The sequence below is a fragment of the Lygodium microphyllum genome, chromosome 13 (assembly GCF_053477565.2).
Source record: "Lygodium microphyllum isolate KBCC chromosome 13, Lygodium_microphyllum_v1.1.10, whole genome shotgun sequence".
Taxonomy (NCBI): Eukaryota; Viridiplantae; Streptophyta; class Polypodiopsida; order Schizaeales; family Lygodiaceae; genus Lygodium; species Lygodium microphyllum.
In genome coordinates, this window is record NC_141147.1 from 15712846 (window position 1) to 15784934 (window position 72089).

The 72089-nt window shown below is 37.8% G+C and overlaps 1 protein-coding gene across 1 annotated transcript; it reads left to right on the forward strand.

Annotated features, from left to right (window-relative positions):
• Window positions 1-5585: 5585 nt before the first annotated feature.
• LOC148026369 (YbaK/aminoacyl-tRNA synthetase-associated domain-containing protein) lies at window positions 5586-55506 on the forward strand. The gene is made up of 5 exons (XM_087690802.1): window positions 5586-6072; window positions 44310-44387; window positions 44485-44569; window positions 54925-55013; window positions 55148-55506. The coding sequence occupies exons 1-5, from the start codon at window positions 5761-5763 to the stop codon at window positions 55283-55285; spliced, it is 702 nt and encodes a 233-aa protein (XP_087546928.1). The 5' UTR covers window positions 5586-5760; the 3' UTR covers window positions 55286-55506.
• Window positions 55507-72089: the final 16583 nt, after the last annotated feature.

Below are 72089 nucleotides of genomic sequence, written 5' to 3' on the forward strand. Positions count from 1 at the left end.
ATTGATGTTCTTTTTGGACTAAGATCTATATATAACGATACCCCAAGTGTGTGTGTGTGTGTGTGTGTGTGTGTGTGTGTGTGTGTGTGTGTGTGTGTGTGCGCGTGTGCGTGTGCGCGCGCGTGTGTGTGTGTGTGTGTGTGTGTGTGCGTGTGTGTGTGTGTGTGTGTGTGTGTGTGTGTGTGTGTGTGTGTGTGTGTGTGTGTGTGTGTGTGTGTGTGTGTGTGCGTGCGTGCGTGCGTGCGTGCGCACATGCGTGTGTGTGTAGTCATTTATATGTTCACTTACATCTCTATGCACATATGGTATATCAATAAATAAACTAAATCTAAACTCAGATTACTAAATCTTTAAATATTTCACCTATGTAAAGTTTGATGTGATGTGCAACCCCCCTTCATGTTTTGTGAGCAAAAGGGAATAATCATGCCTAACTAGAAGACATGGAGCTAGTGAGATGGTCTTGTGTGATGAAAGTGAGAGAAGAGTTGGAGCCAATAGTGCAAAGTAGAGAGCTCACACACGTTTCTTCATTTTTTCATAACACATAACTAAAGAGAGTACTTACAACCTAAGGTCACAACAGGTCCATTCACACCAAAGACATCTAAGCTAAACACCGACTTATTCAATGTCAACATGTGTACAATTGACATGCTAAGTGTCGGGTACACTCATACCAAAGATAGAGAAGTCGAGCTTGAAGTCTAACATTGTGAGCTTCCCAATGATGCACGTCACAAAGTGCTTAATTGACAATGAGGGGCTAGCATAATGACACTAAAGCATGCATTTTTTGAAGGTTTTATGTCAATGGAGAGATAGAAAATATGATCGAATTTTTTGAGTCATACAAAATCTAAATTTGGTATCCAAGAATTTGTGCCATACTTTCATTAATAAAAAATAGTACATAATTAAGTATGAAATGTGCTATTCATTGTGCATAATGCACATTGTTTGTTTTATCTTTTGTGAGCAAAGGGTTGCTTCCCTACTAGAAGAACTGACAGGAAATTGCCCATGGAATGTGTTAGAACTTTGTATGGTGATCTTCTTGTTGTTCTTATATTCTTGAAGAGAAAGCACTGGATATTTATGTTTTTGCTAAGAAGCTAGCCTCAATGGTCTAAGACCTTACCATATCTTTGGGTGATGTATCCATTTCTTCTTTATTGAATAAAATTTAACATTATTAAAATAAGTATTTTAAATGCAATAAAGTTTTTAGGTGCGTAAGACCCCCATGCAAGTGAGGCAAATGAAGACTAAGGAGAAATTCTCAAAGGGCTGGGGGGGTGCTCTTGGAATTTCAATTTTCCAAGAAAAACCCCTAGGCAATAACAAACCCCTTCTAAGGGTTATTCATTGTAAAACCCGTTCCTTTTTGGGGAAAAGGTACAAGAACACCTCCTAAACTCCCCAAATTTGGGTTGTTTAAATGTCTATGCTTAGCACATTGTCTACTTTCCACTCCTCCTCACTCACCTCCATTGATTCTAACATGTGGCACCCCTTTAAATCACCTACTTTTCATGCCAAACACTAAACAGAAGACCTTTGTTGTTTACAAGTAATGATTTCCTTGTAATTGGCCCTTCCATAGTATGTACATCCCTCCTTTGGCATGCATTGTTTATTGCTCCACTGAACATAGAGTTCTTTGTGCATGTGGTTGCAAGTCATCAAGTTATAGGTGGTAGCAATTGATTGGAGGATGAAGGGTTCATTTGCTGCAAGTTGATCAACACACACCTTTGTGGTCCTATCAACTCCAAGCCAAGCCAAGCCATCTCTCTCTCTCTCTCTCTCTCTCTCTCTCTCTCTCTCTCTCTCTCTCTCTCTCTCTCTCTCTCTCTCTCTCTCTCTCTCTCTCTCTCTCTCTCTCTCTCTCTCTCTCTCTCTCTCTCTCTCTCTAACCATTGCCTTCACCAACATATCTGCATCGATGATCATCTCAAGTCAAGCATGTGCAATGACTGGTCTAAATCATCAATTGAAAGTCTGATCTTTACAAATGACATGTCTACATTATGCATTAGAGTCTCTGATCTTCTCTTGTTTTCAACTCAGCATGTTATGGTTCTAAGACATTTCAACATTGTGCCATATGCTTGATCTCTGTACTTCCATGGGTTTGGATCGTTAATTGAATACTACATGGCAAGTCATATTATTTATGGGATGCTAGAAGTGGCATAAAGTTTCTAGTTATGACATTCCTACTACACTTCGAGAATATAGAGTGGTACATAAAGTTGCTTAGAAAATTGCATATGTTGTGATAGTATGTCGGGACAATAGTAGAGACAGGTTGAAAATTAGTCATCATCATCGGCAAGGATTGGACAACACAGCAGGTGCTAAACCACAACTTTGAATAGAGATGAAACATGGAATGTTAAAAAGGTCATTAAACAAAGAAACATGAGATATATCAAACATGTCATTCCATGAGATAGCAACCTAGACAATCTGTTTGTATCTCTACATTGTGGGCTTGTGCCAATGCAAGCATTGGTCTACCCTTATACACAAAAATGCCACATGCATCCTCGCCCCCATCAATGCAAATATTGTTCAATGCATAGCATGCAACAATGCACTTGGCAAGGAACTTAGGGTAAGGACATTAAATTTTTCCATTCAAATAATGACATCGTTGTTTTAGGTGACCAAAAGCATGCTCAATAACACTTATTGTGGAGGTGATGATGTAGTTGTACTCCCTCTCCAGGTCCATCAATGGCAATTTGCAGGGAGTTGTGAGCAATCATTTAGAGCAAATCCACCATTGGCTATTATATACCCTTTTACGGGGAACACTTTGTTAGAGAAATGCAATCCAAATAGTGACCACTAACTGCGCAAAATCGTGAGTTGTGTAAAATGTGACTGTCGTGCATTGCACTTGGCCATCTTGCATAAACATCTAGGAAGTGCAAGTCCACGTACACAATGCACTAGACCGATATGGAGTAGTTCTTATTCCTATCAAACAAATTAGATGCACTGATATCTCTGGACTTGTCCATGTTCACATCGGTGACATCTAGAGCCCCACAATAATGGGGCAAACCCCCTATGCAGCATTAATCCAACCTTGATTTTGCCCATGCTCTTAGCATCATGTGGCCATTGTATAAAGCAAGATCTGAGTAACAAGATCACACCCACAAACTTGCACATAATATTCGAGATAGTGGATTTCCCAATCCCAAAGTGCTCACCAATCTCTTTGTATCGTGTTCCAGTTGCAAGGCAAAGTATAGCAATAACCAACATTTTCTCGATAGAAAGAACTCTGCCACTAATAGTCCTAAAAGGTAGCATAATATCCCCTTTCTTTTGTGACTGTGCATCATATTTGAGAGACACATAAACAATGGGATTGAAAAGCAAAAAGCCTCTTTGAATTACACATTGTCTCCTCTCGTGGCATGACCATAGAAATTCCACCAATCAATAGAGCAAGGTTTCACATAAAAATCAAAGAGGGGAAACTTGTCTCGTCTTTCCACAATCACTCTTTGCATTGGCTGCATGATCAACATCATGCATACATACAAATGAGTATAGTCCATGTGTCTTAATTAAAGGGAAGGTCTTGGATAGAGCATCCATTTCTATCTCTTGGTTATTTTTGTCATCATCCTCTTTGTGGATGGACATCATGTTCTTCTAATGAATGCTAAGCACGACAAGTGACAATGTAAGAGTATGTTTAAGTATTACCAATGTTCTGAGAGGGGCTAGCCATGCAAGAAGAAAGATAACAATGTTGGTGTGTCTCTATTGGAAACAAAAGGTTGCTAGATATCCCACGCATGAATAGTCAATATATTCTCATATTGTCATTTGTGAATATCTATTTCATAACTGATAGTAAACATGTTGAATGGTAGCTATTCAATATTAGATGAAGTATATGTGTAGGTCATTGTGTTGTTGCAAATATTGAGGCATACCAATCATAGTAAACCATTTTTTAGGGTTCATTGCATCTAATATCTTTCTTATATAAAATGCAAGCATGATGGTAGCATTCAAATAGTAAATTAATCACATAAAAAAGTGCATCATTTCATGTACATGTTTATTCTAGATACAAATGAGCAACAAAAGCATTTCATGTCTTAGATTCACAGTAATTTTACATGGTGCCTTGTTTTTTTTTTTTTTGGGGGGGGGGGGGGAGGCATAGGGTACCTTTATGTTAGACCTTGTAGAGGCATTTCATGGTAGGGTCTAGTTCATTTGGATGTTTGTTTTCGATGCAAATGTGTAGTTGAAGACAAAACATCCGTGATTGTTACAAATTTCACATGGTGCCATGGTATATTGATTTGGTATATTTCAATTAACCAGCAAAGTTTTCCATCATTGAAATGCAAGATTGTGATGCACATTTGAACAACAAAGGACAAATGGCAACGTACTCAAAAGCATGTGGTTGAAGAGAAAATTGCATAATTTAGTTCAATTGCTTGGCATTAAGCACGATGAGTTTGAAAGTGCTACATTTTACATGACTTTATGAGAGTTTGCATTGTTGTCAATTGATCAACATAGCAATGGTTTTGTTCAAACAATACTCACAGTGCCATTTTTTTTTTCTAGGAGCATAGAAGTGTAATGACATTGTTCCCTTAGTTCAATGCTGTGAAAATCATTTTCAAATGTGAGATCAACTATAAGATATTAGCACCCTCATAGTATGTTTCACAAATTAGGGCATTGGGAATGCATACTCCATATCATCTGTTTATTGAACACATTGGCATGTATGACGCTACATGTAAATGCATGCTTGCCATTCACATAATAGTATAACCTTTTGTATTTCAAGAAATGATTTTGCATAGCCAAGCAATGTAACATGCAAATTCACAGCACGATTCATTTTGCAAGAATAATGACATCCAACAAATGCACATAGAAGAAGACATAAAATGCAATCTAACATTCACTATGGGTCATAGGTCCCCAGTCAACGCAGAGCATGGGGCGGACGAACTGAAATATGCCACTGATATCCAACTACTACTCACATTCCGCACAGCAATAATGTATTGGGTGTTCATTGTAATTTTAGCATTTCATGTGACAGCCTATTGTGCCCATAACAGTGTAGGGGGCATAACTATTCTTGGCTAGTGATATCCATCTCATGCACAACACCATTGCAAATTTGGGTTCACATTCCACACAATAGTGCATGAGGCCTATTGAAACAAAAACTTACTGGATTTTCACACACAGTGCATGGCATGGCTAACAATCGCGGAATGATTGCATCGTTTTGGGTCTACAAAGGAGGCATAGGGATCATGTGGTTTGCAGCTGATCCTAAACAATAGAGAAGGCACGCAAAAGGCAGAAGGGTACTCTTTTGGGTTGACTGGAAAATTTTATTTATTTTTTAAATATTTTGGGGGGAAGGGAAATTGAAAACTCTGTAAGGGAAAAATTTTGTTAGCAAAAAAGAAATTTTATGGGGGGGAGGGGTTTGAAACCCCCCCCTTGGGCCTAAAGGATGGTTCATTGGTTCCCTCTGGGACACACACACACACACACACACACACACACGCATACAGTTAGCGAGCTTAAACCAGCTCTCTCCCTTTATTAGGTCGTTGGGCCGGCGGGAGAAGGGAGGGGAGGGTGGAAGGTTCCTTCCTTTTTACTGTTGCCGGCCAGTCCAGCTAAATTAGATCGACGGTACAGAAGTCCAGACATGCAACCAGCTTAGGGACCCAAATGGGGCAGGAGCTCGAATCCCGTCAACTTCGCATCTTGGAAAGGATTGCACGCCTGGAGAGCTGCTCTCATCATCTGTCCTCTTCTAACGGAGCAGCAACGGACACCTTTGCCCCTGACACAGAAGCGAAAGAAAACCAGAATGTACTTCCCAGCATGGAAGAGAAGTTAGGTCTTCTGTTAAGGCGGGCAGGAGTGGTTTCCTTTCGGTTCCAGAAGGTGCCGCATGATTACTACAGCAGGTCCTTCGAGGAGCGACGTGACTTGCTGGGTGCTGCGTCCATCGATCACCTTTGCAAGAGCATTGTTATGGTTCGTCTCTGACCGCCTCACATCATATCTCCCTTGGTCCAGGTTCGTTAATTATTCAGGAACTAATGACTGCATCCCGTTTATTGAAATTTGTTAAGCATAAATGCGTCGTATCAGTGTGTCTTGTGCTACCTGTGCAAGAAACTGCAAGGCTAAGTCAGATATGAAGAGATGGAAAGTGAGATCCCCAGAATGATGTGAATTAGCCAAATCAAAGCACCAGCTTGGCATGATTTCCATTTGCTCCTTATTAGCAATGCCAAGGTCAAGGGTAGTTTGTACATTGATCTGCTTTGGGGCAGCCAGCTGCCTCACTCTACCAATGTTCAACTCTCTAGCTTTAGGATGTTGCATAAAGTTGAAGCAGATGGCCATCCATGTGATGCTATGAAGAGGTATTTGGAGATTGGTTTGCCTACTGACTGGGGCAGAGAATATGGCTGTTAAATGGAAAAAGACATTGTACTAATGGAAGTGCTGCCATACACTGAAACTGGAAGAGATGAATCATGGCAACGAAGGCATCTCCACTTTGTAGCCATAAGGCTATCCTTACATAAAAAGCATGGTATACAAGCTTTCCGAGTTTTGGCCTCAGCACAAGTTGCTATAGCCTGAACAGCATTTAAGTTCCAATGTTTTTTACCTTTCTGTTCTAGCCATTAGTCTAACAGTTTTTGTTATGTTCCATTTTAAGTGGGCTCTTGTTTTTGCCAGCTCAACATTGTCAATGTACACCATTTTTGTGTACATCCCTTTGTAGGTTGAGATTTTTGTTTTTTGTCTTAGGAACAACTTAATTCTACCATGTGGTCAACTTAAATGAAGGTCTTCCAAGCAACATTTGATAAGAATATTCAAAATCATCCCTGCACAAAACTACAAAACTCACCTTGAATTTTAGACCAGAAACCTTGATTAACTGATGCTTTAGGATACCTAATGGTTTTAATATTTGCTGATTTGCCATCTTCGCCTGAAATGGAGTTGGAGCTAACTTTGAACATGTACTAGATGGATAAACTACTTCCGGAAGAATATTAATTGAGGATCCACTGTCCAAAGAACTTCATTAAACTTTCCCATATACTCAACTTGAATTGTGGGAATTTCATAATCTACCATCAATTGTTGAGTAGGCATGATAGGATGATATACGATATCCACGAGTTTTGGATATGGCTTATGTATATTTGTCAAACAGATGCATTGAGTTAGATTGATAGCAATCTTCAATATATCCATTTTTACATTATTTGTCACAAGGATATGAAATTTTGATGCTTTGCTTAGCATTGATTAGGTTGTTAATTAAATGTGCAAATGTATGTCATGTGTAAGTTAGTTGTGCTACAATGATAGGGCCATTAGTGGGTGTGAAAGGCAAAAGTTGTAATAAGTTATAGTGGATAGGTACTAGGTAGTGCTTGTTGAGAAAACATTTCTTCAGTTCATCTCCTTCAATTAGGGTTTCGCATTAGCAGCCCCAAAAAGGGCTGGCGCCCTTATTCTGGGCACTTTATTAGTGGGCGCCCACATCATGGGTGTGCCACTCTAGATTGTGCATGCCTATTTATAGGCCACCTCTTAACACATTCAACACTCACTGTTCATTTTTCACTCTCCTTCTGTCTCATCAAACACCCCTTCACTCTCTCTCTCCATACTCTCCATTGTCCCCACACCCCTTGTAGGAGGACATCAAGGTTCGTGGTTGGTGGCTTCTTCCTCATCATCTGCTGGCGTTATCCACACATCTTGGTGATAGCTCACACACCTTGGTGACCATCCTTATCAGTTGGCGTCAGTTTTCCTCCATCATTTGGGCACTCCTTGCTTGCGTTTTAGCTTTTGGAGGCCTTCTCCCAGTTAGGCGTTACTTCACCAAGGCCTTCTCCTAGTTAGGCGTTACTTCACCACAGTTGGTGTCTTCCCAGCAAGCCCTACAACATGCGTTTTGGGTCTCCAACCATCTGGTGTCATCATCCATAGTTGACGTCAATCTTTCGCAAAGCTTTGCACATTGCGTTTGATCATTTTGGTGGCTTCTGCTTTGATTGGCGACCTCCTCTATAGTTGGCGTCATCATTTGAGGCTGCTGGAGTCTGCATTTGGTATCCTAGCCCCCACTTCTATTATTTGGCATTTGCGTTTTGCAGTCCAGGCTCTTCTATTGGCCTCAGAGGATTGCGCTGTACTCCCTCGATAGCTGGTGATCACTCGTCTCCACTCAGACGGCATCAGAGGACTACACTTCTCTCCCTCGATAGCTGGCCTTCACCTTCAGTATACATCTTTGATATTCCTATTGCGTAGGATTGCGTTTTGCTCCCTTCACTGTGCAGATTCCCTACATATGCTGTCGCTTGATTCAGACAGGACAATGTAATTATCTTTTCAGCTTCGGCTCCACTGTATCAACTTTTCTCCTTATAGCATGATTCAATGCATCTGATATCATCATTGTGTTCTTTTGAGTTTCTTTTCTTTCTCATTGTTTGCTGTACACACTCTGTGTTTCACCCTGCAAACCCTATTGTCTCTCTGGTACGCCGTTTTTCTCGATAGTCCTTGGCTTTAGTTTGTGTCTGGGGTATTTATTTGACCAATAAGTGTCAATAGTGACGCTAGAATTTAGATACTAATTAATTAATCAATACTAGTTCAGGGGTAAATTAATGCATATGTCCACTTGGGGGTCAAAATGTCCTAGTCAATTCAATTGTGGATGGACACAACTAATTTTCTAGGAAGGGATAAGGGTTGAAATTAATTTTCAAAAAGGTTAATTTTGAAAATTAATTAAATGGTTGAAAATGGTTTGAAAATCCACTTGGAAACTTGCCAAGCGATAAAACTTGCCCATGTAAGTGAGAGGTGGTTAATTTTCAAGATAGGGACAAGGGTTAAAATCAATTTTTAGAATTGTTAAATTTAAAGATTAATCGAAAGATAAAAAATGGTTGGAAAATCCATTCGAAAACCTGCCAAGTGACAAAACTTGCCCATATAAGTGAGAGGCGGTTGATTGGAGGTGGGAGAGGAGAGAGAGTCATTTTGAAGGTCAACCCATAGGAGGAGAGACTATACTAGTCATTGCTAGAAATTAGGAGGTGAAATTGAGCAACCATCGCAACCACGATAGAAAGCAATAGCTCATGGAGGCCAAAAGTAGGTAGGCGAGAGTAGATTGAGGCCTATGGGTAGCAGACGATTGCATTTTGGTTGAATTGGGGGGATGTTGACTATTACCTCAGTCACTCTCTGGGGACAAAAGTTTGAACTTTCTATATCCTCGGCATTCTCTTTTAACCTTTAGCTATCTCTGATGTTACCTTAGCAAATCTCTACTATTTGCAACAAAGATTAGTCATATTTAGTGGATAGTAGGAGTATTTATTGTTATAAATCATAATTTATAATACTAATTAGGATTTAGCAACCACCTCGGATCTTTTGCTCAAAGTTTGAAGCCATGGCACTTGGAACAATTGTTGAAAATTGTGTAATTTTAGTGTTTCCAAGACGCTAGGCCACTCCAAATTGATTTGGGGCCAAGTTTTGATTAGCCAGGGGCCAATTGAAGGTCAATCTTCGTGCGACTCAAGGGACAAATTGATAAAAAGGCTTTTTGGTCATTTATGACAGCACAAGAGGCATTGGAAAGTGAAGGAGATTGGAATAATCTTAATGCACTTCTTCCAATTGCAATGCATGATAAAGAAATAGCGTAAGGGGCACTAGGTTTTGGGGCTAATCAGGTGTCGAATATCCAAGATTAAGTGGTAACATTTGCATTTTCAATTTATCTAAATTTTATGCTTGTTGTAATTAGTGCTTAATCAAGTCATTACTAGCCTTTTCCTAGAGAGAGGTTCGATTCATGGTTTTTTTTGTTGTGACACCATCAACTCCCTTGAATTGGTGGGCTTGTGGCACTTGATTGGAAGTTGGAAGTGTTACTCTAGTATTGAGATTGTATTCAGTTAAGTATTATAGCAAGGGAGTCTTTATATCATGAGATGGGATCAAGTAGTGATGATGTCTCTTAGTTTGAAAATGCAATGCTTGATCTTGGATAAGGCATTATGCATGGGTAACAAGCTATAAATGTAGGTGTAGATCAAAATGTGGGTCCTTCAAGGCCTTTAGATGTGGATGATCAACAAAAAAATGAAAAATATGATGATTAGTTCAAAGATTGATTGAGGACAATAGCATATATTTGTGCTCAATCGGCAAAGGCTTCTCAATTTGCTTAAATTTTGAACTCTTCAAGGAAGGGCAGTAAGGGCTAGAAGAGGAAGTCATCCTCTAGTCAAGGGTAATGAAAAAAAGTCACTCAAGTAGAATTTCAAGATTTGCAAGAAGGGTAGGTTTCTAAATAGGCTTGACGAGAGATAAAAACAACAAGAAAGGATATGGAAAAGCTTTGCTCCTAGTGTAAGCAATTAATGGTTGCAAATAGATGCTTTATTTGCGAGTAGGAGAGGCATTTGGCAAGGAAATGTCCAAACAGACAACAAGGAGAAAAGGTTGAGATAAAGAAGATGCAAAGGGTTAGAAATCCAAAACATAATAACGAGGAAGGATATGGAAAAGCTTTGCCCCTAGTGTAAGGGATTAATGGTTTCAAATAAATGCTTTGTTTGTGAGTAGGAGTGGTATTTGGCACAAGAAGTTGTTCAAATTGTCATAAGGACATGAAATTTTGGTGCTTTGCTTGGTATTTGATTAAAAGTTAATTAAATGTGCAAACCTGACTTGCACATGTGAGGTGCAAGTTAATTATTTGACAATGTGGGACACAAGATCTTGAAATATCAATTGATACCAAAAGAAAAAGTTGTAATAAGTTATGTTTAATAAGTACAAGGTGGTATGTGGTGCCAAATTTTGGCCTAGACTAATTTATTGGCCATTACTGTCAGTGGTGACATTAGAGACTAGGCATTAATTAATTAGTTAATATCGGTCTAAGGGCTAATAATTACTCATGGATACTTAGAAGACAAATTGGTCGATGAAAATAAAATTTTGAGCACTAGAATGATTTTTAAATTAAAATTTAAAATTAATATTTAATTAATTTAATAAGCTAAATAATGCTAAAAACTGGGATTAGAAGGTTGCTACTTGGCAAAACTTGCCCATGCAAGTGGGAAATATTAGTAGTGGAGTAACAATGGGAGCTTAAACATATGTTGTAATAAATTGTTGAAACACAAGACAAAAGAGAAAGAGAAAGAAAAAACACTGAAGAACACATTACAGATGAGAACTCAGATGTATGCTCGGGAAATGAAATCCATATATCCAACACAAGAAAGTCGCATATAATAGTGAGTCACTGGCTGTGTAGGCATCGACATTGGCTCCTCTCTCCATGGAGTCTCCACATGTGTGATGTCAGATGAGTGATTGAGTGAGGAGAAGGAGCTTGAATATATAGGACAAAAATATATCCTCAATATGATCAGGTTGGCTAGCAATAAAATCTAAATATGACCAAAATGAAGATCATATAATGCTTAAAATATCCTAAAAAATGTGTCTAGGCTTTGCATGCACCGACACACACATGAATTGACATATCTGTTAACACGCTTTCTCAGATCATTGGTGATCTGATTTAATACAATGGTACAATGAGAATGAATTATAAACCATTCAATATAGAACCACCAAGTAGAACCATGGGTACCCAAACAGTGGGTGATTAAGCCACCATCAAGATGCCTCGAAGAGAACCTGATGTCAAGGTCGATCATATGAGCTCCTGAAAATAGAGAAGATCATAATATAACTCTGTGTTTGTTCCAATGTCTTTCAGTAGCATACATGACCATCCTCTTTGTCAAATAAATAGCCCATCATGAACTTAGATGCTAATCCTAGCTTCAGGATTTAAACTTGCCAGACTTCAATCAATATGTCAGGGAAGTTCCTCTTTGGATCCTATGCATCTGTGTAGATGTATAGATGGGGTACGATTGTCCTATCTCACCACCCTCTTACACTCCCTCTCTAGGACTGGAGAGTCTTGAGGTATGCCGTCGTCACCACCACTAGAAAGTAGTTGAGGAAGGGGCCATCAAGCCCTTCTCACGATTCAAAGAAGCTGATCCTTTTCACACCTTGGATTGCTCCTTGGTTGGAGGATCAGAGTTCGAGTTGGGAGCTAATGATGACTTGGCAGAGGAGTCCACATCTCTTATTGTCTTCTTTTTCTTCTTCTTGGAAGTTGCTTACTCTTTGCATGTCCTTTCATAAATGACCTTTCTTTCCATAGTGGTAACATTGGGTCTTCGACGACTTCTTCGAATCCCTCTTTGAAGCTGCAAGAGCCTCACTAGAATCTCCATGGAACTTATCATCAGTGGATGTGCACAGATGAGCCATTTGGAGAGAATTTAGAAGAGAAGTAGAGAAAAGAAGGGATTTGGAGAGGGAACACAGCCAAACCACAAGCATAGATTGCAGAAAATAAGAGTTCACATACAGTATTCACCAATATCTAACCAAAACTAGAAGTTTGTTGCGAAAAGGCAAAAAAATAAGCTAGAAACTGCCTGAAATAGCAAGATCAGCCTAATAATGCAGTCTCCCAGTCAGGAGGAGATGGAGAGAGCAAAACACAAGCTAGAATTGACACGTAGGCAGGCATGAGAGGGGCTGATGTAGGTTGTACGGATGTCGACGCTAACAAAAATGCAGGAAAGACAAGTCGCTTGGTTGGAACAATAGTCGCCTAATCAGTAATGGTCAAAATAATCCTAAAATCAGCAAAGAAAACATATGAAGAGCATAGAACCTAAAATTTGATACCATGTCAAAAGTGAAGCAGCATTGAAGAGTAAGAGGCAGGCAATCCATATCAGATTAGGGGCTTAATTTGTCTTTCAAAGATATGTGAAGCCAATTCCCAAGCAAATCAAGGGGCAAATTGGTTTGGAGACTTGTTGGTTAACTTTGATAGCAAGAGACACTTGGATTAGAAAAGGAGATAAGAGAATTTTCGTGTGTATTTTTAGTTTATGTGAATTTTATTCTTATTGCAACTGTTAATTAATGAAGTCATTACTATCTTATTCGAGGAGGAAGATTAGTTTTATAAATATATAGCAAGTATAAAATGTTAAAATAAAGAGGATGCAAAGGGTTAGAGATTCAAAAGATCAGCTAGTTTGTTACTTAATATAGTTAGTGATAAGCCCATGAAGATGTTATTGACCTTTGTAGAGCATGGAGAAAAATCAAAGATCAGAATACATTGATTTTCTTTCACAATGGAGCAAGAGTTAACTTTATCTCTATAGACATCGTCTAAGCATTAGAGAAAATGAGATGGAAGCGATGGAAGAGATTGGTGTGGCATGTAAGGGCCATGCAAAGCTTGTCATACCTCTTATTAGAAAGCTTCGTTTACACTTTCAAAGCTTAGTTATAAAGAACGTTTCATTTTGTTTCTTATTTCAAGATTTTGTTTTATGTTTCGTTTGGTTGGCCATCTTGAGGTTTTAAGGTTTTGAATAATAATAATAATAATAATAATAATAATAATAAAATTATATAGAGAAACTATTAGTACTTATAACTTAAGTTATATATCCTAGACTCTAGAGTTAAAAGCTCAAAGGCTAGAATATGAATATTCATTTCAACTTTTATCAAGATTTTAGATTATACTTATTTAAAGATTAACATTCATGATTCACAAATTACAAACAATATATCCTTTGAAAATAAATCATTATAATTTATATATACATATGTACAATCCATTTAACATAGTATAAACTTTAAAATAAAGTTAAAATATTAAACTAATATTAAGAACTCATTATATTTTGGCATAGATGATAGTTAGTAGAACATAACATAAATTTTAAATATAGAACATATGAGAAAAAACTCAAGAGTTAAGACTAAAGAGTTAAAGCTCATGGTTGAATCCTAGTACAAACTACAACAAAAATCAAGTAACTAATTATAAAATATATCATTATAAAGTCATAAGTATCATGTATGTAGTAATTAGCTACTACTTCTGACTATTAAAAGAACCAGTGTTATTATTACTGCTGTTAGTGAGTGAAGCAGCTTAACTCATCTTATCACTATCACGACTTCTAAAGAGTTAAGACTAAAGAGTTAAAGCTCTTGGTTGAATCCTAGTACAAACTATAGCAAAAATCTAGTAACTAATTATAAAATATATCAATTATAAAGTCATAAGTATCATGTATGTAGTAATTAGCTACTACTTCTGACTATTAAAAGAATCAGTGTTATTGTTATTGTTGTTAGTGAATAAAGTAGCTTAACTTATCTTATCACTGTCACGACGTCTAGGAGCTTCCTTGTCTCTATGGGCAATGCTAGTGGAGGCTTGTGTATCATGTGCTCCACAAGGATAAGAGCTTTGTTGAATGTTCTATAGATGTGACTTCTTTGTCATGGCAGCCATGGCATGTGTTTGGGCATGGATTATATGTTAAAAGTGTAGCTTATTTTCTCGAAGAAAATCATAAAGAATATCCTTATCAATATATCTTTGGATAAAAGCAAGATTAATTGTTTCTCCTCATTATAAGCCTTGGCAATGACCTTGGTATCAATCTCTTTCACCTTCTATTAAAACACTCTTTCTTTTTCTAGATCTTGGTCTCGTAGCTTCTTTAATAAGCACAAATTAACATTTATATAGATATTCTCTAGTTGGTTTGTGCTTAACTTGTAAGAGAGGGTTTGCCATTTGTGAGATTTTAGAAATAAATATTTACATGGCTGAAACACAATGGATTTGAATTTATCAATATACATATATGAGATTGAAAAAAAATGATCTATTTCATTTCTTAGTATGAATATCTATATATATGCTCTAAATTTGCTCTATTGTATCACTGGCATACTCTAGGAAGAGCACACAAAGAGACAAGCATGCATGAAAAGAATCATATTATGTAATCTTATTTATATTTCAATAGTAATAAAAAATTAGTTTATATATAATATAGTATATATTGACAATCACCATTAGGCATTGATCAATGATCAAAGTTACACAATAATAAATTATAAATCATAAGCTAGAGAGAGAGCTTATTGATATCTTTTCTCCAACTTAAAAACTCAATCAAGGTATTGAGTTCGTCTTGATATAAACTTTTTATCACTCCAATGATTCTTATCTTTAGGATAAAGGAAGTATGAAACAATGGAGTTTTATTTATAACACAAATTTCATCTCTCATTTTATACATGAATAATATTAACTCTATAAAGTTGCATGATAAATTTTATCAGTAGTTTTTATTAGAAATTTTATAAAATAAATATATAAGTTAACGTGTAGTATTTATCTCTCTAGGACAAAACACAACAAGATGACATGGCCTTACAAAGCTCGTGTATATCTCATGATAAAATAGAGGGGTACAATGTTTCTTTTTTAGCTTTTATCTCATTCTAAAGCCCATTGCGCAAAATATAAGTTGTTATTTTTCATGCTTTGATTATTTAACTTACACTTCATGCATTTCACTCTTGACTATATACGAGTCGATGAAGAGAATTATTTGTTTGTGCCATCTTAAACAAATAAATTGAAACATAAGACAACACTTGGAAAGTTGAAACATTTGTTTTATATGAATTTTCAATGTGTATGTAACATAATTATAACTTATAATGAAAATCATAAAAGATTACTTACTGATGAGGTACAAAAAAGTAGTCCAAACGTATTTTTATTGACTTTACAATATCATAGTGACTAACACTTTTGAATAGAGCCAAAGCCAATGATTTGTGAGATTGAAGAAATTGATTATGCACAAGGTTTTTTTCAAGATTGACTCTATCCAAGGAAGTGCTATCACATTCTCTATCATAAGATCAATCAAATATGAGACATATGGAGTTCATATAATAGTGGAATAGTTTCTTTTAATGGCCCTTTTGATATGGAAGTAAATTCACTCTCGAATAATGCTTAAGCTAAGTATTGAAACTTCCGCTATACGTAACCATATAGTATCAGTACAATATGATATCAATATATTAATCATGTGTCGGCGTCTCTGTGAGTGTTAAGAGTAAATAAATGTCATTAGTAACTAATGTGTCCTTATCAACAAAAGAAGTGCAAAACTTTGAATTGTAGTCATTAAAAAATGCGTTTTGTCCCTATGAAACGTGAAATCCTCAAATCCTTGAAATGTTTTGTTTCATTTTGCAAAATATAGTCGCAAAACAAAACTTTTGAGCTACAAAATTTTAATTGGAAAAAAGCTATAATGTTATAACAAAACATCTTGGGGTTATAGAAAACGTTGAAACAATTTTTTAAAAAACACTTTTTGTTCAAACTCGTGAGTTTCTCTACTCTGTTTTATCTCACGCAAATCGCTAGGCTATGCGAAGTGTAGCTGTTTTCTTCTCCATCACTTTCTCTCTCCTTCATCGTTTTTTACTCCTACATTTCTTTCTACTTCTATCTACTATTTCTCTTATCTTTTCTCTCCTTTATCTTTTTTTTTTGGCTTGTTCATTTTCTCTCTCCTTTTTCATCCGTCTTAAGGCTTGAGCCGTGGACTTGGGATTATCATGGTTCCTCACAAAGATTTTGCTCGAGATATTTGAGAAGATACCTTGTTTGTCTATCGCTATGGAATATCTAGAATCAAAATTGTAGTTTGTAAGTTTTGTGGAGATACATGCGTGAGAATTCCACCTGGATGAGTGCATCTTACATGGACTATGAGCAAGGGTGGATATTGTTGCAGGGGAGTATTCGAGGGTATTTTCTTGGCATATGGTGAAATTAGCCAAGGTGCGGTTATTCTTAAGAATGCTACTAATCTCATTAAAAAAAAATGGAAACAAGCAAAGAGCAATCATATGAGTAGAGGTGGAAACTCAAGTCGAGTGAGGTGAAATGATGAGGAGGATGCTCTAAGTGCTTTCAATGTGCCAATAAGTACATAAGTATCATGGCTATCGGATAGTGCGGTTGGTGTGTAGATTTTATCGAGATAGATCATGAGGTAATATGTATATATGGTATTAGTTCTTTTTTTGTTGGTAAGAACACTTCTTTTGTTGGTGAGGATATATCTCTACTCACTACACCCTCGTAAGGCTTGGTACGCAAATCAAGAAAAAAAGAGAGAGAAGGCAAAGAAAGTATGTTGCAAGTGCGCTTTATTTCAAGATTCAAGAAATAGGCTTAAGTAATAGAGTATTGATTTTTCTATCAATACAACCGTGCATTTAAAATTGCTGGAGTATTTGTTTATATCAAGTTGTACAATGCATTGGTTGATGTAATTATAGTGGTAGCTACTGATTTATATTTGGTTAGCTCAGAGTCTTTAAGGATCGTTCACTTAGATGCTCAAGTGACTTATATTTAAAATGAGTTGACTGGATTAAAGTCATGTTGGTGTTAGTATGACTGTAGCATTGTATTTTACGGATGGAGTGATAAAGCAAGTTGAAAATTATATTTACTTGATGTCTTTTTTAAAATAATCCACATAATATTTATTATACATGTTACTTTTTTATTTTTAATTTTTAAGTATATAAATTTGATATTTATCAATTAGTAGTTACTAATGATAATTATTTACTCTTAATACTTGTAGATATGTCGACATATGATTAGAGTCTTCAATCAAGGATCGTTTACTTAGATGCTCAAGAGACTTGCATTTAAAATGAGTTGACTGGATTAAAGTTATGTCATTATTTGTATGGTTATAGCATTGTATCTCATGGATGGAGTGATAGAGTAAGTTGAAAATTATATTTACTTGATGTTTTAAAAAAATATATATAATATATATAATACATATTTTTTATTTTGAATTTTTAAATGCACAAATTTGATATTTATCAATTAGTAGTTACTTATGATAATTATTTACTTTTAATATTCGTAGGTATGCCGACACATGATTAATAACTTGGTATCATGTTGTGTCGATAGTACATTGTTGCCTGTGGTCGATGCTTCAGCCCTTGGTCTAAGCATTATTAGGGAGTGGATAACTTTTACAATAAGAGTCATAGATGAGATTGAGACACAATATGTGGTTCGAGTTATAACAAATAATAGCTTAAATTGTATCAAGATGGATGTGTATATCAAGAGAGACTATCTTACTATTGGATGGACACCATGTGTCTCATACTATTGATCTCATAGTGGAGGATATGCTAGTATTTTCTCTGGTAGAGCCAATGTTGGAAAAAGCCTTTTGCATAATCAAAATTTTCACTCGTAAATCCTTGGCTTTGGCTCTATTCAGAAGTGTTTGTCACTACGGCCTTGTGAAGTCAGACTCGTTTTGGCTATTTATTCTTTGTCTTTATTGGTAAGTAATCATTTATAATTTTTATTATAAATTATAATTATGCTATATATACATTGAAATTTGACATAAAACATATGTTTCAACTTTTTAAGTGTTTTGAGTCTTGTGTTTGATTTACGTATTAAGAATGGTACAAATAAAATATTATTTGTTGACCCGTATATATAGTGAGGAGTGGAATGTATGGAATGAGAGTTAAATAGTCAAAGCATAAAAAATAACAACTTATATATTGAGTAATGGGTTTTGGGATGAGATGAAGGTTATTAAAGAAACCATTGTATCTTTCTATTTTATCTTATGGCTCTTTGATTATAAGGGATATACTATAAGCTTACTTTATTATTATGTGCATGAGCTTTATGAGGCCATGTCATCTTGCTGTGCTTTGTTTTGGAGAGGTAAATACTAAACGTTAATTTTCACATTTATTTTGTGAAATTGCTAATAAAAACTACTAATGAGAGTTATCATGCAACTTGTAGAGTTGATGTCACCTGTGTATAAAATGAGAGAGAGGATTGGTATGATATGCCAATTTGTATTGTCTTATATCTCCTCCATCCTAAGTATGCGAATCATTGAAATGATAGATGCCTTGTACTATCTTGGTGGGAAATAAATTGTCGTATTATATTCAAGGTATAGTCCTTTGCTCTTCGTGTGCTCTTCTTAGAGTGCATTAGTGGTTCAGTAGAGCATATTTGGAGTATATGTGTAGATATTTATATTAAGGAAAAAAAGTAATTTATAAAAAATCTCAAATATGTGTATTAGTAAATTCAAATGCATTGTGTTTTAGTCGTCTAGATAATTATTTCTAAAATCACATAAATGTCAAATCCTCTCTTATAGGTTAAGTATATGCAAACTAGAGAAGTTGGTCTATGTGAATGTGAATTTGCGCTTATTGGAGACACTAAAAGGTCAGGATCTTGAGGGAGGAGTGCTTCGGTGAAAGGTGAAAGAGGTTGATAGCTGGGTCATTGCTAAGCCGGACGGTGGATTGGAGAGGCAGTTGATCTTGCTTTCATCTAAAGGCGCATTGATGAGGATATTGTCAATGATTTTCTTTAAGAGGATGAGCTACACTTTTAATGTGTGGTTCGTACCATGGTTGCCATGACAAAGGAGTACACCTAGCGGACATTCTATCGAGCTCTCTTTCCTTGTGTAGCAGATGATACGCTAGCCTTTACTAGCACTACCGGTAGAGGCAAGCTTGATGTGGCCGTGGCCATGTTGTTTCATATATAGAGTAGGAGATGTTGCCATTATTAGAGTTCTCAGATGAGATGGGTCGAGCTATTTCATTCACTAGTGGTAGTGGTTCTTTTGATAGCTAGGAGTATTAGCTAGTTAAGTGTAAGTTGGTTATAAAAGGAAGTAGAGTTGGCTGCATGTTTACTTTGGATTTTGAAATTTTTGCTATAAATGTTGCTATGTGTGCTAAAGATAAATGTGTGGTTACGAATATTGAAGTATGGCACAAATGCATTGGATATGTAAATTTGCAAAAGTTGAAATTATTGCAATCGAAAGGGTTGGTTTTATGTTGACCTATATTCAAAGTTGCAGAATTACGTGAAGTTTGTGAAGTATATTAATTTGAAAAGCAAACAAGACAACCATTTTCGCACGACAGAGATGTAAGCAAGAATATACTTGATAACATATTTGAAAGTTAAGTACCTGAGATCAGATGGAGGGGGAGAATACCTCTCTAAGGAGTTTAGTGAATTTTTTAAGGTCTCATGGGATAAAGTGGCGGTTTATTTACAAATATATTCCACAGCAAAATGCAGTTGTATAAATGAAAACTAGATATATTGTAAAAGTTGCACGGGCATTGATGGGGGTTGAAAAAAATATGCCCAAGCATTTTTGGCTTGAGGTTGTTTATATTGTTGTCAATATTTTGAATAGGTCTCCAATAATTATAGTTCATGATATGACAATGGAAGAATGCTTTATAAGCAAGAAACCTGATCTATTACACTTGAAAGTGTTTGGTCGTATTGCATATGTTCATGTGCTTAATGAATTAATGAGCAAATTGGACCCAAAGACTGAAAAAGTATTTTCATTGGATGCTTTATTGAGCAGAAAGAATATCGTTGTTTTAATCTTGTTAGTGGTGAGTTTCAAGTGAGCTAGAATGTTATTTTTGATGAGATAAACATTAAATGATGTTGATGATCATGATAGTTAGATGTAGACAGAAAAGAAGAAATCACACTCTTAGTGGACTAGAGATATCATTTGGTAGTAGATCTATAGTTAGTCCTTGGTTTGGGAGACTAAGGAGCAACTCCACATATTTAGGTGTATCTACTAGTATTGTAGGTAATGATAAAGAAAAGAAAAAAATGCTAGATGAAAATAATGCATCTACTAGTCATGCAATTCTTGATGGAGACTTTACTAGCTTAGAGAGCTTGGATGATGAGCTTGATAATTCTTCAGTTAGGACACGAAGTGTATAAAGGGCACCTGGTAACGTAAAGACTTTATTGAGTGATCCAATGATATGCAGGTTTAACAGGGTGAGATATTTTGTTAAAAGATTTGGTTTTGAGGGTTATGTAGTTTACCATTATGTTGATATGGTAAAGGTAATTGAGGATGTTGAGTCCACTTGTTTTGTGGAGGCTATTGGTCATGCTCATCGGGATGAACAATGTAGATAGTTGCATTAGAGGCCAAACAGGCTGTGTACAGACATATGGTATAGATTGTGAAGAGAAATTCAGTCTAGTTGCTAGGATGACAACTGTTAGATGTATGATTGCTTTGGCAGTAGCGAAAGATGGGGGTTTATAGAAAATGGATATGAAGAATGGCTTCTTGCATGGTGATTTGCAAAAAGAGGTATATCTGGAGCAACTAGTAGGTCGTGAGGATTTAAAGCATTCCACATATGTGTGCATGTTAAAGAAGAGGCTCTATGGGCTGATACAAGCACCTAGAGCATGGTCTAACAAGATTGAAGAGTATCTTGTCGATATTGGTATTTATGTTTTAGATGTAGTGAGAAAGAGTGATATAAGTTTGGTCGTTATAGTTATCTATGTGGATGACTTGATTATTACAGGTGATAGTAACAATGGGATTGCTAATGTCAAGGGACTTTTGAAGCAAAAGTTTTAGATGAAGAATTTGGGTGAGTTGAGGTATCTTCCTGATATTGAGGTGATTAGATGTGCAGATGGTATATGGCCGTCCCAAAGGCAGCATGGCTTGGATATGTTATCTAGATATGGTATGATAGTATGTAAGCCTCTTTCAGTGCCCTTGGAGCAAAATATAAAGTTGAGAATTGATGTTGGAGATGAGATAGAGGACCCTACTATATTCAGGAAGATAGTAGGGAGTTTGATCTATATGACCATCACATGAGCAGACTTAAGCTATGCTGTTGGACTTTTGAGTCAGTTTATGCAAGTACCTAGGAAGCCTCATTTGGATGCAATTAGATGTACATTGAGATATGTGAACTCCACCTTGCATTATAGATTTTTTAATGGGGCAAGTAAGGATGTGTAGGTGTTTGGGGTATACAGATGTAGATTGAGTTGGTAGCAAGATCGATAAAACATCTACTAGCAGATTCATGTTTTTCCTTGGGAGTACAATAGTTACTTGGAGCACTAAAAAGTAACCAACAATTGCTTTATTGAGTACAGAGGTTGAGTATAGAGGTGTTGCTATGGCAACATGTGAGATGGTATAGCTGCGAAACTTATTGGGTGATTTGAATGTGCAGGGAGATGGTCTAGTTGTCATTCACTATGACAATATGAATAGTATAGGGTTAGCTAGAAACCCACTATTCCATGCTAGTGCATCTCTCTTTGACTCTTACTCTCTACTCTTACTCACATTTTGCTCTCTACTCGACATTTTCATTGTAGGACATTGCATTGCCATTGCGCATCGCTCACTTCAAACTGGTATCAGAGCTGTGGCTAAGGTGTTCGTGCTTCTCGAAGTCCGTGTAGGTCAGCTCGTCATTGTTCTTTCACTGGACAGACAGGCGACAGCTTGCGCAGTCAGGCGCAGGTCAATAGGCCACGTTTTCAGTCAGGCAACAGTTCCAAGTTGCATGCAAGTCAAAATCGTCATTTCTTGGTCAGACGAAGTCACGCGTAGGTCTCACACTTCAGGCGCAGGTCAAAACGACGTTTTTCAGGTCACGAGCAGGTCACGCGATTAGGCGACGGACTGGTGGCTGTAAACGGGGCAGATTCATCACTTTTCTTTTGCAAATTTTTAAATTTTTCAAAGGTTCCTTGCAAGCAAGCCCTTTGCTCACTGACAGGGCGTTCGTGCGTGTAAGCACAGTTCTGAATTTTGGGCAGATTTGTGCCAAAAATTTGGGGATTTGTTCAGATTTGATGCAAGCAAGACACAACAATGATATTTGTCTCTTAAATTGCGGGAATTTGTGACATTTTGCCTCCGATATTTGGGGCTTTTCATGTACATGCAAGAATTGGGCTGAAATTTACCCAATTTCTCGACATTGATGCACATTGGACCCCGTGCAATTTGGGGCTTTTGCTGTTTGGGCGAAATTTGTGCGCCATTTGGTCATTTTATGTACATGCGGGTTTAATTCCATGCAATTTGGACATCTAGCACTTGGAAAAATTTGGGGGTTTTGCTGAAATTGCTCTATTTCGGCAAAATTGGCCTATTTTATGCATGTCAGAGACAATGCAGATGTATGGTTGATGCTTTGAGCACAAAAATATTTGGGGTGATGTATTTGTCCTTGGAACGACTGTAATCAGTTGTGGAGTGCTATAGCACAAGGTTTAGTGCTTCTGAAAATTTATTTGCAGATCTGCAATTTCTGCTTTTACGTGGTTATTTATTATTGGTTGGTACTTTTTTGTACCTTGGTCACTTGTGTGACAGTTTGGGTCTGCATTTGCTGAATTTTTTTGTCACATTTGGGCTGAAAGTCATGACTGGCAGTAGTGACATCAGTCATCTCATGCACATTAAGAAGCTTGAAGGAGCACATAACTTTGCAGTTTGGCAGAAACAATGCAATAATATCCTGTTGCAGAAGAAGTAGGCAAGGCCGATTAAGACCAAAGGGGCAAAGCCTGCAGATATGGAACATGAAGACTGGGATGAGTTAAATGAGCTTACACGCTCAACCATCGAGCTATCAATTTCTGATGCCTTGCTGTTTAACATTGAAGGTTTAGATTCTGCCTATGCTATTTGGACTCGACTGGAAGAAGTATATGCCTAGAAGACTGCTGCAAGCAAAGTTTACTGGCTGAAAAAACTTATGGATTTGGATATGAAAGAGGGTACAACAATGTCTACTCACCTGAGCGAGTTTAACTCCATTTTCAGCCAGTTGGTTGCCAAGAAGTTCATGATTGATGAAGAATTAAGGCTATGTTCTTGCTTTGCACTTTGCCAGAGAGTTGGGATACATTCAAGACTGCTATGAGCAAATCTAATACGATACTTTTGTATGCTGATGTAGAGAGTGCTGTACTCATGGAAGAAATGAATCGGCAGAATAATGCATCCAATAAGTCTTCCAATGCTTTACATACTAGGGGTAGATCACAACAGCAAGGCAAATTTGATAGCAAGGAACGCAGTAAATCACGTGGTAAGGATGTTGAATGCCATCATTGTGGCAAGAAGGGTTACTTTAAACGTGACTGCTACAAGTGGAAGAAAGAGAAAGGAAAGGGCAAGAAGACAGATGATAGCAAGGAAGAGAAGAAAGAGAGTCAGCCTAAGAAGAGCAGTGTTAAAATTGAAGAGGTGAATGTAGTCACTCGTGATAGTGAGAGTGGGAATGTTGTACTCTTTGTCTCTTCACACTTTAGTGCACATGCTTTACTTGCAGATACGGATGATGACATGCACACTTGGATTTTAGATTCAGGTGCTTCCTTTCACGTCACCTCTCATCGTGAGTGGTTTTTTGACTATACAGGGGGTCAACATGGTGTTGTCCATCTTGGGGATAACAATGCATGTGACATTGTAGGTATTGACAATGTGTTGTTGCAGTTTCAGGATGGTTCTGTCTTCACACTTCAGCATGTACGACATGTACCTCAGCTTAAGATTAGCACAGGGCAGCTAGATGACAATGGATTTCATACCACCTTTGGTGATGGGAAATGGAAGATCTGTAAGGGATCTAGAGTGATTATCAGAGGTTGTAAAAGTGATACCTTGTATCCTCTCCATGTATCTAGTGTGCGTGACCATGTTGTTGCTGTGACTGAGCAGCCAAGTGTTTCTTTGTGGCATGGCCGGTTGGGACACATGAGTCAAAATGGAATGAAAGTGCTTTCTTGTTTGGGTTACTTGCCTTGCCTTCGTTATGCTGATTTTGAGCATTGTGATCATTGTGTTTATGGTAAACATGCACAGATGTCTCATAAGAAGTCTCTTTCGTTGAAATCTTCCCCTCTAGAGTTACCAGGGTTATCTTTAGGGGGAAAGAAATACTTTGTCACCTTTGTCGATGATGCTACACGGAAGGTATGGGTTTACCCTATTCGTAGCAAGAACGAAGTGCTTGACAAGTTTCTAAAATTCTTGGCATTGGTTGAAAATCAGATTGATAAGACACTTAAGTGATTCACTTTGACAATGGTGGGAAATATGTGTCCAAGGCCTTTCAGGCATTTTGTGATAGCAAAGGGATAAAGGGGGAGCTCAATGCCCCTCATAATCCACCCCAAAATGAAGTTGCAAAGCGTATGAATTGGACCATATAGGATAAAATTTGTAGTATGCTGTCTCATGCTACATTACCCCATGGCTTTTAGACAGAGGCTGTTATGACAGCTGTTCACTTGATTAATTGGTTACCAAACAAGTCTTTTGGGGGGGGGGATCCCTTAGAAAGCGTGGTCGGGAAGCCACCTTCATATGCTCACCTAAAAGTGTTTGGCTGCGAGGCTTTGTGGACATTCTGTAAATGCATTTTCCTAGGATATGGTGACGAGGGTGAAATGGGATATAGATTATGGGATCTTGAGAAAAGGAAAATAGTACGCAGCAATGATGTTATCTTCCTGGAAAATTGCATGCATAAAGAGTCCGAAAAGACTGAGGAGGTTCGTAGGGTTGTATTCCAGGAAGAAATTCCTTTTGGACAGCAAAATGTGCTTGTTGTACAGCAGCAAATACCTGCTGTAAATGAACCTGCAAATGCCAAAAAAAAAAAGCTTGAAATGATCAGTCAACCATTGTCCATAATGATGAGCCACTGGATGTGTAGGAACAGCCAGGACAGCAAGCTGTTAATGTTGATTTGCAGGCTGAAATTCCAGGACAACAAGCTGAAAATGAAAATTTTAGGCTCAACAGCGAGCAAACAATGTTCGTTGTGTTAGGAGATCGTCTAGGGCTACTAGACAACCTGATAGATTTGTTCTTGATGCAAACAATGTGGCTGATTATGTCATGTTGACAGACTGTGGTGAACCGTCTTGCTTTAAGGAAGCAATGGATAGACAGGACAGTAAGAAATGGTATAAAGCCATGTTGTCAGAGATGGAATCTCTTAAGAAAAATGACACTTGGGACTTGGTGCAATTGCCTAAAGGGCAGAAAATCCTTCCATGCAAATGGGTTTACAAGATGGTCACTTTTGGTTTCTCGCCAAAGTACAAAGCAAGATTGGTTGCAAAGGGGTACAAGCAAGAACATGGAGTTGACTTTGATGAGATATTCTCTCTTGTAGTCAAGATAACTACATTGAGATCCATTTTGGGTTTGGTTGCAGTTGAAGATATGGAGCTCATATAGATGGATTTAAAGATTGCATTCTTACATGGTGATCTGCATGAAGACATATATATGCATCAGCCCAAAGGGTTTGTGGCAAAAAGGAAAGAGAAGATGGTATGTAAACTCAAAAGGAGTTTGTATGGATTGAAACAAGTACCAAGAGAATGATATCATAAGCTTGATACATTTATGCAGTCTCAAGGTTTTCATAGAAGTCAAGTGGATCACTGCTTGTACACTAAGAAGGCAGCAGATGGCAACCTGATTATTTTGGTTCTATATGTTGATGACATGTCGATACTGGCAGGGATACTCATGCCTTGGACTCATTGAAGCAAAGTCTTCATGGCAGCTTTGACATGAAGGATCTTGGTGATGCAAATTACATTCTTGGCATGCGAATACTCAGAGATAGGTCAAAAGGATTACTCTATCTATCTCAGCAAGAGTATATCTCCAAGGTTTTGCAGTGTTTCAATATGGAGGGGGGGAAACTCAACGCAGAGGATAGCCTTACATTTGATGATGAGGAGGCTGAAATGGCCAAGATACTATATGCTTTAGCTGTTGGCAGTTTGATGTATGCTATGGTTGCTACACGTCCTGACATTGCCTTTGTAGTGAGAGTGGTTGACAGATACATGGCAAACCTTGCTAAAAAGCATTGGGAAGCAGTAAAAGGTGTTATGGGATACCTCAAAGACACAAAGGAATTGTGTATCTGCCTTGGAAAGCAGAAGGGATTTATCGTTGGCTTTACGGATGCAAACTATACTGGTCGTGTGGATTGCAGAAAGTCCACTTCTGGGTATGTGTTTACCTTCACAAGAGGAGCAGTCTCTTGGATCTCTAGGCTATAAAAGTGTGTTGCATTGTCTACTACAGAGTCAGAGTATGTGGCTGCCATTGAGGCATGCAAGGAGGCTTTATGGCTTTCACGTATGGTGGGAGAGCTTGGCATTACAGAGTTACCTGTTCTCCATTGTGATAGTCAGAGTGCTATCATGCTAGCACGGAATTCCATCTTTCATGCAAAGACGAAGCACATATAGGTGAAGTATCACTTCATTAGAGATGTACTTGACAGCAAGAGCATTGAGCTTGCGAAAGTGCATACAGATGATAATCCTGCAGATCTTTTTACGAAGGGTCTTCCAGCAGAGCAGTTTGCTCATTACCGACATATGGAATTGGATAGGTATATGCATTTCAGCTTTGTACATAACTAGACTTAGCTGATTCTTTTCTCCTCTTGAGGCACATTGTCTTTAGATGGGAGGTTGTTGGGAATAAAGGGCCATCGTGCCTTTTATATGTGCACGTGTGAACACACCCTTAGCACATTTGTATTTTCATAGATATCTATCTAAAACCTAAAGAGGTACACACACATAAAAAGATTGTACCCAAGAACATCGTGCATCTCTCTCTGACTCTGACTCTCTACTCTTGCTCACGTTTTGCTCTCTACCTGACATTTTCATTGCAGGACATTGCATTGCCACTGTGCATTGCTCACTTCAGCTAGGACAAAATACATTGAGGTGCATTACCATTTTGTGAGAGAGAAGGTACTTGGAAGAGAGAGAAACTTGGAATATGTTAGCATATAGGACCGGATAGTTGACATTTTCACAAAGGCATTGTGTGCAAAGAAGCTTTGAAAATTTGAAGCCTTGTTCATATCATGGTTGAGGCCTTGCAAGCGGTGACCGTTGGAAGGACTTCTTTAGAGATGTAGCGAAGAAAAGTAGGATAAGCATATGCATTAGCATTATCCCATGTGAGCAATAGCTAGAAGAGAAATAGGATACTCAAGACGCTCAAAAGCTCTAAAAACAATGTACCGGCTTCTACACAAACCATGCTTTTATAACAATACTCCATGCTAGGTAATTAGGGTCATGAAATTTGTTATAAGTAGAATAGCAAGGGGAGCCATCTGGAGAGGATAGGAAGAGAAAATAAAGGAAAAGAAGAGGAGAGAGAGTACAATCAAAGCATAAGATAGGTTGCACTCATTGGAGTTTACATGTAGTGTAGACAAGCTGATCACAAAGCAATTGTTGCAAAAGGACAAAATTTGATCAAACACAACCAAGATGAAAGTTATAGTCAATGGAATTTGAAAAGGTAGTCGCCTAGCTTGTAGGAGTCAAAATGCAAACAAAACAAGCATTCAATGTAGCAGTAGCACACAAAAATAATGCAGAAATTGAAAACATAGACTTTTGGAGTCAAAATGTAGGCAGTAGGAGTAATTAGTGCAATAAACATAGATTGCAAAGGCTGGAAACAAGGCAATTTGCAGCAAACAGCTATTGCTAGGTTGAAAGAAAATGGCAAGAGGCAAGGGATATTAGTGATCAGCAGTAGAAGATCAATAATTAGTAGAAAATAACAGCAAGGGCATAGATCTTGAAATTTGATACCATGTCAGAAGTGGATGTAACAATGGAAGCATGAAAGAATGTTGAAATAGCTTGCTAAACACAAGATAGAAGAGAGAGAATAGAGAAAACACAAGAACACTGCAAAAGAAGAGACTCAAAGATGTGGTTGCGAAATGGAATCCATGTATACCAAACACGAGATAGTTGAGTACAACAATGAGTCACTGACTATGTGGGCTTTGGCATCGGCTCCCTCTCTCCACAGGGCATACATCGGATCTACAAATGGTGGAATAATTGACTGTGGAGGAGAAGCCTAAATAAATAGGTAGAAAATAATGCAAATAATACATCAGGTTGGCCAGCATAAAATGCCAAAATAGTCATCATAATGACCACTAAAAAATGCTCATATACCTCAATTATATTAGGCATAGTCTAAACTCACACATGAGCTGACTAGATTCCTAGCACAGATCCACTAATAAGGCTCCATTTGAGATTGTGGAGGGTGGCGAGAAAATGCCTCCTAATTTGTACACTAAGGATAAGACCTTTAAGGCTGATTTTTATGTGGAGTACATGGATGCAGCCTATGGAAGGTCAAATATGCACTTTAGAGATCGCAAGAGATGCAAAAGAAGCTCAATTAGGTTCAAAAAAGCAAGGTCCAAGGGATTGTTTAATGCTCAAGAGGAAGCTAGCATCTCCACTTCTCTTGTGATGGATATCTCCTGTATGTAGTGGATCTCGGATGCATTTAGTATGCATCCAAGGTACTGCTTGTTGACGATATGTCTATCGTGGGATCACTATTCAATGTACTAGTCATTGCAACTGGTATGCATATGGTATGGTTTTTCATCAGTAACTTTGAAACTATACATCTGCATTAGTTTATGATCATCACGCGTTCATTACCATTTGCGAGTGTATAGTGGATGATCATTAGTTTTTTGTGGTATTCAGTTGGTTTTATGAACAACAACGAACAACAACATGTTTTATGAATGACATCGATAGTTCAATCATGATTTATACTTTACTATGGTTGTTGTTGGCTAGAACAATTGAGATGGATTAGTGATGGATGCATCCATCTATGGGTTTCTAGTAGTAGTTTTGGACCTTTTTGGTATCATGTTTTGAGTATGTTGGTTGGAAATTTTCAGCGAACGTTTGATAGTAGCATGATTAAGGAATAAGAGTCAATGCTATTTTACTATGATGCCTTCTGGAAATTTGAGTGCAATATATTTTGCTTTTGCCAGATGGCAATGCGATTGAAGACAACTGCAAGGATTTCAAGGGAGAGGTTTGTCATAGAGATGCGAAATTTTGATGCTTTGCTTAGCACTCGATTAAGTTGTCAATCAAATGTGCAAATGTGAGGTGCACATGATATGCAAGTTATTCTACAATGATAGTCCTAGGACCTTGAGAAGTTAGTAGGTGTCAAAGGTAAAAGTTGTAATAAGGTATAGTGGACAGGTACTAGGTAGTGCATGGTGTTAGTTTGGGGACAGAGCATTTATTTGACCAATAAGTGCCATTGGTGACATTGGAAACTAGGCATTAATGAACTAATCAATGCTAGTTCAAGGTTCATTTAATGCATAGGACCACTTGGCGGTCAAAATGTCCTAGTCACTTTAATTATGGATAGACATAACTAATTTTCTGGGTAGGGACAAGGGCTGAAATCAATTTTCAGAATTATTAATTCTGAAAATTAGTAAAATGGCTGAAAATAAGTTTCCAAGTTGCAAAACTTGCCCATGCAAGTGATAGGAGGCTGGTTGGAGGTGGGAGAGGAGAGAGAGCCATTCTAGAGGTCAATCCGTAGGAGGAGAGGTTGTAGCAGCCATTGCTAGCAATCACGAGGTATGAGCAGCCATTGCAGCCAAGACAGTAGGTGACAGCTTGTGGAGGCCTAGAATAGACAAACAATAGTAGTTTGAGGCCTTTGGCCAGCAGGTGATTGCATTTTGGCTGAATCGGGGGACTGCTGGTTGTCAGCTCAATTACTCTTTGGTGATCAAAGTTTGAATTTCTCTCTTAGCATTCTCTCTCATCCTTTAGCCATCTCTCAAGTTATCCTAGCAAATCTCAACCATTTGCAACTGAGGTCAGCCATGTTTGGTGGACACTGGGAGTATTTTTATTGCTGTAAACCCTAATTTACATTAGTAATTAGGGTTATACAGCCACCTTGGGTCCCACGCTCAAAGATTGAAGGCCTAAGACTTGGAAAGGTTGCTGAAAATTATGTGATTTCAGCATGTCTAAGAAGTCATCCCATTCCAAATTGAGTTTTGAGCTAAGTTTAACCAGCCAAGGGTCGATTGAATGCCAGTCCTTGAGTGAATCAAGGGGCAAATTGATAAGAAGGTTTGCTGGTCATTCGTGATAGCAAGAGGCATTGGAAAGTGAAGGAGATTGGAACCATCTCAGTGTGCTTCTTTCAATTGTGATACAAGGTAAAGAAATACTCTAAGTGGTCCCACATTTTGGGGCCAATTAGGTTTCTAGTGTCTAAGATTAAGTGGTAACATTTGTATTTTCAGTTTATGTGAATTTTATGCTTGTTGTAATTAGCGTTTAATCAGATCATTACCACCCTTTTCCCAAAGGGAAGGGTGGCTTCACTATTTATGTTCACATTGAATTAGCAAGGCCAATTTTTGGGTGTTCTTGTGTACATAGCTTCATATAACTTTATTTGAATACACTATAAGATACAATAAGATTTCTTTTGGAGAAAAAGCATAGTAGAGTGGGCCAAAGTGGAGTTTTTTTGGGCTGATTTGATGCAAAACACGCAATTGGAAGGTATGTAGGTGTTAACACATACATATTATGGGTTTTTATAGTGGTTTTGGCTGGATGGCTGTTGGATGGCAGACTGAGTGTCTCATTTTTATGGCTAGGTGCATCATTTTTATGGTTGGGCCACAAATGTGTGACATATCAGTGTTCATGGGTGGTGCATTTACTACATGGCCTCACCTTTTTTGTTGGCTGACTTGGTTTGCTGGTTGGATCATTTTTGGTGGACTTGTCCGCATGAGTGGCTTTTCCTTTGGCTATATATGGCCTACCCTCCCCTTATTTTTATATTCATCTTCGAGGAGATTGAGGAATATAATACTTTGCGCTTTTGCTTTCATTGTGTACTCTCATATGGTATCAAATGTCTAGCTTGCTAGATCTTGGTGCATGTTAGTTGTGTTTATAGGTTTTGATTGAGTAATTTTCTATGAGCCTCCCTTGGGCTGTCCTTGTCCAACATGGTTTTGTGGGTGCTTTGATAGTAGAAATGTCACCTTTCAACGTGTCCTCTTGCATTTGTGCTTGCCTTGAGATGACGTAGTGTTGCATTTTGTTGTTGTGGTGTATGTTTTCTGTGTGGCTAATTTTGCTTAAGAGAGTGTTCTTTTGTATTCAATCAGTATTCGTCTAGTAAACTGTATTCATTGTTGCATCCTTTTGGGTTCATGTGCGCAGTCATGATTCTTGAATCAGGAATCAATAATGTTAAATCTTTGTGTTGTTTCTAGGGTTTGTGATTGCTTAGTGGCTCTAGATATTGCTTTATTTTCTCATTTCTATCTTCAATACTTCTCTTCCTAATGGCATTCCATGTACTAACAAAGAGGTTAAGCTCTAAGGTCTTGGTTGTTACAATTGAAATGGTGTTACGAAAACTTCGTTTGTGTAGAAGAGAGTATGATATATGGTCTTTGATTCAACTCCGTAACCCCAACAACCAAAACCCCTTTGTACTAATTATGAAGAAGAGGATTTTCAAGAGAATGTGAGAGTGCACAATGGAAAAGAAAGTGAACATGGAGCAAATAGAGAAGAAGATTGAATGAAACTTAGGAGAGAGAAGGAACAAACTGATTGATGGTTAAGAGATTACAAGGTTGCAATTGTCAGCCCTAACACACAACACTGAGCGTCAGTGTGGGCGCTAGGGCAATAGCAAGGGGATGAGAAAAGAATGAGAAGGATTGGTAAATGATGATCGCAAACGGATGAACGAATGAGGGGGACGTGTTGCTTATAAATAGACAAAATGGAACCACAATTGATATGTAATTGGCTAGGCCCAAAATATGGGTTCTTAGGATTTACTTGTCCAACTGACTAAAATGGTCATATTGTTAAAATCGAAATGCACTAATGCCACCTTTATTGAAGGTAGTTCAAACACAAAATGATAAACACAATGCTAGAGCTTCTAGTATTCTCATTTGACTCAGATTGAGCATCATCTACTACTCAGACTGAGACTTGCAGGTAGGAGATGATTATACATGACACATATGTTTGCTAATACCTCCTTTCAAATCTTGAATGTGGTTGAAGGCCAAATAAGATGGAATGAACTTATGGGTGGCAAGAGGTGTATCACTATCGATAAAGTCGATCAATGAAGAATGCCGACCAAGGAGCAAGACTTTCTTTCCAAATGAAAGCTTTGTCCAATGGGAGGCCACCATAGGCCAATGGAAATGGAGATGCTTTAAATGGATCACTCTAGAAAACTCTAGTTGTGAATGGGTGAGCCAAGCATTTAATCCAATAGTGAGACAAGAGCGAGGAGCTATAGAAGCCATCATAATCCATCAAAGAAGAATCACAGTGGACCAAGGGCCATGAAAAGGGTATGCAATTGGTAGGGGATGGTGGCTCGCCAATGAAGGAAAGAGGATGCCGCATGATCCTAGGAAGTTGGCTATTAGATTATCTCCCTATAGCATAGCTAAGGAGCCGCAGAGGAGCAACCAACAAGGATATATTTTAGAATGTTGCTAAAATAAGGGGGATTCCAATTTTTAGCAAGTCTTTGAGGGGATCAGCAAAGAAATGGCAATGTCTCCCCCATATTCAGTGGTGGTTGGACGTTGCGAGAACATCCAATTTCGAGCATGTATAGTAGGTTTATGATTGAAATAATAGTTTGAATCAACATATAAACATTTGTGAAGCCAATAAACCCCATTGTGAGTATCACTTTAGCATAGATAGTCTATTGCCTCAGTCCAACTGTCACAAAATAGAAAAATGAAATGCTTGCAGTAGCAACAAGCAATGAAGGAAAGATTTGAAGATGACTACAATCCTTGAAGAAGCTCCTCAAGGTCTTAGGAATTTCTCTTTGAAAGAGATTGGAGGTATGATGGAACCGCTAGAAGAGATGGGATAGAACCTGTGGGATGGGTGGTGGATAATAAACGTGAATAAGTGTAGCAATGGAAATTCACCTGAAAGGGCCCTTTACAATGAAAGGGGAATGGAGCTTGTACAATGCCCTCTTTTGCCAACTTGTTGTAAGAATGACACTTGAAGAAGAGTCATCAACAAAGATGTCTCGCTTGGTGAAGAAAATATTGTATGAAGTCTTGTAAGGCCATTGTTGAGCTAAAACTTACATTATAGATTAATTAGCTGTTTATTACAACCCTAAAACTCAATTATTATCAAACTTTTATTAAAAGGAAATGCATTTCTAGAGAGTATTTGTATGCCAGAAGCCAAATTCTACTTTGGGAGAATCCACTCATCCAAAAATGGACATGCTATCCACTACTCAACCCATATTGATTTGTAGATTGTTAGTGCTTCGTCTCTACCGTGCATACAATTGGGGTTAGTTGCGATGTTTCAAGAGGGGGGTATATTACTAGAATGAGAAATTAAGCTAATGAGCAAGCCATGTGCTGAAGTTTGGTTTAGTGAGCAACTCACTTATGATTAATGACCCAAGCATTAATTAGCCCATAATAAAAAGCAAGATTTGATTAAGGAGCGATTGGTTACTCATTTAGAAAGTTGATCTTGCCTATTTGGAGCCGCCTCCTCTTCCATTTAAGCAACCATTTTTCTTTTCTTTGCCTGTAGAAATTGAAGGTTTGAGCCATAGAACAGGAGTTAAATAGCACATATGGAGTGAGGACAACAACTAATTAAGCACGATGTTAAGTGAAGAGTTGGAGGTTTAAGTTGGCAAAATTTGAGGTCTCTCTATTAGAAGGGAGAAGTGGATAGGTTATTATAGCACAATGGTTTGAGATCCTCTCTTCTCCTTTGGGTTCTTAAGGCTCAAGCTTTGTGCACTTTCTAACAGCTTTGTTATGCAAAAAGTGAATTTCTCATAGTTTCATTGTTGTAAGAAATCCCTTAGTTGTGAGAGCAACAATGTGGGATTGCACAGAAACTATGTAGGACAATCTTCAAGGCAAATGCTCCATGAAATTAGGTTTAAATATTAGCTATCATTTTTAGGTTTGGCATATGGAGTGAAGACAACAACCAATTAGGCATGGTGTTAAGTGAAGGTTGGAAGATGATAGCCAGTTGTGGAGGAGAGAAAATAGAGACAATGAGAGTGTGCTGAAGCAAAAGAGTAGAGTGTACTTGTTGAACTGAAAGAATTAGAATGAAAAAGGTACAAGATAGGTCTAAGATAGACCTAGCTCTAATTCAACTAGAGTCAATTGACTCTAACTCAACTCTAAGAGTGGTGACACAACTTACAACATTAGTTGTATTCACACTAAGAACTGAAAAAGAACTAAAGACTAAAACATTGGGCAGTGTCCATAGAATTAGGAAATTCTAACAGCGCCTTGTAGTGCGAATGTGGTAAAGTACAGAAATGATCAATCACCAAAGAATAGCAAGTTTAAAGATTTGCGAAAAGCCTCAAACTGTTGGGAATAAAGGGCCATCGTGTCTTTTATATGTGCACGGGTGTGGACACACCCTTAGGACATTGTACTTTCATACATATATCTATCTAAAAACCTAAAGTGGTACACTCATCATTGTACCAAAAAACGTGTTCACTCTCTACTCTGCTCTCTTGCACTCTCTGTCTCTCTCACCACGCGTAACTATCTGCCTCGATCTTCGTGCCTAATCTTTCCCTACAAAGTGGTATCAGAGCCAATGGCTCACTCAAGCTGTTGAGGGGTAAATCAATAGGTGTAACAGTCTTGTGGACTGTTGAGAGGTGCAGGCGACACGTAGAGTCTCGTGTAATAGTCTTGTGGATTGTTGAGGAGCGGGCGACAGCTGCGTGACCAGTCAAGCTGTAGGACAGGTGACGGGCTGCACGACGGGGGCTCCATATGAATTGTCGACCTGCAGAACGACAGGGGCCTGCACGACGGGGCTCCACGATTGACTTGCGAATGGGCGACGGGGGTGACCAGTTGACGCGGCGTGAGGGACCTGCGACAGGCGCCGTGTCTAGCGGGGCAATCAATGTGAACGACAAACAGGCGGTGTCAGTGTCACAACGCACAATTGATGGGTGAACGGACGCGTCATCAAATTTTTTTTTCTTCAAAATCCTTTGAAATTTCCCCCTCTAACCAAGGTTTCGCACGCGTAAGCACAAAATCTCAGATTTGTGCAAAATCAGCTCGGAAATTTGGGGCTTTTCTTGAATCTGGGGATCTCAACACAGAATTGGACAATCTGACTCAGAAATTGCAAAGTCGGTGCACATTTGCCTGGGAATTTTGGGGCTTTTCACATTTCAGTGAAATTCTTTCAATTTCACTAAAATTAATGCACGCAGGACTTGAAAAATTTGGGGATTTGTCCAGATTTGGTGTGAGCAAGACGCAACAGTGATATGTCTCAGAAATTGCATGAATTTATGACATTTTGTCCCCACCATTTGGGGCTTTTCATGTACATGCATAAATTAACCCAATTTCTTGACATTGAGGCACATTGGACCCCTTGCAATTTGGGGCTTTTGCAGTTTGGGCAAAATTTGTGCAACATTTGGTCATTTTATGTACATGCAGGTTGAATTCCGCGCAATTTGGACATCATCACTTGGTAAAATTCGGGGGTTTTGCTGAAATTGCTTTATTTTGGCAAAATTGGACAGTCCTATGCATGACAAAGGAAATGCAGATGTGTGTTTGACGCTTTGAGCACAAAATTTTGGGGCTTTTGACCGTTCGTGTCAAATTTTATGCCCGTGGGTACATGTACAACAGAAATTGCAGCTGAAATTTTGGGATTTCTCATGTAATGTGATGCACATGCCCTTTGGAACAGCTGTAATCAGTTGGATAATGCTGTAGCACTTGGTTTGGTGCTTTTGAAAACTTAATTACAGATCTGAAATCTGTACTTCTGCGTGGTCATTTATTGCTGATTGGTAATTGTTTGTACCTTGGTCACTTGGGTGACAGTTTGGGCCTGCATTTGTTGGTTTTTTGGTCACATTTGGGCTGAAAACCATGGCTGGCAGCAATGACAGCAGTAATTTGATGCATATAAAGAAGCTTGAAGACGCACATAATTTTGCAGTGTAGCCAAAACAGTGCTACAATATGTTGTTATAAAAGAAGCAAGCAAAGCCGATCAAAACTAAAGGGGCAAAGCTTGTGGACATGGATCAGGACGATTGGGATGAGTTGAATGAGCTTGCATGCTGAACCATAGAGCTATCAATTTTTGATGCCTTGCTCTTCATTGAAGGTTTGGATTCTGCATATGCTATATGGACTAGATTGGAAGAATTGTATGCACAGAAGAGTGCTGCGAGCAAAGTGTATTGGTTGAAAAAGCTTATGGATTTGCGTATGAAAGAAGGTATAGCAATGTCTACTCATTTGAGTGAGTTTAACTCCATTTTCAGTCAGCTGGTTGCCTTAAAGCTCATGATTGATGAGGAATTTAAGGCTGCTTTTTTGCTTTGCACTCTATCAGAGAGTTGGGATACATTCAGGACTGCTATGAGCAATTCTAATGTGATCCTTTTATATGCTGATGTAGAGAGTGCTCTACTTATGGAAGAGATGAATCGGTAGAACAATGCATCTAGTAAGTCTTCCAGTGCTTTGCATACTAGGGGCAGATCACAGCAAAAGGGCAAATATGATGGCAAGGGATGTAGTAAATCACGTGGCAAAGATGTTGAATGCCATCATTGTGGCAAGAAGGGTTACTTTAAACGTGACTGCTACAAATGGAAGAAAGAGAAAGGAAAAGGCAAGAAGACAGATGATTGCAAGGAAGAGAAGAAGGACAATCAACCTAAGAAGAGTAGTGTGAAAATTGAAGAGGTGAATGTAGTCACTCATGACAGTGACAATGGAAGTGATGTACTCTTTGTGTCTTCACATTTTGGTGCACATGCTTTACTTGCATATACAATGATGACATGCATATCTGGATTCTTGATTCAAGTGCTTCCCTTCATGTCACCCCTCATCGTGAGTGGTTTTTCGCCTATACAAGGGGTCGACATGGTGTTGTCCATCTTGGGGACAACTATGCATGTGAGATTGCAGGTATTGGCATGTGCAGTTACAGTTTCAGTATGGCTCTATCTTTACATTTTAGCATGTACGGCATGTACCTCAGCTCAAGAAGAGCTTGATTAGCACATGGCAGCTAGATGATGATGGTTTTCATACCACCTTTGGTGATGGAAAATGAAAGATCTGTAAGGGATCTAGGGTTATTGCCAGAGGTTGTAAGAGTGATACGTTGTATCCACTTCATGTATCTAGTGTGCGTGACCATGTTGTTGCCGTGACCGAGCAGGCAAGTGTTTCTTTGTGGTATGGCCGGTTGGGACACATGAGTCAAATAGGAATGAAAGTGCTTTCTCGTTCGGATTACTTGCCTTGTCTTTGTTATGCTGATTTTGAGCATTGTGATCATTGCATTTATGGCAAACATGCACAAACGTCTCACAAAAAGTCTCTTTCTTTGAAATCTTCTCCTCTAGAGTTAGTACATTCGGATGTATGTCAAATGCTAGGATTATCTTTAGGGGGAAAGAAATATTTTGTCACCTTTGTCGATGATGCTACACGGAAAGTATGGGTTTACCCTGTTCGTAGCAAGGATGAAGTGCTTGACAAGTTTAAAAAATTCTTGGTATTGATTGAAAATCAGATAGATAAGACACTTAAGTGTCTTCGCTTTGACAATGGTGGGGAATATGTGTCCAAAGCCTTTCAGGCATTTTGTGATAGCAAAGGGATAAAGAGGGAGCTCACTGCCCCTCATAACTCACCCCAAAATGGAGTTACAGAGCGTATGAATCGGACCATATAGGATAAGGTCCGTACGATGCTGTCTCATGGTGCTTTATCCCATGGTTTTTGGGCAAAGGTTGTTATGACATCGTTTACTTGATTAATCGATCACCAAACAGGTCTTTGGGGAGGGGGGGGGGGGGAGTTCCCCAAGAAGCGTGGTCAAGCAAGCCACCTTCATATGCTCATTTGAAAGTGTTTGGCTGCGAGGCTTTTGTGCACATTCGTAAAGAAAAACACAGCAAACTTGAGCCAAAGTCCTGTAAATGCATTTTTCTAGGATATGGTGACGAGGGTGAAATGGGGTATAAATTGTGGGATCTCGAGAAAAGGAAAGTAGTATGCAGCAATGACGTTATCTTCCGGGAAGATTGCATGCACAAACAGCCCGAAAAGACTGAGGAGGTCCGTAGGGTTGTATTCCGGGAAGAAATACCTTTTGGACAGCAAAATGTGTCCGTTGTACAGCAGCAAATACCTGCTGTAAATAAACCTGTAAATGCAGGAAATGATCAGCCAGCTATTGCCCATGAAAATGAGCCATTACATGTGCAGGAATAGCCAGGATAGCAAACTGTTAATGCTGATTTGCGGGCTGAAATGCCAAGACAGCATGCTGAAAATGGAAATTTGCAGGAACAGCCAGCAAACAATGACCATTGGGTTAGGAGATCGTCTAGGGCTACTAGACAACTTGACAGGTTTGTTCTTGGTGCAATTAATGTGGCTGATTATGTCATGTTGATAGACTGTGGTGAACCGTCTTGCTTCAAGGAAGCAATGGACAAACAGGACAACAATAAATGGTATAAAGCCATGCTATTAGAGATGGAATCTCTTGAAGAAAATGGCACTTGGGACTTGGTGCAGTTGCCTAAAGGGCAGAAAATCCTTCCATGCAAATGGGTTTACAAAATGAAGGTCACTTTTGGTTCCTCACCAAAGTAAAAGCAAGATTGGTTGCAAAGGGGTACAAGTATGAGCATGGAATTGACTTTGATGAGATTTTCTCTCCTGTAGTCAAGATGACTACATTGAGAACCATTTTGGACTTGGTTGTAGTTGAGGATATGGAGCTTATACAGATGGATGTAAAGATTGCGTTTTTACATGGTGATCTACATGAAGACATATATATGCAACAGCCTAAAGGGTTTGTTGAACAAGGGAAGGAAAAAATGGTATGTAAACTCAAAAGGAGTTTGTGTGGGTTGAAACAAGCACCAAGAGAATGGTATTATAAGTTTGATACATTCATGTAGTCCCAAGGCTTTCATAGAAGTCAAGTGGATCACTGCTTGTACACCAAGAAGGCAGCAGATGACAGCATGATTATCTTGGTTTTGTATATAGATGATATGTTGATTGCTGGCAGGGATACTCATGCCTTGGATTTACTGAAGCAAAGTCTTCATGGCAGCTTTGACATGAAGGATCTTGGTGATACAAATCACATGTTTGGCATGCGAATACTTAGAGATAGATTGAAAGGCTTACTCTATCTATCTTAGCAGGGGTATATCTCCAAAGTTTTGCAACGTTTCAATATGGAGAGGGGGAAAACAATTGGGGTTCCATTGCCTCCATATGTGAAACTCAGTGCAGAGGACAGCCCTACATGTGATGATGAGAAGGTTGAAATGACCAAGATACCATATGCTTCAGCTGTTGGCAATTTGACGTATGGTATGGTTGCTACACGTCCTGACATTGCTTTTGCAGTGAGAGTGGTTAGCAGATACATGGCAACTCCTGGCAAGAAGCATTGGGATGTAGTGAAAGGTATTATGAGATATCTCAAAGGCACAAAGGAGTTGTGTATCTGCTTTGGAAAGAAGAAGGCATCTATTGTTGGCTTTACGGATGCAGACTATGCTGGTCATGCGGACTGCAGGAAGTCCACTTCTGGGTATGTGTTTACTTTCACAGGAGGAGCAGTCTCTTGGATCTCCAGGCTACAAAAGTGTGTTGCATTGTCTACTACAGAGGTAGAGTATGTGGCTGCCACTGAGGCATGCAAGGAGGCTTTATGGCTTTCACGCCTGGTGGGAGAACTTGGCATCTCAGAGTTACCTGTTCTCCATTGTGATAGTCAGAGTGCTATCATGCTAGCACGGAATCCTATCTTTCATGCAAAGACAAAGCACATACATGTGAAATATCACTTCATTAGAGATGTACTTGACAGCAAGAGCATTGAGCTTATCAAAGTGCATACAGATGATAACCTTACAGACCTTCTCACGAAGGGTCTTCCAGCAGAGCGGTTTGCTCATTGCTAACAAATGATGGAAGTTGGATAGATATATTTATTTAAGCTTTGTACATACTTAGACTTAGCTGATTCTTTTCTCCTCTTTAGGCACATTGCCTTTAGGTGGGAGGTTGTTGGGAATAAAGGGCTATCGTGCCTTTCATATGTGCACGGGTGTGAACACACCCTTAGCACATTGTACTTTCATACATATATCTATCTAAAAACCTAAAGTGGTACACTCGTCATTGTATCAAAAAACATGCTCACTCTCTACTCTGCTCTCTCGCACTTTGTGTCTTTTTCACTGCGCGTAACGACTGTCTGCCTTGATCTCTGCGCCTAACCTTTCCCTACACAAACTTCTCATGAGGTAGTGTTTTGGTGAAAATGCTTATAACATTTTCTTGTGTAGGAATGTACATCAAGCTGATCTCTCTTGCATGGCATCTCTCTTTGATATAATGGTAATGTATCTCAATATGTTTTGTGTAAGCATGAAACACAATATTTCGTGCCACTGCAATAGCATTCTGACGATCAGAAAGAATGGATGTAGGACCCTCCAATGGTAAATGTAGATCAGGCAACAATTTGTGCAACTATACACTTTCCATTGTTGCCGTGAAGGTTGTCTTGTACTCGGCCTCATAGGACGAGGTAGCCACTGTAGGTTGTTTCTTGCTTAGCCATGAAATGCATGAATGACCTAGCAAGAAACAGTGTCTACTAGTAGATTGCCTAGTATTTGCATCACCAAGCCAATTTGAATCATTATAAGCCTGTAATTGCAAGGCTTTCCCCTTGGGAAATAATAATGCATGTGATTGAGTACCTTGCAAGTATTTGAAGATTTGCTTAAGAGCTTGCCAATGTATATTCTGTGGGTTATGCATATACTTGCTCACTTGAGATATTACATACCGAATGTCAGGGCGTGTGTTGCAAAGATAAATAAGATAGTCAATAGCTTGGTTGTAAATCGCAACATCAGATATCTCTTCATCATTATGTATAGATAGCTTTAAGCCTGGCTCCATAGGAGTGCACATAGGTTTGCAATCTTGCATATTAAACCTATGTAACAACTTATTCACATATTGTAACTATGACATGATGATACCATGTTGATTTTGGGTGAACTGAATCCCTAAATAATAATATAGATAGCCCATATCTAACATAGCAAATACATGTTTTAATTCAGCCTTGAAATTTGCAATTTTTACTTTTGAAGGTCCAGTGAGCGGCATGCGATCTACATAAAGAATGATAATCAGCAAGTCCCCCTCTTCATTCTTAACGCATAGAGTGGGAGTAGTTGGATTGTTTTTGAACCCTTTGTTGGCTTTCAATAAAGATTCACACATGGGATTGTAAATCGGGCAAAAGTCTCAATTTTTGGCAGGAATGTCAAAGAAATTGTGAAATTTCTTTGAATTGGTTGTTAATTTGAACTCTGGAGAAAAAATTGACCAAAGCCCCAAATTTTGGGCAGCACGAGTTGAGATTCGGAAAGAGATAGCTGAAATGGATGGGAAATTGCACAAATTTTGAAAAAAAACCCCAAATCTGAAAATTAGGGTTTCACTATTTTTTAGGGTTTGCAGAAAATTGCAGGTAAGGTTGAGAATGTGGTGGGCAAAGGTGAGAAAATAAGGGGCAGAGTTGAAAACAGTAGCAACTCCTCCAAAACAGCAGCTCCTCGGGCTGTGTGCGGACTGTGTATGGGACTGTGCATAGGACTGCGCTCAGGCTGAAAACAGCAGCAGCTTGTCCTTCTCTTCCTTGGTTAGAGAGTTGGCTGACAGCAGTAGGACCTTATGTGGGGCAGCACTGGCTAATTGTGGCTGAACTGAATTTGTGCATAGAACCTCTTGCTTTGATACCAAATGTTGGAAAATTATAGACAGCTATGGAGAAGAGAAAAGAGAGACAATGAGAGTGTGTCGAAGCAAAAGAGTAGAGTGTACTTGCTGAATTGAAAGAATTAGAATGAAAGGTACAAGATAGGTCTAAGATAGACCTAGCTCTAACTCAACTAGAGTTAACTGTTGATCACCCATGATTTGAGCGAGGGTGTTAGCTGGTACATATTGTGGGTCTTTATGGTGGCCACGGCTTGGGTGTCTGGTCTTGTGGTTGGCTGGCAGGTTGGGCGACTCATTTATATGGCTGGCTGCTGGGTGGCACGTTGATCTTCTTTGGTGGTGCATTAACCTCATTGGTGGCACCTTTTTTGTCTGGCTGCCTTGGTTTTCTGGTCGGACCATTTCTGATGGACCTGCCTTCATGAGTGGCTTTTCCTTGTCTATATGTAGCCTGCCTCCTCTCATTTTTATATTTATTTTCGTGGAGATTGAGGGGGATAGCCTGAGCACTGCTGCTCACATGAGAGCTGTGTATCAGTGGGCATTGTTCTTGTGCTTTATGTGATGGGTTCCGCTGTTCTTTGTTCAGTATTCATGTCTTAATGTCTTATGCTTCTGCTTCCATTGCACAATCTCGGTACTATTGTTTCCTTGCTTGGAGAAGCTCTGACTTGTGAAAACATGGCCATTGCGGGACTCATCTGAAGGTACCACACTTGCAGTGTTGCATCTTTGGTCAGAAGGCTGGTGATTGTGGGACTGATCTGAAGGTACCATACTTGCAGTGGTGTATCTTTGGTGGTAAGACTGGTAAAACTAAGATGCATCTGTGTTGGGGCTGAGATGCTGAAAATGCAGCTCAAGTCCGATCAATCACAGCTGCTGTCAAATACGCCTTTGCAGTGACTTACTTTCGAATCTTCAAGCGAGGCTGCAGGGCTGGAATACACAGAAAATTGGACTGATTTGAGGTTGAGAAACACTCTGATACAAACTGTAACCTGCTGCCCAAGTGGGAGTTTGTCAAGAGTTCGAGAACATGATTGGCATTGTCTAAAGTATCTTTTTTTGTTGCTCTTTCTTGTACATGTACGTGGGTTCACCATGGGATTTGTCACTTGGGAAGCAGCATAGGTAGTGAATCCTTTCTTTTTGTTCGTCACTGATATTTGGAGCTGTTTTTTTTTTTCATCAATCTTCTTTCCCCGCTGTGGTATTAAATTAGATAGTTGTGTCTGTCTAACAGCTGCCACTGGGCAGTTGGGTTTTCAGCAGGATTCTCTGTCAGGTAGGGTAATAAATTGTAAATGTTTTGTGATTGTACCTGTATCTAACAATTGCCACCTCATCAAGAAGATGATCATAAGAGCTTCAAAGTTTGTCTTCTGTCAATCAACAGTCGAATACACTCGAAATGGCTTGCTTTTTCCAACACTGATTTATTGCTGCAGGTGAATACCCAGGCTCATGAGAGCATCACAGACTGCAGTGATTTCAAAAACTCAAAGTTTTATATGTTGATTGTGCAGGTTAGTTGATGCTCTCTCTTTTGAAAGGTGAGAACTATAATTGGGTTGAATGCCAACAGTGTGGCTGACATGACTTGTTACTTTTTTTTTTTGGCAGTACACAGCCCGTTTGAATGCAGAAAAAGTAAAACAATTTGTGTATTCACTGAATGATGGAAAAATACCCAAGAAGAGGTTCAATAGTAAGTTCATGTGTTATGCTTGGCTATTCTTCACTATGTTTTGGAGCCATATATTTTTGCTAAAAAACTGTAATTTGTTCTTGATTTTTTGGAAACAATCTCAAAGTGCTGTGCTAGTTCTTTATTTACAGATGAGCAGTTCTTTGTATTTTAGTTGGCTTTTGGCAATTGGTTGCATTTTAGAGTACCATCTCTTATAGCACCATTTCATATGCATTCAATGGAGCTGCAACTTGTACTTGTTGCTATTGCCCACTCTAACCAACTATGATCAGCAAAGCAAACAACATATTGGGATTTGGATGTATTACAAATCTCAAGAAGAAGTATGATTGTGAAATCGTGGTTTAAGCCCAAAACGTGGATTGTAATTCAATTTTTCTTAGGCATTGTCAAGTGTCCATGGCATCGGATTATTTGCCTCGATGTGACTTTGGAATGTTGAATGTATACACATGATAGCTCATAGATTTAAAATTCTTTGATACATAATCATAGATAGATTTAGATGTCATGTTTGTCATTGATATACTTTTATGCCAAATTATGAAATCCTATAATTTATTGTAGGATATCTAAATACGCCTATAAGAGACTAGTTGATTAGAGACTTTTTGTCATTTTGTCACCAAAATGAAAAAATGGACTTATTTATTTAATTAAACTTCACCAAGATTTTCAAATAAAATGGACTTTAGTTTTAGTATCCCTAGTTCTTGGCATGGTGAGCATGGCACATGTGGTGAAAGATTTAACACTAGGCATGCATTGGACAAGTGTTCGGGATACATGCTACACAAATAAGACAAAAGAATCAAGCTGTAATGTGAGACTTTTATTAAATTAAAAGTTTGCTCCTTAGAATTAAAAGTTTTGTTGAGCTTCACTTAAGCTATAATGTAAACCTTGTGTTTAAGTATGATCCAATAGTCATTAATAAAAACGAGATTTGATGAAGAAACAGATGACTATTTGGAGTTTCCTTTTTTCTCATTTGAGCAGCCTAAGGTTGCAGACAATCTTTCGTGCTTTGCTGTAGATTTTGTATATTTCAGCCATGGAACTCGAGCTGACATCATGGATTGAACGTAGAATAATAGCCAATCTCCTTCTCTTGGTAAGTATTTGAATCCAATTTCATGGAGCATTTGCCTTGACAACTATCTTGCATAGTTTCATTAATCCAATACCATTCTTTTTATAAATAGAGGGGTTTTCTTTCGACAAAGCTTTGATAAATTCACTTTCTTCGCAACAAAGTTGTGGAGAAAGTATACTAGGCTTAGATCTTAGTGGAGACGAGAGGATTGTACTATAATAACATGTTTTTTTGATATTTAGATTAATTTGAATATCTATAGTTGGTTGGAGGTTAACATTGAAGGTGACAAACATTGTGTACGGTTGGATTAGGTGTGTTGTGAGAAATTGTTGAAATACAATCATTTGTAATCAATTTCGAGCACACATCATTAATCTAAAGAAATATGAAAGGGGTGTCAAGCTTTGGAATGAACAAGTGTCATGTGTAGTATATGAGCACTCTAGCTTCATTGTGTGTGAATTTGTCTAGCTGAATTTATTGTTATGCTGAATTACGTGTTTGCTTAATTATGGTGTATTGCCTTTTGGGTTTTGCTAGACATCACCATCTTTTTGAAGGAGGTAAAATTATGGTGATCTTGAAGCGCAAACATATGCATTTTGACTTGTTGCAGTTTAGTTATAACAAGGTCTATACTCGCTGAAAACAATGTATAGCAAGGGGTGAATACCAAAAGATATTACACAATAAGAGTGAGAAACCAAAATTTCTTCTTGGAAGATACTAAGTACATGGTTTTGAGCCGTTGAATTTTGAAAATGCTTAAGAACAACAAGCAACAAATGTCATGGATGAGCATGTAGCTCAATCATATGTAACTACACAAGTATGAGGTACATATGTTCTCTTTTAGATGTTACACGTCACTTATTTAAAGAAAGAAACTTTCAAATCTTATACTCTAAAAATCTCTCAAATGGTTAAAAATTTAAGATAGTTATTGAAGACAAAATTGTTTCTTGCAAAATCTCGAAGCCTTTTACACAAACAGAATTTCCATTTGAGTAACTTTCAAAAATTATAACCTCTTAAATTTTAGGAGTCGCTATTATATAGTTTTACCGGTTCATGGTTTGTTTCTTCGATCATGAGTATTTGATTTTACTTTTTGAAATCACTCATCATATGCGCTTGTAGTCAATGCGACTATCTAATTGTAAAAGTCTTAGTTATTTGAGCTTTCTAGTCAAGCTGATCGCTTGACTAAACTTTTAATTTCTCTTGGGCATCTTGTCAATGACGACCTTAGTATAAATATAGGGCGTTTTGGTTATTGGACACCCTTAAATAGAAAGATGAACATTTAATCATATCTTTAAAAACTTAAATAATACAAATCGCATTTTAAAGTACGTGAGTATCAAATTATTTTAGAATCATCGAGTCAATATCTTGGTAACAATTAATATTCAAAAGGTTTATTATATCTTTTTTTTTTGAAATCGGTCTTGTTTTCAAGACGTTGCTTGATATATTTTTGATTCTACGGTTTTTTCATAGGTTGTAAATTTTTTTGAATAGTCTTTAAAATACTCTTTTGACATTCATTTAGAATCTAGATGAGAGTAGTTTTTCAATTTTAAAATGAATTTTTTATAAATGTTTTTTTCTCGTTTCTTGATCATATGAAAGAGTATTTGCTTTGGTTGAAGTATCTTCTCTTGTTTATCTACTTCAAATGGATATTCTATTACAAGCTTAAATGGAAAGGCTCTTCATAAGGCTTTATAAGAAAGATATGAAAAGTATTGTAAATTTTTCAATGCTCTAGAAGTTGTAATCCATAGTAGATATTATTAATCTTTTCAATGACTTGGAATGATTCATAATTTCTTGTTGTGAGCTTAGAGAATTGGAATGAAGGCTTGTTAGAACTTCTTAGACGAGCTTTGCCAAATTTCAGCCATATCCAATATCCTTCTTGTAAAATCAATTGCCGTCGATGCTTATATGTTACTTTCTTTTGTTTTTCTTAAGATCTTTGGATAGCTCATCTAACTTGGGCAAAAGCTGTATCCATATCACACACAAACTCATTAGCATGAAATATCTCCTTCTTTGTTTTGAGAATAGGTAATGAGAGTGGTTTTTCATATATGATCTTAAATGATTTTTTACCTATAGAAATATGAACTGTGTTGTTATAGGCATATTCTATCAAAGGTAAATACTTTTCCCTTGTTGGTTGGTCTCATGGCAATACTACTTCAGCATATCTAATATTGTGAGATTAACTATCTCACTTTGACAATTTGTTTGAGGATAATAATAAGAAGAAAATATAAGCTTTATATCTAAATTTTCAAAAAGAGCTTGCCAAAAGAGGTTAGTGGTCCGTGATAGAGATAATAAGAAGAAAAAAATACAAACTTTGTATCCAAATTTTGAAAAAGAGCTTGTTAAAAGAGACTAGTGGTCTGTGAATCTCTATCACCCGCGATGGATTGTGGTAATCCATGATACTAAGATTTGTTGAATGAATACTCTATCCATATGTTGAGACTTGATAGTCTTTTTGATTGGCATGAAATGAGCGTATTTGCTAAATTTGTCAATAACAGTCTATATGCCATTATTGCCATTTGTTGATTTTGACAAGCCAAAAATAAAATCCATAGTAATGCTTTTTTAAGGTTGGCTTGAAATTCGTAATGGTTGCAAAAGTTGTGCAAGCTTTTGACAATGAAACTTAATTTTTTTGTACACAAGACATTCTTTGATCAATTGTTCAATATCTCGTCAAAGACTTGGCTAAAAGAAATACATTTCAAGTGCCTTGGTTGTGGCCAAAATATCATGATGAGCAATGTAAAGAGCCGCATGATATTCTTTCATTACTTTAGGCTTGAAATTTTTAGTAACATATAACTTATTCTCCTTCAAAAGAAATCCATCTTTGATAACATAAGAGTTTATCATTTTATCAAGTTGTAAATTCTCTCAGATGATTTTAAAATCTTTATCAGAAGTATATATGTCTCTCATACTAGTGAAATTTGTATGATTAATTATGGACATTGCATGAATCTGAGGCCTTTTTTATAGGGTATCAGTTATCTTGTTTTGCTTTCTAGGAATATGTAGTATTTGAAAGTTAAATTGAGCTAAATAATTGGCCCATTATCAAATATGTTTTTCAAAAATCTTTGAGTGGTTGAGAAAATATCCCAAATTGTAATGGTCCATCTTGACAAGAAATTCTCCACCTAAAAGTAGTGTCTAATCTTTTAAAGCTTGAATGATGGCAATTAGCTCCTTTTCATAGGTAGTAGTATACTTTTTTTGCATTTTGCAACCTTCTGCGTGTATAAGCAATTGCATGCTCTTCTTGGTTTAAGACTATACTAATGCAGTCTTCTAAAGCATCATATTTCACAAAGAAAGGTTTCGACAAATTAGGTGTAATTAAAACAACTCTTTTGTTAATATAGAACTTTAGAGCTTCAAAAGCTTCCTTCTTTAGTTTAGTTTATTAGAATTCCATTGCTGTCTTGGTTAAATCATATAATGGTCTAGCAACCACTGTAAACCATTTAATGAATCTCTTGTAATCAGAGTATAATCCCAAGAAACTTGAAACTTCATGATCACTAGTCAATTCTAGCAATTCTTAACATTCTTGACTTTTTCTGGCTACATCCAAATCCCATCTTTGAATATAATATGGCCTAAGTAGTGAATCTCTTTTAGGAAAAATTTACTCTTTTTGCCATTTACATAAAATTTGTATTTGGTGAGTTTTTGCAATACCATTTTCAAGTGTTACTTATGTTCTTTTTCATCTTTTGAATGAATCAAAATATCATCAATGAAAGTACTTATAAACTTTCGATGTACTGTAAAGATTCTCTCCATCATTCTATTAAAAGTTACAAGAGCATTGGTGAGACTAAATGGTAGCACAAGAAACTCATGCAAATCAAAAGTTGTCCTAAACACTGTTTTATGAATATCTTGAGGAGCAATCTTTATTTGATGGTAGCGGCTCTTCAAGTCTATCCGATTGAATACTTTGGATCCATCAGATCTATTCAAGCTATCATCAATTTTTAGAATGGAAAATCAATTTTGAATTGTAATTTTGTTGAGAGCCTTGTAGTCCACACACATGTACCAAGATTCTTTTTTTTTTTTTTGCACCAAGAGGATTGGAGAGCAAAAAAATGAGGAACTAGGTCTTATTAGACTCTTTTTCAAGAGCTCATTCACTTGCCCCATAATCTTCTCTTGTTGTGTTGGGCTCACAGAATAGAGTGTTTTATTTGGAGGTGAGCTTCCAAGAATGAGATCAATGTGATGATCTTTTGGCCTCTTTGGTGGTAACTCGTCAAGTAAAAGTGTTTGCAAAATAATCTTTAAAGACTTTCGCTTGAACCTGTGCTTTAGCCCTTCTCTTTATCAAAGCTTGAATTTTTGTATTGCCTTTTAACTCCTTGTATCTTTGTTATCTAAGAAGTATACAAATACAGAGTGTCGGGAGCCTTCCGATTGCTCATCAAAATTCTCCTCTTTGCATCTTGACATGATAGGAAAGTTAGGCCCAAAGATCTTGTCACCCAAAAAAATTCTTGCAAAGAAGTTCTTGCTCTGATATCAATGTAAGTGCGGAAAAGAATGTGAGAGTGATAATACTCTGAATTTAATCAACTTGATCACTTATCACCATGAAAATGTGTGTATGTGAGAGAGAGAGAGAGAGAGAGAGAGAGAGAGGTTTTACGAAAAAAAAAAGAGAGAGAGAGAGAGAGGTGTTGACAACATGTTGAGAGGGGAATCGGTCCCTTCCCCTTTATACATGAATTTATTGAAACAAACCACAGATATTGAGTGTTTGAACCATATAGAAAATATGCTGATTAGTTGCAATTTTGAAAATTAGAGTTTTGAAACCCTAATTTTTGCAAACTCTTGCCAACAAGCTGATTTTCTTTGTTAGTGCTTGGATTAGATTAAAACTAAGTAAAAATTGCTTCTTGGATGAGAGATAAATAGGAGAATACAAGCATGTGGTTGAAATTTTAGCATGAGAGCTTATTCTAAATGAAGAGAGTGACCTCTAATATATAGGTGTGGGGCTTGGGTACTCAAAAGTGAAAATTAAAGGTTACAAATGATAAGTGTTTGTTGAAAATGATAAGTGTAGGAACACTTGTCTTTTCAAAATGACACATTTCCTCTTCTAAATATTATGTTACTTTTTAAAAAAAGAAGCTTCGAAATCTTATACTCTAAAAATCTCTCAAGTGGTTAAGAATTTGAGATAGCTACCGAAGGCAAAATTGTTCCTTGCAAAATTTTGGAGTCTTTGACGTGAACAGAATTTCCATTTGAGCAACTTTAAAAAATAGTGACCTTTTAAATTTTAGGAGTCACCAAATTTAGCTTTTGGAGAGCTTCATTATATAGATTTATCGGTTTATGGTTTGTTTCTTTGATCATGAGTATTTGGTTTCACTTTTTAAAACCACTCATTATATGGGCTTCGATGTGACTATTTGAGTGTAAAAGTCTTAGTTATCTGAGCTTTTTAATCAATCTGATCGCTCGACTAAACTTTTAATTTCTCTTGGACATCTCGTCAATGATGATTGAAGTATAATTATAGGGCGTTTTGGCCATTGGGTACCCTTGAATAGAAAGATGAACATTTAGTCATATCTTGAAAGACTTAAATAATACAAATCGTCTTTCAAAGTGCATGAGCATCAAGTTAATTTGGAATCATTGAGCCAATATGTCTTGGTAACAATTGATATACAAAAGGTTTGTTAGAAAAAGTTCTAATTCAGTTCAATTCATCACCCTTTTGCTCACATGTACTCCTTGTATGGAAAAATGATAGTTCATGGTATATCTATTCTATATATTATTTAGATTTGGTTCGGAGATCCCAAACCAATGAGAAAGCTCCCAAGCCTATGTGGCACAAAAAGAAGATATTTGGTATCCAACTAAAAGAAAAGTCTAATTTCTTTCAAGTGAATTCGGTAGTTTAGTTTCTTTCTCTATCTCTCTGAGTTCTTTCTAATGGCATATATCGACTAGTCATAAATGCAAGTGGTGCAAGAACACACACACACACACAAAGAGAGAGAGAGAGAGAGAGAGAGAGAGAGAGAGAGAGTGTGTGTGTGTGTGTGTGTGTGTGTGTATGTTATTTGATTTTGAGTAAAGTGAGTTTATGCATGATGGCCTAGAGTTATCTTGCATCTTGTAATCATGTAATTTGTGTTTTTTTTGTAATTAATACAATTACCTATTATGAAAAAGAGAGAGAGAGAGAGAGTCTAAACTTTGGAGATAATGTGAATTTTGAGATAAGCATGATAAATGAGAAATAAGAGTGATTACCATGATGTTGAAGCCTCCCTATCCAAGATGATACATACTTTAATCTCCGACATTGTCTCTACCATTGGATGATAGAGGAGGCCAATAGTAAACCTCTCCATATTGTGAAGCACTTTATATAGAGGAGTAACCGCGATGACAAGGGCCCTCACTTCAAACCAAAACTCCTTCTTCAAGCAAATCTGTTGAAGAACCTTTGCTTCTTATTGACTCAATGCATGACAATTGGACTCTCTATTAATGCCAAGTGTTTAGCTTGATTGTTGTTACATGGGAAATAATTGTGATACCATAGTCTTAGTAGAGATCCTTGCAAAGATTACAAAGAGCTAGGTGATCGGCCAACATAGCTGAAGCAAAATAGTAAACAAATTGTGGAGAAAGAGGTGTCAGTTGATAGAGACTCAAGTAAAGATCAGCAAGGATTAGAGGAGCATGTTGGTTGTGACTCCAACTATTTTGTTGTAGAGGACTTTCTGGATGATATGGGAGTCTTAGCTGTAACTAGAGCAGAAGCTAGAAAGAATAGGAGAAGGCTAGAGAAGTAGCTGCAAAAGAAGTGTCCAAGTTGTTGAAGAAAAAGCATATACCATAGATAGTATGATAGGTAAAAGAGTCTTGGGCTGTTGCACCCTTTGTCTATTCTTGATAAGCCTTGGTAAAGCATGTAAATGGATTTTGTATTTGATCTTTTGAGGACACTTACTAAAAATGATGGGATATTGACTATTATTTGTAGGTTCAACAAACATGCTCACTTTTAACCTATTTAAAAGAAGATCAAGGGTGATCATATGGCACATATATTTATGTAGCACATCTTTGCTGTGATTGAGATTCTTGGATGAGTAGTTTTTTTTGGAAGGGATTGTTTAAGAATATGGGTACCACATTGATATTTTTGTCGTCCTTCCATCCACAAATTGATGGGTAGTGGAGGTAAGCTTGATATTGTGGAATCTTTTGAGGTGCTATGTATAAATGCATAAGTCATAGTGAGAACAATTCTTGCTGTTGGTTGAGTTTGCCTATAATAATATGGTGCATCGATGAAAGGGGATGGTGAAAGCCATTGCCGCCACTAGCCCATGCAAGGAATGGTATGGAGTCACATATCATGATATGCACATAAAGAAACTTGATGAGAAGAGAGAGGTTTGACAAATCCTTTGAGCTCTTACATGCCAGTTGGGTGAAATATGGGTCCTCCATTCTACCAAATGGAAGAAGCAAGAAAGTGGGGATTATCAACATCCTCATTTCTTACTTGGTTGGTATTTATTTTCTATGGGCAATGGATTTTGATATAAGAGAAAGAAGAACCAATGGCTCCTTTATGTATCTATAGATAAGGCAAGTCATTCTTGAGGTACTGTGTTTAAATCTATTATCTTACAATCCGTATGTACATAAATCCTAAATAGATTTATTTACTTATTAAATTTATTCTTATTTCTATGACATGCATGTAATTATAGGTTAGCCCACAAATCGTGATCCAAGTTGTCACAAACAATGTCTCCCATCGTGTCTCTATGGGACAAAAATTCGAGGCTGAGTTTTCATCCATAGTATGGATACCATGCGCCAGTCACTACTTAGATCTTCTTGTGGAAGATATACGTATGTTAGAGTAGGTGAAGAGGATTGCCAATGATGCTTGTGAGATCATTAGTTTCATAAATGGCAAGGTTTGAGTACTTATGATTTATTGCTTGTACTTAGACTTGAACTAAATCATACTACATCAAACTATTTGCATCACGTTGAACTTGTCTACATCTTGTATTGAATTGTGTTGAACTTAATTACTTTCTGGCCAGCGTACAATGCATGTATGCGTAAACTACCCTACGTTGTGTCTCAAAGCTGGCCATACAAGAAATGCTTCATTGCCTTGACTGTAACATCATTGCTTAATGTCATGCATAAGGTGATGCATGAAGTTCAATAATGACTTTAGGCCTCTATTGCTTTGTGACACACAACCACCTATGCATCATAAGAAAGCCATCTTGAAGCACATAATGCTCATGCCTTTGGCCATTGCAAAGCTGATCATAAATGTTTGCAAAGTTTGAATCAGCAGTATAATGGTTTTTCATGGCATCCAACATCCAGCCACATGTTGATCTATAAGTTTTGGTGCTTGAGTTGGGAGGATGTGGAGATCATTCCATCCTCGGTTTTACCTAATTCATTCTTTCGTCGATTACAGTAGTACTCATGTTGCAGATCCTGGTGCCTGAGTTGGGGGATGTGGAGATCGTTCCATCCCTGGTCTTATCTAATTCATTCTCTCCCTGATTACTGTAGTACTCGTTGCAGATTATCATGGAATCAGTTTCCCATTATTTCATCGCATGTTCACGATTCACGAAGTATGGTTTCTCCAAGTCGACTTCTAACACACTCATGTTTACAAACATGAGGCTTTGGTTTTCAGGTCTTGATGCCTGAGTGTGGGCATGGGGATTATTCCATCCTCTTGGTTGTCTTTTTTCATTCTTTGGCTGATTGCCATTGTACCCTCATTTCACATACCATAGTATCTATTTTCTGCCCTGCCCTCTCATCTTCTTGTGTTCACCGTTCAAAGAGGTAGTGTTTATTTGAAACTTGCATTGCTATTTGCACTTGTAATACTCTCCTTGACTTCTAACTTTTTATGTTTATGAACCTGAGGTTTTGGTTTAGGGAATCTTGTTTGATGCAAGTACTTCATATTTATGTTAGTGGGGGATGGTGAAACTTGACAATTCTGGTATCTTTCTGTGCTTTTGATCTTTTAGAGAGATGCAGGATAAGTTTGGCTGCGTGCTTCTTAAGATAAAGGTATCATGTAAATCCAGTTTTGGTCTGTCAAACAAACATTGTCATGACATGCTTGTGAATGCAGTGAGACTTGCACCTGAGGATGAAGCTTACAGGTTGACAGGTTTTTCCCACAATGCGGTGACTCCAGTTGGTATGAAGAGCCAAATGCCTGTAAGTTCATATCATACAACAGCTTGGTAATTGGTTTCTTGCCTTTCTGTTGTCAAAATGTAGTTTGTTGATTCCTAATTGCCGTAGTTGAATTGGATCATAAGGTAACTGGTTATTCTTCTTGGGCTTGTCAGATAATATTGTCAGATGCTATTCCTAAGCTTCAACCCCAATTTTTCTGGCTTGGCGGCGGGGAAGTTGATTTAAAGCTTGGCATTGATACCCAAGAGTTTATCAACATGTTTAAGCCTTACATTGCTGATTGCTCTTAGTCATTCGATTGAATATATGTAACTTTCATGTCCTATTCCTATTCTTCAAATTCGATCAACCTTCCAGTCCGGAGCTGTAAGATGGTCTCATATTTAGGATAGATCTGTGCAGTTCAGTGTTTTTAACCCATAAATGTGTACACTAGTTGATCAACTTTTTACCATTAACACATTGAGAAACGAGATTTGGAAATAAAGAGCAAGCTGGATTCTATTCTGAACTGCATGAAGCATGGTATCATGTATAGGTCCTTTTTTGTCTTCAGAATGGTATAAAACTAGGTGAAGGTGTTAAAAAGCTGGCAAGACGATTTAATAGATGGCCAAAGTGAAAGAAGCTTGTGAAACATATGACTAATGATTAAAAAGAAATAAAAAACCAGCTTAAAATGAAATGCCTGTTGACAGGTAGAGGCAGTACCTCATAAATCTTTTTTTGGGCTTGTTCTTTGGTTTTGGGGAGAGCTGTATTAATTTCTTCAAGAGGCCAAATTGACCTATGACAAAAGAATATATTTAAAACTCATGGGCTTTGTATATCTAGATTAGGAGAAAGTGATTGAACAACATTTAGTTAGAACAAATGCAAACTACAGGCTCGATATGACAAGCTGCAAGGGGATAAGAGGATCAATATACACCTCATGAGCCTGTCCAACACAGACAGATTAAAACCTTGGGGTTGGGTTGCTCGACTGCATGCTAGTATCATTTGAGTCCTTTGGTGGTACCCCAAGCAATGAGGTGAAACCAAAATGCAGGCAATGCTTTTCATTTGCGAATGGCTCTATTGAAGGTGACTCTCCATAGTGGTCTATGTTGTGCTTTGATGCAGTTGTAGTTTTGGAAAAGAATTGTAAGAGGGATCTGGCTTACATCCCGAAGGTTACTTTAGAGTATTAAAAGTGCTGTTTATGTTAGCCCAACAAGGTAGTGATGATTTTGAGAAACCACCAATTGAGATGATAGTTTAACAAGGTAGTGATGATTTTGAGAAACCAACAATTGTGATGATAGTCCAAATTCCCCCTCAAAAGTTGGTAGTGAAAGTGCTTTCATGTGATAGCACATTGATCACCTAATTATGTAGTGCTTCTTAAGTGTTGGTTCAAGTTGGCTAGAGATAGCATTTTTGGTCCAAGGAAAAGGGGTTTTTACTTCAGAGGAACCAAGATGCATCTCTAATTGGTGTGAAAAGGTGTGAAGCTAGCCAATGGCATACTATATTCTTAAAGAGGTGTTTGAAACAGAATTATTGGGAGAGAGATTGACGATCTATGTATCCTTGCCAGTTATTGAATGATAACCTTGTTGAGTTTAGACATGATCTCCACAAATGGGGAGCCCAATATGTATTATGTAAGTGGAAGATGATCTCTATATAGCTGATGTAAATGTGGCCATTTGCTTGCTTTAAGAGATGAGATTGTGTACAAAATTGTAAATATGAAAGACAAAATGGGAAATTGATAGAATCAAGTACAATAGTTGAGCATGGCTCACACAAATACTTCACATGCTTCCTCTCTCCAAAAGATATGCAAGTGTAATGAGTGCAATCATACAACCCTTTTCATAGATAGGTGGGATGAAGATCAATAGGTTAAGACTTGAGGGAAGTTACAATGAATTAAGGTACAAGTGACCATAAATGTAGGGAATGATGGCTTTCAATACCACTTCTTAGAGCACATGGGAACATGCAAAGAGCAAGAACATAGTAGATTGTGGATACTCCAATAGTAGACATTGTTGGGTGCGCCTCATAAAAAAGCATATTGCAATCCAATGCCAAGACCCATCTGTGAAGTCATGGTCTCATGCACACAAGCTTCACAAGTAGTTTGTTGTGATACAAAGATTCGTCCACAAGAGCATTAGCATGTCAATTTCCTCATGGACCACAATAATATGTGAACTCAATGTCACATCAAACCCACCAAGGACATGAAACATCATCCATATGTTTTTCCTATTCCTCCACTTTTCCCTGTTCAAGCACGAACATGAGGGTTGCTACAATGTTATAGTTAAATGAAGATGAGAATCTAACCAAACTTCACACCTCATGATCATAGTGTTGACTAGTGATTTTACCTTTTTGTGATTCTACTTCTCTCTCTTGGAATTGGATGGGCTAGATGGAGGGAAGATCTTACACATGAATAGATAGCTCTATTGAAATAGCTGTGGTTTATATCAAGGACTTGTCACTTAGGGTTGAGCAATACCCTTGACAATTAAGTCAACATTAGTCTATTATGACCCCTTTACTTGAAGGGGATTTGCTTTGAAGGAATCTTTATTTGGCTTAGCATAGCATTGATTTGAGGTTTGCTTATATTTTTTCCTTGGTTTTTTTATGGTTTGAGGATTTTAAGAAAGTAAAGTGTATCGCAACCTTTTATGGAGCATTTGGTTGTTTTGTTGTTACCATATCTTGGCCGTGTTGTATGTGAACATGTACCTAGGATTGCCAATGCAAAATTTTTCTTCTCAATAGGAGGTTTTTTCCCTCAAATTTGTATATATGCCAAGTCATTCTAAGGCAAACTTAAGAGTCTTATAAATCCTCTACATTGATACTTCTCAATATACTTTTGTAATCTTTGATCTCTTGGGTAAAGTTGTTAGTATCGTTTGGTTCATCTTCTTTGATTGGGATGATATTTGATGAGCATTCAAAAGTTGACTAACTTTGCAAGAAAACTCATAGGATTGGAATTGGTTAGATTTTTGATTCGGGTTGATTTTGGGTTCCATTTTCACCACTAAACCACTAAATGTATTGCATAAGCTTTGTCCTTTTGTATAGAAATTTCGACAATGTTCATTTTTGCAGGTAAGGTCTTTTATAGTTTTGCTTTGTGTTGTGTTATATAGGGCATGTTGCTTTTGTGTAGAATGTCCTCTGTATGGAGTCAATGGCCATGGCAAGCAACAATGATGTACATATATTGACAAACTATGTATTGTGGGCTTCTATGATGCATCATGTATTGGTTACAAAAGGCTTATGGAACATTGTGTAAGAGATTGATGTATGTCTTGTTGTGGTTGTGAAGGCTACAAGTGCAATAGAAACATGTGTTGTTGACGATGTTGCAAGTTCTAGTTTCATTGTAATTAATACTAGAGTATCACTTTCAATGACTAAGTAGACTTGTTGGGATGATAGAGATGGGAAGGCTTATGCATTGATTACATTATCTATTAAACCTAAAGCGATCCCATATATTTGCTTATACAAGATAGCTAAAGAGACTTGGGTTACACTTGTGCGTTTGTAGCAAGAAAGAAATAAGGCTTGTGTTACTTTATTTGCGTAAGCAATTAGAGAGTGAATACATGGATTAAGGTGACTCTATAGGGCTTGTTTTCAAAGATCAAAGATTATAATCAATAATTAATTGTTGCATATGAGATTTTGCAAGGTTGTTTACTTGTGCAAATTATTCTCAATGGTCTTTTTGATTCTTATTAGAGTTTTGTGTCTACTCTAGAGGACAATGAAAGGCAATCCCAATGCTGTCATTTGAGAAGTTGGTTTTATCTTTTGTTGCAAGAAGACCAATCTAGATACAATAGTTCCATTATGTGCATTATAGATTCAACTTTTATGACTAGTCCAAATGATAAATGAAACGTTATATTTTCTTCTAGTAAGCACAAATATGCAAATATTATTAAAATAACAAGGCTGACAAGAAAAATGAGAGAAAAATCTTTTATAGGTATTAGGTAAGAGATACTGCCATTAAGAATTTTCCTAAATTGGATGTAAAAGAGGCTAGTATGGTTGTTGAGATGCCTTTCCTTCTAATTTGAATGGGCATTTAGTGCACAATGCAGTTATAACCCTTTGTTTGCTCTATGATTCTTTTTGCATGTCTATTGTAAATACTTTTTTGTTAGTAGTGCCACTGAGCATATTACTTTGCAACATAGTTTGTTTACTTATTTTGAGTTTGACAATTGTCATGTGTACCAATAACGGCTCTTATCATTTTAAAAGAGTTGCTAGTAATATATATGCCATAGATAAAAAAGAATTTGCTTTCATTTTTGCACTTACCAAGATTAGTTTGATTATCAAATTTGTGGATTACAGATGAACAAAAACTTGTAATGATGTTGATGGTCCATTCCAAACTACATCTTTTGAAAATTACCTATATTTTGTAACTTTTATTGACAATTACTCGAGGCATGCATGGATGCATCCTTTGAAATCCAAGCTTGGAGTGTTCATATGCTTCAAACAGTTTGTATATGTGGCAAAAAATTTGTCGAGATTTAAAGTGGACATTGTTTGTTCTTATTGAGGGGGGATTATATGTTTAAAGAGATTAATGCATTTTTTGGTAACATATAGGACAAAACACCAATGTATAGTTCCATATGCACTTCAAAAAAATTGGTAGAATTGATCTCTCACTGAGATGATGGATGGATTTTGAAAAGCCAAGCTTTGCAACATGGTTTCTGGTTTGAGGCTATTATGTGCATAGCTTATATACTAAAATAAGTATCTTACCAAAGAATTATAGTTTGTCACTCTTCGAAGGCTTGGCATGATAAAAAGCCATATATTGCTTACTTGTATATATTTGGAATTAGGCTTATGCATCACTATTTGTGAAACATTGCAAAAATTGAATGGCATGCTCTGAAATGTATCTTTCTTGGCCACAATTTTAGAAGTAAAAGCTACACACTATATCATCCACAAACTATACATATTTTCATTGATTGTAGTATTGGTTTGTGGAAGATTGCATGCAACCTTTACTTTCATATACCAAGGAGACAAATGTATACTCATGAGACATATATGACACTTTATTTGTTTTTGTCAATGGTGGGCAATCAAACGTCATGCCAAATGAAGCAAATTTTTAGCCTATGTAGGGTTTTAATGATTCGATGTATGCAAACATGAGGCCTACTTAAGTAGGGGGAAGCTTGTCATTTAGAAGCAAGGGTTTTGCTTGGTATAAGTTGGGGGGGGGGGGGGGGGGGGTTTAAGGAAAGGGGTCAAGTAGGGAGTTTGCAGTAGGGGACTTCATGAAGAGAAATAGAGAGATAAAGAGATAGATTTTGGCTCATTGTAATATGATTCAAAGCCTTTATGGATATAGATCTTGGGCGAGCAGTATTCAGACAGGTTGTGGATTGGATCAACTTGAAGGCGGCCACATTCATGTTCTCACTAAAATCACACCACCCTACTCATTTTGTGACCGTTTTTGACGATTTTGAGGCTCTTTTAAGCCTTTGACCACTATATTAAGATTTTAAACCCTCGTAAAGTGACTATTTGTTCACAGTGGATGACTCCAAAACCACTTCCCAACTTTAGGTCCACATTTTCATAAATAAATATGATATTTTGTAAAATATTTATAATGTATTATGCTTAGTTTGTACTGATTATGCTAGCCACATTGGATATGCAAAGATAGTTTATATGCTTTTGATCTCGAGTGGCTATTTGATGCCTAGAAAATAGCAAAAAAATTATTGAAAAATTGCAAGAATTTTATATTTTTTTCAAGTGCAGAAACATTAGATTTGCATTAGTTTTGGAATGTTTTGATGTTGATTTAGCCATAGTTTGACTTTGGGGGGGGACTCATATTATAGTTAATTGGTCTCTTTTGACTTGTGGTTGAGCATACTTTGGGTATTTTTGTGTGTAGGCCATATTGCAGCTGTTATGGTTTCTTCATCACTTTCTAAAAATGCATTATTTATTAATATTGAAAAAATTTGATGGGACTAATTTTTCTTATCGAAAAGAGAAAATCTATAATATGAAAAGTAGAGCTTGAATGGAAGCACACAAGTGGAAGTAAGAGCAAAGCAAGAGATATGGCGAATGGAGCAAGAGAGCAAGAGAGAGAGACACTGTATGTGGAAGGTCCATGATCGGATGGCCTAACCAAAGAGCCTCCTTGCAAGCCTTAGTGGCTGTAATATACTGTGTTTCTATAAAAGATAGAGCCATGCATTTTTGCACCTTGGACATCCAAGAAACAATGCTTCTAGCAAAGGTGAAGACATAGCCTCCTTGCAAGCCTCAGTGGGGTTGTAATATATTGTGCATTTGTAGTAGTAGATAGGGCCATGCATTATTGCACCTTGGACATCCAAGAAACAATGTCTCTAGCAAAGGTGAAGACATAGTGAGAGGTGGACTTCCTACTGTCTGTATGCCTACATAGTTAAAGTCAATTACCCCATGACTCCTACATCATGGCCACCATAACATATGCACATATCTATAGTGCCCTTAAGATACCTCATGATATCTTTCATGGCATCCCAATGCCAACTGCCAAGTGTAGCCATATAGTGTGCCACAACTCCCACTATAAATTCTATATTAGGACGAGCCACTATCATGGCATACATCAAACTGCCCACTATGGATGCACAAGGGATCTTCGCCATCTCAGTCTTCTTCTCATCGAATGCAAAAAATTGGCCTAACTAACCTTCACATGAAAAGGTAAAGGATAGACAATATGTTTAACATCCTGCATATAAAATTGCTTAAGGACCTTCTAGATATACTCCTGTGACAAGTAAAGTAGCCCCTTAGAGTGATCACGCATGATGCATATCCCAAGAATATGTGACGCCTATCCCATATCCTTAATTTCAAAGCTCTCTTTGAGCTAATTTTGAAGGCATCCAGCTCATCATGGGCACTCCCAGGAATCAATATATAATCAACATAGAGTACCAAAATCATAAGGGTGCCATCGTAAGCCTTCTTTATGTATAAATACGGAATTATATCACTATGAGTGTATCCTTGGGAATGAATGAAAGCATTAAACTTGTGGTACCATTACCTAGGTACTTGCTTAAAGGCATAAAGACTCTTTCTCAACTTATACATTAGGTGTTCCCTATCTTTTTCCTGAAAGCCCTTAGGCCACTACATATAAATCTCATCATGCAAGTCTCCATGTAAGAAAGCTATCTTAACATCCATCTAATATGGGTCTAGACCAAGTTGTGCAACCAAAGCTAAACCAAGTGTAGGGTAGTCATCTTGACAACAATAGAGAAGACTTTATTGAAGTCAACACTATGCTCATGCTTAAAACCCTTAACAACCAATCTAGCCTTTGCTCGCTTGGGGCATCCAGGGATACTCTTAACTTGTACACCCACTTGCATGGCAAGGCACATTTTTCACTAGACAAAGGAACCAAATCCCATGTACAATTTTTCTGCAATGAGGTATACTTTGACTGCATGGTCCTCTCCTAAGAGTGACTATCACCTCTGCATATGGCCTCAACATAGGTAAGAGGCTCACCAGCATGTATCACCATAATATAATCCATAGAGGGTGCAAATGAATCAGTTGATATCTATCTCTAGTAGACCATTGCAAAATAGGTTACAGGGCTTGTACCTTTTGTCTAAAATCATGGTCCTGGGCCATTGGAGCATTAACTGCCCTATAGGATGTCTAGTTGGTTGTACAGTAATAGGAAGCTCCTCTTAAAATAGCACCATGTGTACCTTAACGACCTGCTCAAGCTACTTATGCATTTTCTCCTCATGGAAAACAATATTATGGCTATGGATGAAATTTCAAGCCTATGGATCCCATAGGCAATAACCCATCTCACATGCATCCCCATAACCAAGAAATATGCATTTCACGGATGTAGGATCTAGCTTATTGCCCTTGTCCTTGGGAACATGGTAGAAAGTCTCACAACCAAAGACACGCAAATGAGCATATGATGGAGGTTTTCCAAACCATGTCTCCTCTACAACTTGATAGTCAAGAGAGCAGTGCATAGGGATTGATTAATCAAATGTATGCCAATAGATAATTGCCTTAGCCTAAAATTATTGTGGTAAGTCTGCATGGCTAAGATTACTATGGATTCGCTCCTCCTAAATTTTCATATTCATGCGCTTAGCCATATCATTTTGGTGTGGGGCGTATGGGGTAGTCAATTAATGCTAAATACCCCTCTCATCAATAAAACTTCTCAAAGGCTTTAGATACATACTCGCCCCATTGTTAGATAGTAGGCATTTCAACATATATCGAGATTGGCTTTCAACAAAAGCAAGCTAATGCTGAAATGTAGCTAAGACTTTTGATTTCTACTTTATGAGGTATGCCTAGACATTATGCGAATAATCATCAATGAAAGTAGCAAAATACTTTGCACCACCTAATGACTTGCAGGCGGCGTAGGTAGGTCCATGAACACCAGAATGAATAAGAGTTAGAGGCTCACCCATGCATGTAATGCTAGACTTCTTATATGAATTATGAGTCTCCCAGCCATAAAGAAAATGATCACATGAATCAAAACACTTATAGTTAAGGGGCAGAAGATACTACAAATGGGTAATGTAGCCATTGCCAAAACATAGTCGATAGACCCATATACAAGGAAGGGGTAGAGAGTGCTATGTCAAGAATCGCGTGGTGGGGGGACTTGCTCAAGATGCTGCACCGAACACACACAGAATGCACAAGGAGAAGCTTACTCAAGAGACAAGAAGAGAGATGGAGGCCAAAACGTTTTCTTGCTAATTTCTTCTTCTTCTACCACACTCTTTTCAATGTTCACAAAGTATAGATAAGATACAACATAAAGGAAAGTGGCCAACTAAGTCAAACAATGCATAACCGACTATACTAGTCGACTGGCACTATAACTGTGCTAGCTATAAATAGGTGTAACAAATTGAATATAATAAGTAATGAGTTAGTGGCCATGTGAGAGTCATAATGACCATCGACGTGCTAAGTGTAGACGTGTGGACCATCTAACCAGGCGGTCCATCATTAATGTCCGCATGTGTTGAGCTTGTCATCTCAACACTCCCCCTCAAGCTCAACTGCATCTCTGCAACTCCAAGTAAGCTTCGAAACTTTTGAAGCTTCTCTGTACCCAATGCTTTCGTGAAGATGTTATCTATTTGATCCTGTGTGCTGACATACACCAAGTCAATCTCACCTGCTAGTATATTTTCTCTCACAAAGTGGTAGTGTACCTCAATATGTTTTGTCCTGGCATGGAACACAGGGTTCCTAGCCAACTGTATACTGCTCATGTTGTCACAATAAATGACAACTGGACCTTCCACCTGAACATCTAAATCAGCCAATAACTTTTTCAGCCATACTATCTCACACGCTGCAACAGCAGCACCTCTATACTCAGCCTCTGTACTCGACAAAGCAACTGTAGATTGCTTTTTGCTGCTCCAAGTAACTGCTGCACTACCAAGAGAGAACATGTATCCGCTGGTAGATCTTCTATTAGACATACTACCAGTCCAATCTGCATCTGTGTATCCAAACACCTGTACATCTGTACCTGTCTCATAGAAAATTTCATAATGTAATGTGGACTTCACATATCTCAATATGCGTTTGACTGCATTCAAATGTAGCTTTCTAGGTACTTGCATAAACTGACTCACAAGACCAACAACGTAGCTCAAGTTTGGCCTTGTAATGGTCATGTAGATTAAACTCCCCACTATCCTCCTGAACATAGTAGGGTCTTCTATCTCATTCCCAACATCAGCACTCAACTTTACATTCTGCTCCAACGGGACTGAAAGTGGTTTGCATGCTGTCATACCATACTTGGACAACATATCCAAGCCATACTGTCTTTGGGACAGCCATATACCATCATCACATCTGATCACCTCAATGCCAAGGAAGTATCTTAGCTCACCTAAATCCTTCATCTCAAACTTCTTCTTCAAAAAGTCCTTGACTTCAGCAATCCCACTATCACTATCACCTGTAATAATCAAGTCATCCACATAGATGACTATGATGACCAAACCTGCATCTCCCTTTCTCACATAAAGTGAGTGATCATCATCAGAAACATAAAAGCCAATATTGACAAGATACTCTCCGATCTTGTCAGACCATGCTCTAGGTGCTTCCTTGAGCCCATAGAGCGCCTTCTTCAACCTGCACACATGCGTGGGATGCTCTAAATCTTCATAACCTGCTGGCTGATCCATATACACTTCTTCTTGCAAATTACTATGCAAGAAGGCATTCTTCACATCCATTTGCTGCAACCTCCAACATTCGACTGCTGCCAGAGCAATCACACATTTGACACTTGCCATCCTAGCAACTGGACTGAAGGTTTCATCATAATCTATGCCATATGTCTGGGCATAGCCTTTTGCAAATAGCCTAGCTTTGTACCTACTAATAGAACCATTTGCATTGTGCTTAATCTTATAAACCCACTTACATCCAATAGCTTTCTTGCCCTTCGGCAATGATACTAGATCCCAAGTCTTATTGGCTTCTAATGCAGCCATCTGCTTATCCATTGCTGCATCCCAATGAGTATGACCAACAGCATCCTCAAAAAAAGTGGGCTCAACATCCTCAACTAGTTTCACCATATAAGCATAATGGTGAGCTGCATAACCTTCAAAACCAAATCTTCTAACATGGTATCTGACCCTGCTAGATCTTCGTACCACCGGATCACTCAATGGAGCCTTTACATTACTATGAGCTCTCTGTACACCTAGTGTCCTAACAGAAGGAATGCCAAGCTCATCATCCAAGCTCTCTGAGCCACTGGACTCTCCATCAAGAACTGCATCAATGCCATCTGACACTTTATTCTTTCCTTTGTCTTTACCTGTAGTGCTACTAGATGCACCTGAAGATGTAGAGCTACTCCTTAGTCTCCCAGACCATGGACTACCAGATGATGTCTCTGGTCCACTAAGAGTCCGTGATTCTTGCTTTTTAGCCTGCACATGAGTGTCATGATCATCATCATCATCCAATGCATCACCACTAGATGCATAGCAACTGCTCATTTCATCAAAGATGACATCCCTGCTCACTCTAAACTTACATGTGACAGGGTTATAACAACGATACCCTTTTTGCTCTAAAGAGTATCCAATAAAGACACACTTTTCAGCCTTTGGATCCAGTTTCTTCCGCAACTCATTTGGCACATGAACATATGCAACATAGCCAAATATCTTCAAGTGCAATACATCAGGCTTCTTACCAGTAAAGCATTATTCAGGAGTCATACCATGAACTGCAGCTATGGGAGTTCTGTTCATAATATAAATAGTAGTATGAACAGCCTCAGACAAAAAATGCTTAGGCATATTCTTTTCAGCCATCAAGGCACATGCAACTTCTGCAATATGCCTGCTTTTGCTTTCTGCAACCCCATTTTGCTGTGGGGTATACCTGCATGTGAACTGTCTCTTTATCCCATGAGACCTCAGAAAATCACTGAACTCATTCAAGAGGTACTCTCCCCCTCCATTTGACCTCAAGCACTTTACTTTCAAGCATGTTTCTCTTTCAACTGCAGCCTTGAAAGTTCTAAAATGCTCAAATGCTTCACTCTTTTCCTTCATAAAATATACCCATAGCTTTCTAGAACAATCATCAATGAATGTGACAAAGTATAAACTGCCTCCAAGAGATACATTTTGTGTTGGCCCCCAAATGTCTGTATGCACAACATCAAGGATATTTCTGCTTACATCTCTGTCATGTGAAAAGGGTTGTCTTGTCTGCTTACCAAACTGACATGCTTCACATACCTTATGAAATTCTGCAACTCTAAATGTAGGCAAACCTATAACCAACCCTTTGGACTGCATTAATTTTAGCCTTTGTACATTTGCATGTTCAATGCGTTTGTGCCAGATTTCAATATCTGCAACAACACCTTTTCCTTTAGAATACATAGCAGCATTCATAGTAGGAATTCCAGCATCCAGAGTAAACATACGTCCAACTCCACTTCCCTTTGCTACCAACCTGTACTTGTCATTGAAGTCTTCTACAAAGCAGCCCTTTGCATTAAATCTGACTTGCAGTCCTTGCTCCACCATTTGACGACTGACACCAAGTTCTTTGTAATAGATGGCACATGTAATATATCTGAAAGACTCTTTGTCTTACCATCATGCAAGGACAAGGGAACTTTTTCAATGTGTGAAATTGGGTGGCATAAATCATCACCCGTCTGCACATAACCTGTATTTTGTAAATTCTACATCTCTCCAAACCATTCTGCATGGCTGGTCATATGATTGGATGCACCTGAATCAACATACCAAACATCATCATGCCTGTAACAGCATTCAGCATATGCTGCATAACAAATAGACTTTGTCTTCATTTTGTCGTGAAGACGATGCATAGTTTCCTTGCTGCAACTTACCACTGCGAATATCATCTTTCTTAGCATGACATTGGGCTGCAATATGACCTGTTTTGCCACAGTAGTGACACATAATGCCAGGGTTGTTAGAACCTCTATTCTGCCATCCACCTCTTCCTCTAAAGCTCCCCCTCCCTCTAAAGTTACCTCGACCTCCTGAAACCTGCATATCGCCAAATTGCTGATTCAATCTGTTTTGCTGGTTGTCACTACCACGTCCTGTACCACGACCTCTTGAAGAGAACCTGCCACGTCCCCTTCCTGAACTAGAGTAGAAAGCTTGGAACTGTTCACCACCTTTTTTAGATGTCTCACTCTGCATGTTGATCTCTTCAGTGATCATAAGGGAGACTAACTTATCGAAATCTGAAAATGGCTTTCTGACATATACGAAAGTTACAAAAGACTTCCAAGCCTTTTCATTGTTAAGTCCACCCAAGGTAGACGACAGCAAATCATCATTATCGGGCATTGCATCAATCGCTGCCAAGGCATCTGCAATGCTCCTTACCTTCAGTGTATACTCATTGATAGACATCTTCCCTTTCTTCAATATATTCAACTCTTGCTTGAGTTGAATCTTTCGTGCTTTTGTATTTATGGAAAACATACTTTCAAGTATGGTCCAAGCTGCATATGAATTCTCTGCATTTCTAATATGTCCCAGCATATTATTATCAATTACTGCAGACAGCCAATACATGACCTTTTTGCCTTTAGCATTCCATTCCTTCCGTGCTTTTGTCTCTTCTGCAGTTAAACCAATTTGCAGATAAACCTTGTGTTTATTTGCTGGTAAACACCTTTGAACTTATAGATCTGAAATCTGTAACCTGTGCACCTGTATACGGTAGACACAACTGAAATTGCAGGGTATCTCGAACTACTGTTCGCAACCTTGTGGCTCTAAAATGGGGCCTGAAACGGCCTCAGATATCCAAAATAACTGCAGCAAGCCCTAAAGGGCTTATCTGCAGAATACACAGCGCTCTTCGTGCACACAAAATTTCACTGCAATCTGAGATTTTTGCTCTACCCTGCTTCTGGTGCCTCCACAAGCACTGTCCAAGAGAAAGAGTGGAAGAATGGGAGAGCTTAATACCCGTGGCTTGCTTGCTTGAACCTTGCTTCTTCTCCTTCACTTCAGCCTTCAAAATTAGCCTCTCTCAGTGGCGCGGATCTGATACCATATCAAGAATTGCGTGGTGGGGGGACTTGTTCAAGATGCTGCGCCGAACACACACAGAATGCACAAGGAGAAGCTCACTCAAGAGACAAGAAGAGAGATGGAGGCCAAAACGTTTTCTTGCTGATTTCTTCTTCTTCTACCACACTCTTTTCAATGTACACAAAGTATAGATAAGATACAACATAAAGGAAAGTGGCCAACTAAGTCAAACAATGCATAATCGACTATACTAGTCGACTGGCGCTATAACTATGCTAGCTGCTGTAAATAGGTGTAACAACGTGAATATAATAAGTAATGAGTCAGTGGGGCCATGTGAGAGTCATAATGACCATCGACGTGCTAAGTGTAGATGTGTGGACCCATCTAACCAGGCGGTCCATCATTAATGTTCGCATGTGTTGAGCTTGTCATCTCAACATGCTAGACTTGGTACCTCATGCCAAGACAAGATTCCCATGGGTAAGATTCCATGAGGAATCACCAAAAAAGATAGCATAATTTATATCATCCAATTGTCTAGTTGAAAGCAGACTCTTGGTGGTCAAAGTTGGAACATGGTGTACATCATGTAAAGTAAACATACAGTATGAAGGAAATTGCAACTGGACATCTCCAACACCAATAACATCCAAGGGCAGGTCATTACCAGTCTGAAAAATCTTGTCATGCTACAATAGGACTAGAATCACTCTCAACGAGGGGTGATATGAAATGAAGCACCCGAATCAATCAACCAACATTGAGCATAGGTAGACAAGAAATCACTTAACTACAAAGCATCAAGAGAAGAAGATGCAAGTATGAAGTCATTATCACAATTAGCTTGCACGACATTAATCTCCTCAATTTTGACACTAGATTTGCAAGGGATAATGCTATGGTCATCATTCTTTTCATACACTTTGTTCTTTTTCTTTTCTTCATGCTTTTAATCATGCATTTTATGACATTGTGGCCAAATATGACCTTGCTTCCCATAATAGTGACAAGTCAATGTGGACTTATGGCCATGGGACTTATTGCGAGATTGTCCACGTGACTGAGAATGAGACTTATGAGAGTCTTTTCCATGGCAATCATTACTACTCCTACCCTATCAAATCATGAGAGGTGCAGAAAGCATTGATATTATTTCTGTTAAGCTCTTCATTCAAGAGCCCACCCTCTACATCTTGAAATTTGAACCCATCTGTAGGCATATTTGCATGCATAGCAGTATGAAATGTGTCCTATGATTTAGGCAATTCAACCAACAAGAACAATGGAGGAAGATTGTCCTTAAATTCAATTCCCCGTGAGACAAGTTATTGAAAATAGAATGAAACTCATTCAAGTGGGTGGACATGAAGGTCCCCTCCTTCATACGAAGGTCCATGAGTTACTTCAGCCAATACACATGAGAGGTAAGGCTTTGTGTGTCATAGATATTGCGAATCTTATCCCATAACTGGGTCTACCACTCAAAGACAACATTATAGTAGATATGCTTAGGGAGTGACAAAATGATTGTAGACTTAGATAACTCATCTAATTTAGCCCAATCCTCTGCATCAAAGCATTCGGGCTTTACACCCTCATGTCTCAATGGCTTAATTTGCAATTTTTTCACTAGAACCTACTAGATTTGTGCCTTTCAATAGCTATAATTTGTGCCATCCAATTTCTCAATGTTGAAGATAGCACTATCATTCAATCCACTAACCAAAAGGCATTAGATGAAAGCTTAATCAAAGATAAACAAGATGCTATAAAGGATAATAAAAAAGCCCCAAAATCACATCCGAATCAAGGCTTGAGTAAGAGAAACTACTAGAAGGATGAGATGTCCACTAACTATAATCAAGTAATTGTCAAATCCAAGTGGGTGCCCTGTGATAGAATGCATAAAATGGAAATTACATGCTATTGTAATAAACAATAACAATATGCCAAAATAACCAGGTGTGAGCAACCAAGAAAGAAAAACCAGGGACAACCGCCACTTAAGGATGTCACAACTACAGTGTGTCAATAACTGTACATGCAGTAGGCATAGACATCATGCACATAGGAGGTTTTAGGGTAAAGAGAGGAGAGCTTCCAAATGCATAATCCATTGACCAAAGCTCAATACGTAGTCTAGAAGCATATAGATATAATTAACAAGACATTGATAGAGATAAGTGCGAGGTCCAAAAAGTGATCAAATCAGCCCACTATAGGATATCTGCATCCAATCCATATCAAGAGAGCATGTACATAAAGTAAGTCTCCCATGGTCTTGGTGAAGGTAAGGTTAAGCTAAACTGTATCAATCCAAAGATGTATGTAACATCCCAAGTAGTGCAAGTAACTCCAATAGTAATAAAATTGAATGCCCAATGAGCAATGCAAACTCAAAACATCAACATGTGACATTTGAGTATTTAAGATACATGAAGCATAAGCCAGGAGCATAAAATCTAAAAGATTAATCAAGACCGTGACTATGTAAGCCACTGAATTAACCAAGACATGTAATCACAGCCAAGATTGGAGCCCAAATCTTGACTCAAAAGCATGCCATAGCATATAGGGAAGTGTACATAAAGACCAAAGTACTAGTACATTCATCAAGTATCTCGTAAAGCATCAATGAGAATTAGGCATAAGATTTTCATTGAAAAATTTATGCTTGTTGTTGTGTTATTATAGCACTGAAATAACAATGAAATCTAAGATATTTTAAGCTCAAATCAATCCCAAAAGCATAACCAAACCATCTGAGCACCAAAATAACATCCCTAAAGTATCAAACATGCATTATGGAATTTACTATTTGTTGTCCAAACTAAAATTGTTCTACTTTGTGTGAAAAAAAGAATGGAAAATTGCAAAAAATTAACTCTATGATTGCCTAGATATATAGCTCTCTCCAGGCTCTTTGTTTCTAGCTATAGAATGCCTAAATCCGATACTCTATACAAAGGTTATGACCAAAATACAATAGTACTATCAAGGTGCCATAGCTTTCCATGGCTTCTACATGATACTTTGTATACACCAAATAAAATGGTTACTCCTCAGTTCAATAAGTACTCAACAAGGCTCAACTAAGCCTTGGGAAGCTCCTTAATAAGCGTAAAGCAAGTTGGAACAAGGCAGAAGAAAGGAAAGACTCAATGCATACCTTGGATGGATAAACAATGGTTGCCATGAAACCTTAAGTTGAAGCTTTGAATCTAGGCTGAAGAAAAGCATGAAGAAGCTCCTTGAATGGTTGACTTTGATACTAGTTGAAAGGTAGATCCGGAGTTAAAGTACACAAGTGAAAGCAAGAGCTATGGCAGATGGAGCAAGAGAGCAAGAGAGAGAGACACTGTATGTGGAAACTCCAATAGTC

Excerpts from the sequence above, each read along its gene's own strand:
- LOC148026369 (XM_087690802.1), top strand. The coding sequence starts at position 5,761 with ATGGGGCAGGAGCTCGAATCCCGTCAACTTCGCATCTTGGAAAGGATT. Across the intron at positions 44,388-44,484 it reads TTTATATGTTGATTGTGCAG|TACACAGCCCGTTTGAATGC; the intron begins GTTAGTTGATGC and ends TTTTTTTGGCAG. Across the intron at positions 44,570-54,924 it reads ACCCAAGAAGAGGTTCAATA|TGAGACTTGCACCTGAGGAT; the intron begins GTAAGTTCATGT and ends TTGTGAATGCAG.